The 71,160-nt window shown below is 45.4% G+C and overlaps 2 protein-coding genes across 9 annotated transcripts in view; one reads left to right on the plus strand and one right to left on the minus strand.

Annotated features, from left to right (window-relative positions):
* Positions 1-217: 217 nt before the first annotated feature.
* CAPN14 (calpain 14) lies at positions 218-38,994 on the minus strand. 8 transcript variants are annotated; one of them, XM_030498967.1, is made up of 23 exons: positions 38,895-38,990; positions 34,712-35,069; positions 32,304-32,373; positions 31,217-31,335; positions 30,474-30,610; positions 29,190-29,364; positions 28,254-28,319; positions 27,543-27,628; positions 26,227-26,301; positions 25,415-25,578; positions 24,570-24,733; positions 23,827-23,838; positions 21,656-21,861; positions 21,075-21,111; positions 20,417-20,479; positions 18,762-18,819; positions 16,958-17,022; positions 16,186-16,254; positions 15,998-16,076; positions 14,643-14,759; positions 13,907-13,962; positions 1,460-1,586; positions 1,170-1,198 (listed from the first exon to the last, which is right to left on the minus strand). In XM_030498967.1, exons 2-22 carry the CDS (start codon positions 34,940-34,942, stop codon positions 1,497-1,499), a joined length of 2,139 nt encoding a protein of 712 aa, XP_030354827.1. In that variant the 5' UTR covers positions 34,943-35,069; positions 38,895-38,990; the 3' UTR covers positions 1,170-1,198; positions 1,460-1,496. The 8 variants fall into 8 exon arrangements, 6 of the variants coding, with proteins under 6 accessions (XP_030354826.1, XP_030354829.1, XP_030354827.1 ...); XR_003993402.1 differs by lacking the exon at positions 1,170-1,198 and adding an exon at positions 13,450-13,630 and having other exon boundaries at positions 1,527-1,586; positions 38,895-38,985; XM_030498966.1 differs by having other exon boundaries at positions 218-1,586.
* A 3,918-nt stretch (positions 38,995-42,912) lies between these two features.
* The window catches only part of EHD3 (EH domain containing 3), a 30,175-nt gene continuing 1,927 nt past the window's right edge, over positions 42,913-71,160 (plus strand). Inside the window, exons 1-6 of the mRNA XM_030498972.1 lie at positions 42,913-43,591; positions 50,268-50,444; positions 55,343-55,440; positions 67,955-68,367; positions 69,375-69,539; positions 71,037-71,160. The exon at positions 71,037-71,160 is cut by the window's right edge and continues 1,927 nt beyond it. Of these exons, the coding sequence (XP_030354832.1) occupies positions 43,365-43,591; positions 50,268-50,444; positions 55,343-55,440; positions 67,955-68,367; positions 69,375-69,539; positions 71,037-71,160 (1,204 nt within the window). The 5' untranslated portion in view covers positions 42,913-43,364. The remainder of the gene's footprint in view (positions 43,592-50,267; positions 50,445-55,342; positions 55,441-67,954; positions 68,368-69,374; positions 69,540-71,036) is intronic.

Here is a 71,160-nt window from a genome sequence, read left to right on the forward strand (position 1 = left end):
CACAGAGAAAAAACACATTTCTTTTCCAAAAGGACCATTAATAGCTTGCCGTTTGTTCTGGGAAAGCTCAAAAAGTGATCAGAGGGAAGGATCAAAATCTATCCCCTACTGCTGAGGGGTCTTGGCTGAATATCACAGGTAAGATGGAGCAACATCACTGAGCTCAGGTTGAAAAGGGGCTTTTAGGACACAGAACCCCGCTGGTAGGGGTTTTTGGCAGCTCAGCTCTCATTGCTGTTTGTGGCAGCGCACCTTCCCCACAGAGAGTTGCTGCTTGTGATAGCAGATATATCAGAAGGGATATGTTTGTTTGCAAAAATGAGACCAGTGTTTGAAAGGGTCAGCATGGTCATGCGTGGTTACACAGGGAGATGGATTTCATTCAGTGGTACCTTTGTGGTCCCTGCTCCAGGCTTGGGAAAGAAGCTAATACAGAAGTTTCTCTCCCACCCCTGTGCTGCATTTACTGGATTTAACCACACTGAGGACAGGGCCAGGAGAGGATGGAAAGCACATCAAGCTGCTCCCAAATAGCTGTTTTGGCAAATGTGGAGCTTTGGCATATTTCACAAGAAGCCCAGCTCTGCCTCGTCACCCAGCAGCTGAGCTGCCAGCCTGGGTGCAGGGCCTTCGGGAGAGCAAGCCAACACATGCCCCTGGCCCAGACACCATCCTGACAGCCTCAACCTGCTCCCAGGGGATGACTCAGAACCGCTTGCCTTTTGTCTAGGGGTGGAGCTGTGCTTCAGATGCAGTCACACCAGTGACTCTTCCAGGCTTATATTTAACACAGGAACAAGAATCCCTTTTTGGATCTGCAGCTGTTCAAGAAGCATCCAGGTCACTTAGTCTGTTCCCAATCCAGTCAGCGTGGGCAGGAGGAGGGGAGAAGCCAGCAAGTCCTTTGCACAGGAGCAAGGGGAGATTGTTGCCTTGCCATGGGGGACCCCCAGCCGTACAGCACTTGTCAGCACTGTGACTTGGCCCCATGACATGTTGCTGCAATGGCACAAGCGTGTACTGAGCTGGTGGTTCCACACCACAGCTACCATCACACACAGCCCTCAGGGTTGTCAGTGGCAGCAAGGACCCTCTGCCATCTCCATCAGTACCCTACCTTCTCAAAAGGCAGCTTCCACAAAGGCTGCTGAAGATACTGTGAACATTACCCCACAGGTTTTGTGACAGGTAAGCTCTGCTGTAAAAGGAAGCCAAAGAAAAAGAAGACCAGTGCTTATGCTGAACAATGTTCTCCCTGTGTGCCCTCAGAGAAGATCACAAATGTTAGAGATAGCTCTGGCCTAATACCAGGAGAATTGTGAAGTTAAAGTTCTTAGAACAAAAAGCAAATGGAAAAGCTTTATAGCTGGCTCTCTCCTTTCCCTCTCTGATGTAACAGAACTGCAGCTTGTCCTACATCTGCAGCCTAAACTGGAGGGTCAAACTGTGAAGCACTCACCTTCTCCATTTGGGTGATGATATCACTCTGCAGCTCCTCACCTACTGCTGCAATTAGAAAGGGAAAAGGAGGAATTCCTGCAGGATTTTTGCCACTTCTGGGGTTGCAAGCAGATCTTTTTCAGGACCTGTAAAAAATTTGTTTTCTTTTTAATTAAACTGCAAGAGTTCTTCTCTAGCAAACTTTCCATGATGACATCTCCAGTTAATTAAAGGTTTAAGCTGTCAGGAAATGTTATGCATAAAAAAATTAAATAAAGAGGAGAGCTACTTTCATAGCATTTGTTAATTGAAGTTCCCATCGAGTCAGCTGCAGGAAGACAAGCTGTTTCCTTAGTAGATGGGCACCAGCACAGACCCAGATGTTTGCCTGCAGCTCCTGGAAGTCAGGTTCCCACCTTCACCCTAGCTGGTGTGGCACCAATGGATGAAGCAGTGCTGAGCTGGGACAAACTGGGACAAACCACTGGGACAAACACAAAGACTTCTCCACAGTCAGACTAGAGGAGGGCAGGACGGATTCTTGCCTATCACAAGGCATTATATCTTGCATCTTTTGCAAATGCAATCAAATAGCCACCCACTTACACTTGAGTTTAATTCACATTCTCCCCAGCCTTTGTCTCCATTTGCTGCAGCACAGGTTTTTTCTGGATTAGATGCAGCCTTTTTACTATGTTCCAGCATTTCCAGGTACCCAACAGTGACAGTACAAGCAGGTGTGGGAACAAGCACCAGAGCAATGGGAGATTTGAAGGCAGGCACATTAACTTCAGCATGTGGCTGGGGAACATACTAGGGAGCACAAGAACAGATCCCTTGCACAGTCCTCTTCCGCTGTGTCCACCTTCAGTACTATTCACTGCTTGCTTTTGACCAGCCCTGCTTTTATGTATCTTATTGCCACAATAGAGTTAAGTCTTCTGGGTCCTGTCTCCAGCTGCCTCTGGTGGTTGATAGCCTCTCCTGATGCTTCCCAGCACAGGTATTTGCTGGGAAAAGCCCATGGATAAGCAATGGCTGCTGATCCCATGTTTTTGCAGTGTTTTGGCTGGGGAAGGTGTTTAGCTCCAGCTCACTGCATTGGCAACCACTGCAAATGGCCACAACAGAGCATTTGGGACAAAAGCTTTATGGATCAAGTCACAGCAAAGGACCAATAGCAAACATAGCACAGGGCAGATGAATCTTTACCAGCAGCACCTGAGCCTGTAAGGTCCTGGGCACCCTACATCCCTCAGCACAGCTCCTGCAGGCACCCATCTCCAAGGGCACCCCAGTGCTGCTGTATCTCTACAGGGGAAGCAGAGCTGCTCAGCTGCCTCCCAAGGAGGTGTGCTCCTATGTGCATGCACGCATGTGCACACACACTCATCCATTGCTAAGAAAGTGGAGAACCCTGCTAGAATTCAGACCAAACCCTTCATATGCTCATATGTTCATATGCTTCATATGTTACCCTTCATATGCCAAATCAGTCCTGTTGGCCAGCTGCAGGAATAAGTCCCTTGGACAGGTTCAAGCCCATAATTGTCGTTTGGAGAGGTGACACTCAACAGAATAAAGAACAAGTCAGGTGATGGGTGAGAGAACACATTAGCCAAAATAAAGCTTTGTCCTTAAAGCACCTTTAATGTCTCTGTCCTTTCGTGTGCAGGTGTTAAGCAGACTTCAGAGCCAAATCTCTACTTCTGTGATATGTAAGTGTGGCCCAATGCCAACTGGGACTTAGGCATTTATTAACACAGCTGGCAACATGTAATACTGCACCAGACGTTTTGTGGGAAGGAGCATTTTCACAGCTGGATGAAAAGTTTTACCCTTGTTTCCCTCCTGAAATATATTCCATAGGAAAAGTTCTTGACTGTTCATCCCTCCCCTCTCCTGAGGGATCCAAAACCTGAAGGGAGTGAGCCACACTCCCCCTAACTTCTTAAGATTTCAATCTCATTATTTAGGTGAAGCAGCTAGGAATAGACATTTCTTCCATATACAATCCAACACTTCAAGTATAAAGACAGAGTGATTTATATTTGATCAGCCAATCTCCTGCTCTCAACACAAAAGCTCCAAGGGTCTAACAACTAACCCTGCATCTCCTTGAAAAACAGTTGGAAGCAAGCGGTTATTCTGTGCAAAAAGGGTGCAGAATTTCAAGGTCTACGCTTGTTCCATGTGGATCTTTTCATGGGATCCGCTGTGATCTCCTGCATGAGAACACAAGCTACAAATTCTGCCTGTCTCCAAGGGAACAATATTCTACCCTGAACGTGCTCAGGTAGATTAACGTCTCATTGCCCATCACCAAATCACTGCTGTTTGTTAGGAAGCAAAGCAGCAGCATGATTTCCCCACTAGCAGGACAAAATTTCAAGGCTGCTGTTTAGAAAACAGAGTAATGCTTAATTGCACACATTTGTTTTGCTGTTACTGAGCAGGAACAAGTTAGAAGCCCAACAGCATTACTCTTCCTTCCCTGCATAACACTCCATTAATGCATCCAAACCTGTTAAAATTTGTTAGTCCCAGAGGCCCCTGTTGAACCAGAACAATCAATAGATGCAAACAGAGCAGGTAAAGAGGCAACCAGGGTCCTAGAAAGTTGAAATATTTTCCATTAGGACATCATAATAACTTCCCTTGAACAAGCATTTCAGTAGCAAAGGGACATCCCAGGTAGGAGCAACCCAGGCGAGACACGCAAGGGAAGAAACACATCTCGATTTAACCACACAGAGCAAAATGTGCTCTGGACAGCAAGATGTGCTCCAAACAGCTTTGGCTATCCCATGCAGGAGAAGTATTTCACAGGAAATTGTGCATATGGGAGATAACTGGAGGAAAGTGCTCTAACATTTCAGGTTCTGATCTCCTCGCAGCAATAAGCACACAAGCAGATGATGCATATGCATGAAAACATAATTAAGAGTGGTAAACCTGGAAGATTTTCAAACTCTATGGCAATTACCAACTTAAACATACAAAAAATTAAGATAGCCTTATACCCAAAGGAAAGTTATTATTCAAAGTGCCTTGCCTCATTACAGCAAGCTCCAGCTCAAACAGCAGGCTAGCGAGCAGGGGAGAGCTGCCTTCCATTAGCAGCAGGTGCTCTCCCTGGGACAGAGGCAGGATGCTGACATCCTTCTGCTCTTGCCGAGACATCTCAACCAGTCCCAAAATGCTTTATGAGAACAAAAATAGAAAGCAGAGGGCGCACATGACTGGCAGCTTGGGCTCCCCTGTTGCTCTTTGGGCCTCTCTGGTGAAGAGCATTCATGGACAGGGAGCTACGCTGTGTAAATAGATTCACTAAATAAATGTGGTAATTATACTAAATATTATTCGCAGTGGAAAGCAGCAGGGAAATGATTTGCATAAGAAATGTGGATTATTCATGTAAATGAATGTGTTATTTGTTTATAGAAAAGATTAAGTCTTGTCTAAAGACCTAGAACTCAGCTATACATAAAAGCTAACACTTAAAAGAAGGCTCATGCCTTCACTGTGCTCTGCCCACCTTTATCAAATTTATCTTTGCAGGACTAGCTATGTTTTTCTTATCTGTCCATTTTGCTAAAGCTTAGACTCCCCTCAGTGCAGAGGATAGTTAATGTTCTCTAGGGACACTGTTTTAGCTGCCATTAAAGTATCTTTACAGGCATTCAGACTTTTAATCTTTGTTTCAGCAAGGTGAGTCTAGTGACAGGAGAAAGAGGAGTGGTTTCTATGTGTGAAGAGCTGTACAAAAAGCCTGGCTTGGGAGGATGGATCCTTTCATTTTCTTCCTCCATGTGCTGGATGCAAGGGGGGCCTGAGGTCCTAGGCTGGCTCTGCCCTGTGTAGTCCAGAAGCAGCCTGGAGCAGGGGGGCAATAGGATGTCAGCGCAGGCTAGCATAGCCTTACAGCCCCCAAGAGCTGGGCCACTGATGGAGACACTGTGTGCCTACCTCCCACTATCTGTGCCACCCCATGGCATGCTCACCCCTGGGGTACTTTCACCCTGCGACCTGGGCAGTGCAGGAAGGGTTGATCCTGTTGCAACCACCTCCTATTAACATCAGGACAGCCTCATGTCTCATGGCAGCAATCCCAAGCCAGCGTTATCCAGCAAAGGAGAAACACTGACTTAACAAGCAGAAAGGCACTTTAGCTGATGCTGCAGCACCTTCACCCTGCCACTCACCCCTGCAGAACAGCTAGCTCAGCTCCTGGACCCATGCTGGGAAGGGCACAAGCACCCAGAACAGCCTCTTAGAAAAACAGCTTTACCAAAACTCAGGAGACCTTCTCACTAGACTTTGCCCTCAAAAACATGCTAACTAGAGGCAGGTCTTATATTGCAAACAGTATCCTGGGCTGCATCAAAAGAAGCGTGACCAGCAGGTCAAAGGAGGTGATTCTCCTCCTCTACTCCACTCTGGTGAGACCCCATCTAAAGTACCGTGTTCAGCTCTGGGGTCCTCAGCACGGGACAGATATGGAGCTGTTGGAGCGAGTCCAGAGGAGGCCACAAAGGTGCTGTGAGGGCTGGAGCAGCTCTGCTATGGAGATAGGCTGAGAGAGTTGGGCTTGTTCAGCCTGGAGAAGAGAAGGCTCCAGCAGACTAGAGCAGAAATAGGGGTTCCTTCTACTGGACTCAGCAAGTTATTCTTGCAGCATATTGTTTTCTGTTAATTCATCCCTAAGTTCTTCATGCGCTCAGCTATCTGAGTGTCTATGCTATGTGTCAGTTTGACAGAGCATCCATTTCTTTTTTTTTTTTTTTTTTTTGCATTTGACACAGTTAGTTGTGCAAAACTCAATGGTTTAAACTCTCAGAAACTCGAGCACATTGCAAAACATTGATCCAGGCAGTGGAGGCTGTGCTGTGCCCTGCACAAGCAGAAGAGCAGGCTGAAGTGGAACTTGAGTTCTCAGTAATGCTCATCTCAGCTGCTAAAAAACCACGTGGACTTCAGGTCAAACTACTTTGGAGATGCTCAGGGTTATTTCTGTTTTCTGTATTTGCCCAATAAGCGTTGTGAGGCTAGGAGTCATGGCTCTCCACAGTCCCCAAAGACAAGCATCTTATCATGTGGCTCACGTTTCTCTGCTTTCACTAAAAGGCAGGCAGAACAATGTTGGCAAAAGTTGGCCATAACATACGTGTTCAGCATGGGCATTGCCTGCGTTTCAGAGAAGGGGTCTGTGACGAGTGTGGATCCAAGTTAAAATAAGACTTCTAGAGGTCTGTCCCACCACTCTCATGGATGCAGTCAGACCCTAGTGCTGGGATACATAATCCGACATGAGCCAGGTCCTGTGCAACTTCAGACATCAGCCAACATCTTCAAACAACAGGAGCTAATGTTGATCAGGGGCCTGGGGAGAAAACTTCAGCCCTTCAGTTTTAACTGGGTGGTACATGTGCACCCATGCCCTAAGAGTAGGAGACAATTTTAAGACTGGGGTTATGACTCTTCAAGATGCATGTAAGATTAAGGAGAAGGGAGAGAGAGTGTGTGATGTCGATTTTATTTTCCTTTTCCTTTTAAAAGGAAACACAGTAAATGACAATAAACACCCAAGTTACAGAGAAGGGGCAACACAAAATCTCATACCCAAAGAAGTGCAGCCCTTCAAGATACTTACTCCATCCAAAATGGCCTGTGGCTGGAAGGGGTATGCTTGCTGTGTGCGCCAAAGCTCTGCATCGCCTGCTCCATTTTTAGGGGAAACACGCTTATAGGGGCCTGGATCTAGAGTCTTACGGAGCAGGCATGGTCCCAATTTCTGCAGTGGTATTCCTAGCTGAGACTGGTTTTGAAAGAGACAATGGAAAGGGAGGGACAGTGCCCAGGCAAAAAGGCAGCACTGCCACTGCTAGCAGCCAGGCTGAAAGCACCCAGTCAGGGTTGCTTAAGACCCAATTTCTCACTCACGAGCTTCAGCTCTTCAGCAGCACAGAGCTGCTTTCAAGCAATAAATGGTTTATGTCTAGCTGCAGTGTATTTATGACAAAGAAATCCTGCTTTTACCTGGGGAAAAAAAGCTACTTTAGAGCAACTACCTCTTTCATTTCATCTCATGTAATGAGCACCAGCTATAGACATCCTTCTCATAGCCACATTTGCAGGAGCATGAGGATCTCCACGTGTTTCTACAAGGTGCTCACCTTTTAGCCCTTCCTTCCATGAGATGCAAACATGATTTGTTATTAAAGAAATTGGTCTTTTTAAAATATGACTTTCCATAGTAATCCACTTTCTGGGTCTTCTGAATCTGAAAATCTAATTCCCACATTTGTTCACTGTAAATATTCCATAAAATGTGCTTCAGGAGAAAACTGGATTTTTAACTGCGTGCTTTCTTAATAGAGATCCCTCATTCTAGGTTATGAGTGAAAATTTTCCTCCTCAACAGCAGTAGCCAAGTCCATTGCCTTTGTCTCATGAAATAGCTGAAACTTTGTACGAAACCCAACTTTGCTTTCTGCCTGACTCTCACTGTGAATTTGAGCTTGAAAGACCAACCTGACATTAATAGTAATAAAGGGGACATGTAATTCATAGAATCATATTATGGTTTGGGTTGGAAGGGACCATAAAGCTCACCTAGTTCCAACCCCCTGCCACGGGCAGGGACACCTGCCACTAGAGCAGGTTGCTCCAAGCCCCATTCACTCAAGAATAATTTTCTACGGCACTTTTCACCTCTTCCTTAACAAAAGTTGGATAAGCTCAGGCAGAGAGCACTTCTGCCTGGTATCTGCAGCCACTGTAATACCAGGCAGGTGCTTTGCAAGTGGCATCTGTCTCTGGCACCACAAGGCTGGGTAGAATTAGTCAGGATTTTGTAGGTTTTTTCCTTTATCTGAGACACGTCAGCTTCCTACATTACATAGCTGATCTGGGCAAAACAAAGGTCTGCCTGCATTGGAAGGGAGCACGATGGAGACATTCATTTCCCCAGAATAGGTAGTGTAACAAATCAATCCTGACTGCACTGATAAATTGAACTTCAAGCTTGGTGATACCGCTTTTCAGGTCTAATCCAGCATAAGACACAGCAGGAAGGAAAGGCAAAGGCACTCATTAGCATTTCATTCTGCAAGGAGCTGCTCCCTGAGCAGAGGAGAAAAAAGATCATCTTTTTTTCCCTTCTTTTTCAGCACAGCATTGCAACTATTTTTGAGGAAGGTGACACAGGGCGTGGGGGTATGTACAGGGGCTTGCGTGCAGTGAGGTGCAGAAGAACTACCCAGTGATTGCTGGCTTCTTACTAAGCCCCAAACCTTGGGATGGGATCATAACTCAAGCTCCTGGATGCCAGTGAGAAAGAAGCATTGCTTATGGGAAAAATCTGGTTTACAGCAGAATGGGGATTATAGAGCAGCAATGCTCTGGTATGCAAAGGGAAGAGGAGCTGGTGGACTGGGCTTCAGGAAGCTGAGGTTCAGGTCAAGTCTTGACTATAGAGCCCTAGGCTGAACACAGACAGGTCACTTCCCCCAGGCACTGCAGAATTATAGAATGGTTTGGGTTGGAAAGGACCTTAAAGCTCATCCAGTTCCAACCCCCTGCCATGGGCAGGGACACCTTCCACTAGAGCAGGTTGCTCCAAGCCCTGTCCAACATGGCCTTGAACACCGCCAGGGATGGGGCAGCCACAGCCTCTCTGGGCACCCTGTGCCAGCACCTCAGCACCCTCACAGGGAAGAATTTCTTAATGTCTAATCTGAATCTCCCCTCTGTCAGTTTAAAGCCATTCCCCCTTATCCTATCCCTACATGCTCTTGTAAAAAAGCCCTCAACCTGCTGGTCACTGCAAGAAGTACTTCTTATTCCAAGTAGATGGTAGACAGCAAGTCCTGCTTGCAGGTCACACAGCAACCAGCACACCTTGGGGACCTGATCTTCCTCCCCTCAGCACTGTGGCACTGTAAATAATAACAAAGGGGATTTTTGCCCTTACCTTTTCTGAATCTAGATGTAAAAATCCTACCTGTGGGAAACTCCAGCTTTTCATCCCTCTTCCACATTGGAGCACAGGATTGCATTCAGCCAGAGTCCAGGAGGAATAATACTGGGAGAAAAGTGTCCATAGCCCTCTGTGTATGGGCAGAAAGCTTGAAACATTGGCCTGGAAAGCTCACAAAGGAAATAAACACACTTAAGGTCTGCAAATTTTGAAACTCCATTGATTTAAATTGAGCCTCCTGGTGGGTTGCAGGACTAGACAGGAGGTGAGCAAGGACTCTTTGGTGGACACTTGGATTTGGCAGTGGTTTTGACTCCATGTTCCCGTGTTGTCTCTTGATGCCCATCACTGCCCTGTGCAAAGGTCTGTGCCACTGGGACATCTTGCACCCATTCTGCTCAGTGGCCAGCCTCTGGGCACTGCCTGCCCCAGGAAACAGGTTTTCCTTTCCAAAAGCTTCAAAGTCCTCATTTTTATGGCTCCAGTGCAACGAAAACTTGCCCTTTAGAGGTCCTTTTTCTGGGTCATGGAGTTAGGATCACATGTACTGCTTAATAATTAAAAACAAAGCAACATTATTCATTCTACACAGAGCATCTCATGGTATGGTCAAAGTCCACTGGCACAGCTTGGCCAGCCCCGATGCTGGTTTGTGCCATAGCCACTTACATGAATGTAATATCTCCCTGCAAAGAACTGGAACGTGCTCTTAGGTAAGGCAGGAGTCTTACTGGCCCCACTGTAAAATTGGTGAAGAGGAGAGATGTGACTTCAGAGAGGGAACTATACTTCAGTGTCTCAACAGCATGCAGATCTTCAAATGGAAAGCAATACACAGATAGGCAGAAATACTCATCCAAAACCTGGACCAGCATGGCATCTCTCCAAAGGTGGTCATCCCTACCTGTCCAAGGGCAAGAGCCCCATCATCTTCATTTGGGTGACTTGTCTTGGGGCAATTTGTCCCCAGGGGACAGCTTCTTGCCTGAAGCCAGATGTCAGGTCTCTGCCACAGCTCTTCCCCAAGGCCATGAGCACTCCAGCCTTGTGTGTTCCTTTAAGTCTTAGCCCCTTTTTGAATCATGTGAAGCTTGAGAGTAGAGCCTGTCCTACTGCCATCTGGACAGAAGCCCTGACCATGCAGAATGCACGCAGTGAGGCTGACAGGTACCTGCTGTACCCTGACTGCAAACTAAACGTGTGCACCAACTCTATCCAGGAAACATGAAATACTTCCAGTCGTGTGTATCTTGCAGCAATAAGCTCTAGCTGAACATTTTGTTTGCAAAGGGTTGATTAGTTCCTTTCAATTTCATCTCAGTCTTACTGTCACAGTATACCTCATCATCCAGCTCCGCTTCCCACTCGAGCCATTATTTGCTGTTCTTGTTACTTGCACCTGCCTTTTCCAAAAAGGACCTTTATTAGCAACACTAGTCTTAAGCCACAGCCCCACTTCTCTTTCATTTCTGCTAGAGCAATACCACCCACTGCAAAGCTCAGCATGTCTATAAACGCTGTGGATACAAACGCATCCTTCAGCAGCCTTTTAGACCATTTTTTCCACAATGCACATTGTAAATGAGGAGTAATGTATCTTCAGAATTGCCCAGAAAACATTATTCTGACAGCAACATAAAAGCCTCACAGTGTCCGAGTAGGTGCCCTTGCCAAAAACATTTTATTATGAGCCAGATAATTCAGTTTGAATTGTACACGGTTTGGTATGATCATTCCAGTAAAGCATTCTTTACAATTCTGTAACAGCAAGTCACATGGCTCAATAAAGTTTATTGCTGCAAATGCTTAGTGATTCATGGCATGGATGAATTCTGTTTCTTTCCTGGATCAAGTAATCAATAGCAAAATAATCTGCCTGCAATTACATTGCTCTGCATTAAAGAGGTGTGAAGTAAGTAAGTACAAAATCTGATATAAAAAACAATATGTACAACATCATAATGAACTGCAATTTGAAACTGGGTGTCCTGCACCACAGTTTTGCTCACAGTCTGTGGCAGAGCTACTCCGAGCCATAAATGATTCCTGCTCAGGTGATTACATACATCGTGCAACAAAGCCAGTTGGGACTGATAGGTTTTCATCCCACCACATCCAACAGAGTCCTGCTGTGAACACTCTGCACTCACACAGACTCTCCTGGCTGACCCCATGGGTGCCAGGGACCATCATTTTTGGAGAGTGCTGAAAACGCAAGACCTAAGCTCCCTCAACCAACCTTTCCGATTCCTCCAGTGCTGCTCCTGCACACAGTAAATCAGTGTTTATAACATCCCCCACTGAGCTGAGTGCAAATTAAATCAGGCTAATTTAGCTTGCACCACCGTGCTCAGCTGTGAGCCACAAAAGGAAATAGAGGCATGACAGTTGGGAGAAGGCATGTGCTTTGTGACGGGAGCTGCTAACTGAGCCTCTTTGCCAGCCCAGCAGGACAGCAGCACCACAACACTGCTGCTCAAGGGCCCCGGGTGTCCCTGCTCCCTCTAACCTGCTCTGTTCCCCAGATCTGAACCCTGTGGCTCCAGTGACACCACAGCAGGCCACACGCGATAGATGATAAATATATCATCTGTAATAAGCAAGTCCAAACAGAGCTATCTATTTATCTGGTTCTAACAGTTTTCTCATAAAAACAGAATGAGAATGATACTGTTTAGAAACAGACTGTTCTGGGGAATAAAGCGCACACTGTTGTTTTTACTGTTTAATGCCTCCTGACTAGGAACACTTACACGCAATGGGGTTCCTGTCTAAATACGCTTACGCTGTTGCACAGCCTTCAGTGCAGCAGTAAGCACATACCTGAGCTCAGCCTTTTGCTTCTGTTTATATTCTTACTCACAGTCCACCTCACTCCTGAATCTCATACGCACTCTCAAAGGGTATTTATGAGATTAAGCACCTTAAAAGTCACAAAAGGCCAGAGGGAAAGCTGCCTATACAAGCTTAATGTAACTCCTTCCTGCAAAGGCATTAGAGTATGGTCTTTCATTATATGTTCATTTCCATTGAAGCTCTGTTTCATTCAGTGCCCAGACTAGGCTGTGCTCTGGAAGAGAGCCACAACAGTGCTGTCTGCAGGAACAAAGGGAAAAAAAAACCTGTAATAGGCACTTAGTGTGGAAATTTCCAGCAAAAATAAATAAATGGTAAGAAAGTGAAAAAGGATCCCCCAGACAGATGCATCAGGTAACTCCAGCATGGAGTTTGATGCGAATAGTCCTATTTACATGTTCTCTAATGCTGTTCACAGCTACACACCCAGTTTCCACTATTTAATTAGCTACAACCTACATTTGGCTGCACCATTGAGAAGTACACACACACTCGTCCTGCTTTACAAAAAGTAACTGACAAATATCCAAATGTTTTACCAGACTGCTCCTGCATCATGCTACAGAGAACATCTACTCCCTGCCAATCTCCGGTGACTTAAAGACAATATGGGATCAGTTGGCTTCTCACTGTACTGTACTTCTCAATCTGCAGAGAAAACCCACTGCCTTTCTGAAATGAATATGCAAACATCACAGCAAAGATGTGATGTTTGCATATTCATCCATGACAAAGAGCTGGAGGCCTGGCTCATCACTTGGTCAAATCAACTTAGTTTCACTCAGTAGAACCATGCTGACTTCTAAAGGCAAAAGAGATGGTTTGAATGCTTGCAAATCTCTTTTCCGAGTCACGGCTAGGGAACAGCGTTCATTCAGAGAGTCCCCACCCCTTCTTCCTCACAAGCACACAGACTCCTGCCCTCTGCCATGGACTTAGCAGCTGCAGAATTGGGATTTCCTCTGTTAGGTGACAAACCACCTGGGGCAGGAGCCGTTTCTCTCCCAGGCTCAAGAGCCCCATCACCAAGCACAGCAACTTGGCCACTACGCTCCATGGTGTCACACTGTGCACTCACAGTAGTTGGCATCCAGCAGTCTCTTCTCAGAAGGGTTGTCTGAAGTGAAATAGGACTCAAAATAAATACATTAATTAGCAAAACTCCAATTCACCAAGTCTGTGGTTATTGAGTCAAGTCTACTTGAGGGGAAGACTCTTCATATGTGGTAAATTGCAGGGCTGAGCCAGGGTGCACACAAAGTTGGTACAAAGCAGCCTTCCTCATCCTGATACAGGCCTGGTTGTCCCCTCCTCTACAGCATTGCTTCAGGAATACAGTGTCATCATCATCCACTGTAAAATAATGGGGAAAGCGGGTTGAACTCATTGATCTCTATGAGAGCTCTGCGATATTCACAACTGAACTGGACTATGAGGCATTAGAGATCTGTCTCTAGAAGGAACAGAAGCCATAATAAGGCAGAAGACTTAGAAGCCTGAAGTTCCTTGTTTCTAGCCTACTCTGTAAGCGATCAGGTAAAGATACCTTTTTTAATGCTACAAAATAAAACATGCAGTGCCACTTGCCATGAAGAAGTCTGCATTTCACAGTCTGGGAACAGGCTTTACCTCGGATTCCTGAAGGTAAATCCCTCTGCCATCTTGTGTTAAGTTACGAAAGGCCTCTGCAAAAGAAATAAATGAGAAGCATTAACTTGATATCCAACAGATCAACACCAGCCAAGACTCTCTGTCTCAGGAAAAGCCTCAAAGGCAGAGTTCAAAGGCTATTCAGGAGTGTATGTGAGCTTCTCTGGTCTCTCACTGGAACAACCCTGAGGGCTGGGACACAATGAGCAGCTGAATAAAGTCAGGCATGTTACTGTCTGTCCATTCAGCTGTTAGACCTTGAAAAGCATGTGGCCCAAACCTCACCCACTACAGTGCTGAGACATGTACAAAGTGTCTACAACATGAGCTCACAGACTGAGTAACAGCTGTCTCATCATAACTGCAGTCCTACCGCAGGTATACTCCAAGGCTCTATTCTTCCTGGAGAATGAGGAGTCTCCATCTGTAATTTGCCTACCTCCTCTTACAGAAGGCTGGTGCAAACGTGCAGGGAACTAAATCACTTTGATATGTACAGCCTCGCTTTCTGTAGAAAGTGACTGGTGGAAAGGTAAAGAGAGAGTGCTTGATTTTCTCTATGTCTGTCCCTTGCTTTAAATTGATTGTTTTCAGTCTGTTCAGAAACCCGGTCCTTATTTTGACCATGCCACTGCCAGCTGGAGCAGTGCCAGAAGAGCCAGGGCTTAGCTGGGCAGCCTGGCTTGCCTGGCCAGCCATGTAGCGCCAACCTCACCTCCCATGATCTCCACTCGAAGCATGAAGCACACAAAGCTCTCAAAGCTGATCTTTAAGTGAGGGTCACCATATCTGATTGCCATCAGATTACAGACTTCATTGCTGAGGGAAATACCTTCATAAAAGGGAGACAAAACAAAAAGGGGAGGGAGGGGAGAGAGAACAGAATGAGATAGCATTTCCCAGCTGTACACAGCTGAATGATGATCTTTAAGGTCCCTTCCAGCCCAAACCACTCTATGATTCTATGAATGTGCACAGCTATGGGTATACACACAGCTGTAAGCATGCACAACTGAGGGGTCTTCAGCCCTCCTCTAACAGCTTCTTTTTTCAGACCTCCCCTAAGATAATCAAATACCAGCCAGCCCAAACCAGGCCACTACATGGAGATTACATCTCCTCCAAACTTGAAAGGGTTCAGATCTGATCCCTTCACAGATGGCCAGAGTTGGAGTAAAATACACACAGGCATCCTTTGCTCAAGAGGTATGAGAGAATAACAGCAGCTGCGTTTAAGAGCGATACTCCACAAAAGGATAGGAAAAGAGATGAAAAAGAAAATACAGAGGAAGCTCATAAGAAAGCATCAGTCCCAACGTCAAGCAGCATTTGCAATGAATAGCAGTATTTTCTATTCATGGCCTGGGATTTTAGTGTGCTTTACCAGAAGTCTCCCTGGGTTTCCCACTGTTTGCACTGGCTCAGATGAACTGGGTGAACCACTCACCAAAAAGAGGAGTGATATCTAAGCTGCAAACATGCAATGAAGCCACAAGACTGAGCATCAGCCCTAACTCAAAGCCCAGCAAGAGCAACAGAGCTCAGTCCAGTATTTGGATCCATATGTATTGCCCTCCGTTTCTAGATCAAGCTTCAGACATTATGCTAGTGAAGTGAGGCACCAGCATTACGTCTCTGCAAGCCCCACACTGCCAGGTTCAATCCCTGGGCTGTCAACTTCAGCAGAGGTAGCAATTTAACATGAGCTAGATCTGGCCTCCTGCACATATCCACACAACCCCACACAGTCCTTTAAAATTAAATTAGTAATGAACAGGAAGGGATTTAAAAACTGGGTCTAAAATAGACAGATGCTTCTGTTTCAGAGAACTATCCGTATGAGACCACACTGGGGCAAAGATTAAGTAGCCTATCCCACAGCAAAGTAAGTTTCAGATGCATTTACCCAGCTAAAGAGGGAAGCAGAGATGGCTAAAACCATGCAGCCTATGGTGTTTTCCCCTCCTCCTGGGCTCTTCCTACAATTCTCATGGTGTTTCCCAGCCCTGGGCTTTTTCCAGCCTTTCTGAGGAAGAGGATGAGACTTACCAAGATGTGCTGTGGACTCACCTGTCTCCTGTACAGCTGCATGCAGTTCCACAAGGTCAAGCTTTCCTGATCTGCTAGTGTTTCTTTTCTGGAAGACTTCCTGGTGGGGGGAATATTTTTAAACAAAACAACCCCCCCCAAAAACAACAGATGACTCCAAAGGGACTGTGAGCAGGGGATACTGAAAGGGGTCACAGAAATTGTTATACCAAATAGAAAAGCAGCCTTTTCCACAGGACTCTGAATTCCTGGATACTCAGCGTGCCAGAGGTGTTCAGCTTTGTGGGAGAATTAAGGTCAGAACATCCCAATTGAATGTCAGAGAACATCCATTACATAAAAAACCCCAAACAAACCAAAACTTCATAGCCACTCTAATATTCACACAATTAGAATATGAGGATAATGATTTCTTAACCCATAAGGCCTATCTATAGGCTTGATCATCCCCCCACTAAAGTCATAGAATCACAGAAGAGTTTGGGTTGGAAAGGACCTTAAGATCATCCAGTTCCAACCCCCTACCATGGGCAGGGACACCTCACCCTAGACCACGTCACCCAAGACTCTGTCCAACCTGGCCTTGAACACTGCCAGGGATGGAGCATTCTCAACTTCTTTGGGCAACCCATTCCAGTGCCTCAGCACCCTCACAGTAAAGAGCTTCTTCCTTATATCCAACCTGAACTTCCCCTGTTTAAGTTTGAACCCGTTACCCCTTGTCCTATTGCTACAGTCCCTGAGGAAGAGTCTCTCTCCAGCATCCTTGTAGGCCCCCTTCAGATACTGGCTGCTGGTTTCAGAGGCAGCACGAATCAACCTTTCCCAAACCAATTCCATTCTGTTACAGCTGAACTGTTATTATGGAGGGTGAGAAGTTCAGTAAGCAGGGCTGTGTCCTGGTGGTAAAGAAATCACAGTAACACCCAGTCTGCCCTAATAAATAATGCTCCAGAGAAACATCACTCATGCCAAGGATACATCCAGGAGCGCCAAGATACCCTGGCAGGCATCCAGACTGAAACTCAGGTGAAAACTCTGGAAATCTGGAGAGAAAGAAGAAATACAAATTGTTTTGAAGAGTCATTGAACATCTCTCAGAAAAATGGACTCTGACAAAATTCCCCCTCACTTGAGAGGGCTCAGGCCCCAAAGCCTTTGTGAAACTTTACACCCACTTGAGAAGACGTATCATTTATGATGATAAAAATATGAGGCTACAGGATGGATTCTACTAGTCGCAGAAAATCCAATATGAGCTCCCTGCAGGCATGTAATACAGAATGAAATATGGTGCACTATCTCCAGCTATTAGAGAAAATGGAAGGGAAAGGACATCTGAAGCTGTAATCCCAAACAGAATTTACTGCATGACCTTGAGCAAAGTCACTTGACCTGAAGAACTTTGGGGAGCAGCACTGCAGATTGAAACCCTTGTGCTAATCATCTCCATCTCTCTTTCACAGACACCCTGCCAGCTTTGTTAATATAATTAAAAGTACAGGCATCACTGAAAACATGATGCTGCACCAAAGCTTAGCATTCCCAGTTCATACATAAGTTACATGAAGAGTAACAGAAATAAACTCTAATCTCCCTGCAAATCATGATTATAGATCGTCTGTAGACTTCCACTGAGCAAGGGGCAGAACCATAACTCACCAACCCCTTCTCTGCAGAAAGCGAAGATGTTTTAATCTTGTAATAGCCCTGTTTAGTAAGGATGAATCAAGTACTGTAAGGTTTTTAAATTAATGCCTTCATATTGATCACTTATGAAAAATGAAGACACTCTGTTTAACAGAGTCTTCTCACAGATAAGACAGTGCCTGGTGGGTCCCTTTGCAAAGACAGAAGAGCTATCCTTGTCCACCTTGTAGAAAGGGGAGCAATGTCAAATTCAGCTTAAGTGGAAAAGGCATCACATCAGTCTTGTGGTTTTCTTCTTTGTTGCCTTTAAGAGCTGGATGGTGTATTTTCTGTTGCACATTGGTTATTATCAGTGAAGAAACTGGGAAAGAAAATTGGATTCATCATTACATTTGTAACTTTGTTATCACTGTTCAGAGAAAACAGCCTCTGCAATACCTTGCTGTTGCCAGGTAGTGTTATTTATAACCAGGGACCAAATTACGAGTTTATGGAATGCTCTAGGCTGCCACTGGTATAGTGGATGCCACAGGCCTCGCGAGACAACCTCAGGGCTCACCTGGTTCTCACAAGTTACACAGGCCACCTGCACCTCCATCCTGTGTCCCAAACAAAAACAGAGCAAGGAACAGCCCCCTCTGCATGCATAGTAGGGAAGAGTAAGTAAGAATAGCAGGCACGAACCAGGCACAAGGTACAGACAAGTCCCCCTTCTACTGCGTAACTGCCTACAGACCAGGCTAACTTTCTACAACTTGTAGTGGTAACGCTGCCAAGACTGTGGCAGTGACACAGGGCAAAATATGATAGTTTCAGAATCAAGACTGAGGTCAAGCTGGGCTTGGAGGTCAAATTCAGAGTCATCATCCACACACAACATCTACACTTGCTCTTCCCCCTCATTCTTTCAGTTGTTGAAATTCAAACTAGATTAGCTTTGCTTATAAAATTTCTACCACGTTGATTCACACCCCAGCAAATCCTTTCTCTCTGGAAACCAAACACGGCATCAGAAGAGTCAGTTCAGTCAGACTGAAGCCAGTTTCTCTTTCCAGAATTTGAGAAACAGATACAGTAGCTGAGGCTTTGCTCCAAGAGGGTTTATTTCACAGAAACATTATTTTTCAGCACTTACTTCTCCAAGATACATTATTCAGGATCCTCTGGAGCTGAACAGCATTTATTTCAGGATTCTGTGATACAGAAGAGAATTTTAAATTTTTTTTTTTTTTATCAAGTATTACTTTTCTCCATCTTTTGTTTTCCCAGCATGTCCCATCTTCATCCTCTGTTTTTCTGGCCCCACTTCAGCCACTGTGAAGATCAATAGAAAAGACTCCTTTTGAATATGACAAGATTCTCAGCCTGCAAGGGCTGCAGTCTGCTCTGGGCTAAGTTCTCAAGGCTCTGCACAGATCAATACGGTAGTGCAGATTTATGCTGAGTGAGGATCCAGGCTGTTAACCTTTCAGCCCTGGTGCCATCGGTCCCATCAAGCACACTGTCAAGAGACCTGCTTCAAATATTTCCCTTTTATCATTTACAAACAAAAAAAAAGATGGAAAGTTTGGAACACTTCCTCCCCAAACTTTTCCAAAGCAGAAACTTCCTCTCCTCCTTGTTATACTGAAGTTTACAGGTTGTCTTAGAAACTGTGACATTTCTTTAGAGGATGTTTTTTTAAATGTCACTCTTCCAAACTAAAAGCCCATTTTCAGATCATTGAGGCATGCCAAGGTAACGCATTAAGAAATGGCAGTACTGCTTGCTTCTGTGTGTACTTGGACCTCCTGAAGCAAATGAACAGCATTTCACCATATGTGACAATTTCTAGCACATCTGAAAGCCACACTGTTCTCAACATCTTAAACAAGTGGCAAAAACTAAAAGCATTGCTTGTTTTTAGAAACAGCTAAATATTGCTAAACATTTAAATAGTCAAAATATTGCTATCTAAAGGGCAAATGTGTTTTGATGAAATTATGTTTGCCAAATACAGAGTATGTTGCTAAATAAACCTTTTCTGAAAGGTGAAACACTTGCCATAGTTACTGGGATTCCTGAAGGTCAACTTCATCCCAAATCAGGCCAGAGAGGTCATTAAAAAGAATCTTCCACAATAAAGATCATATTTTTCTATGAAAGTTAGTGAAAAAGGGAGGTGATGGGACACCAGACACCTACTTCACCTCTCAAAGCAAGTTAGCTGCCATCAAACTGTGCTGAAGCATGTATGAGACAAGGGCCAATATTTCCCTAATAGGAGACTTCCCCCAGTGAGTCTAAGAACACCCTAAAGGACAGGATGGATCCCCACAGCCCACCACTTTATCCCCAATACAGGCAATAAGAATTAATGTTTAGGAAGAGCATGTGAGCCTGGCCAGCTCCTGCAGTTCATTCTCCTGTTTTCCTGGCACCCATACCTGTTGGAAAAGGGATCTTAGAGGGTACATCCCAGCCTAGTCCTTTAGTATCTGTTTATGGAACCACTGCCATCAGTTTGCTAATACCCTTTCAGCCTGTTGATACTGTCATCACATCCACAATGTTCTGTGGCATTAAGTTCCAAGCATTTGCACTCAGTTGTGGAGAGAAGTATGCTTGTCTCAATGCTAACATACTGCTAAGCTCCACAGTCACTGCACACACAGCCCAACCTCATGTAGCCCCTTTGATCCCCACACTTCCACATCCAGACCTCCCTTGAACATCCATGTCCTTTTACTTTCACAGAGCTATATAATAGCTCTGGAGGAGTTTACTCTGGCAGCTCATGTACACACTTACCTGTTCAAAATATTTTGTGAAGAAATCCTCCCAAATCTTGCCTTCGTACCTATCTACAATTTCCTTTAAGATATATAAAAAAATAAATTAAAAATATCATTGAGTCAAGGAAGAATAATATTGCCAAAGACAGTCTCTAAAGATGATTTCCCAGAACTGCACTCTCATCTTCTGCCCTTCCACCTTCTCTCCACCACTGCAATCAATGCTACATCACTGCTAAGATAGCTCCCCACCCCATAGAAATGCTGGTTTAGGAAATAAACACTCAGGTAACACTAGGTGGGGAGAAATATTTCCTTTCCCCCAAGCTGTTCAACAACAAAGGATGGGGCTCACTCCATGCCAAGAAGAAAGAGAAAGGTCTCTGTTCTCCTTTATACAGGAGGATAGAGGAGCAAATAAGATGGTGTCACAAAAAGGAGTTTGCAAAAAGACAACTAAGGTGTTGAAAAATTTGCCCGTCCCCCATATTTGACTGTATCAGTGCACAGGGTCCAGGGGACTCTGCCTGTAAACCCAAGCTGTGTTTTCAGAAGTGCTGCAACACAAGAACTCCCATTCTCACTCAGCATCTCCATAGGGCACAGCAACAGGAAAAACCCAACATTCTGAACTGAAGACCAAAGCACAGACCTCCCCCTCCTCTCATACTCACCTTAGACAGGGTGAAACTGGTGTTGCCACCCATTTCCCTGGAGATGCAAAAAAGCAGACGTGTTAAGGAGATACCCCAGAGTTGCATGTTTGCCTCATCACAGGTGGCATCCCCGTCTCCAGATGGGGCCCCAACCTGCTGCTGCAGCATACATTTTTTCCTAGTGTTACAGCTGCAGCAAGGGAAGCTTTCATGTCCATACAGCTCCCCAAGGCCTGCTGGCATTTGAAGTCTCCAAAGCACTATTTTGGCACAAGCAATCACCCTAGCACTGCCAGCAGGGTCTCCTGGTAAACTGATGGTGGATTAAAAACCTTCTCCACAGACTCAAACATAAGCATGCTGCAACAATCTTTTCTGTGGGTCTAGCTCAACACTACTTGAAAGGATAAGGCCAAAAGCAGTGTTTCAGCCATTGAGAATCCTAAGGTAGATGAAACCCACAAGCAGCCTCTCCAAAAGAGATTGTGTTGCTTTTTTGCAGAGTAAAGTCTTTATGTTGCCCCCATGAGACTAGAAAGACCAGATCATCCCACCATCCCAGAGAATTAGGTGCTGGCAGAGGGGCAGCAGCATCTCACCGAAGAACATGCTTCCTGGAGAAGACCCGCAGGATGAATTCAGCCTCCTGCTGAGGCTCCAGGGTGGATGGGACAATCACATAGACACAAGGCTCCAGCTGGAAGTCATGAGTCACCTCCCGCTCATCAAGGAAGACCTGGTGCTTGTTCACAGGCTGATGCTGGGTGAAGAATGCTGGGAGCAGCTTTCTGTTGCTTTCCTGGTACTGTTAAGGGAAGAAACAGAGAAGAAATGTGTTCTACAGCAGCTGGACAAATGGACAAAAGGCAGGTGGGGAGTTCACAGGCATGGCATAGACAGCCTGCCTTCACACCCTGGATATTTTTCCAGCACAAGCAGGTAACAGGGCCCAAAGGACCCAATCTCCTTCCAGGACATGGTGATTCTCACTATGCACAACCCATGCCAATGCTAATATGACAAAAAATGGGACTTCCTGCAACCTTATCAACAATATAATAGTACTTGCAAGGAACAGCAGCAAGGATTGGGGAGGAGAAGTGGCTCCTGTCAGAGTGGCTACTGCAAAAGTGATTTCCATGCTTGCAGAAATGACTGCAGGCAGGAACTGCTCTAGAGATTGCTCTTCACTAACCAGAACATCCCTCCTACCCCATAGGTACCATGCACTTTTTCCCCAGCTTGCCCTTTACACTAGGGATCTGGCAGCAGAGGATTTTTCAGAACACCTGTGATGTGAGCATACTGCAGGACCATCCCTAGCCCTGACTCCATGCATGTGTCCTTGATCTGCCTGGCACTCTTGGCTCTTAACAGATGTTTTGTTCTGCAGGCACTTTTCTGCAATAGGAGGATGGATAAAGCGTTAATGTAGGCAACACTGAACTCATTTTTAATGCCACCGAGTGCCCAGTACACAAGCCAAATAAATAATCCTGCTAGCTAAAGCCACTGTGCCCTTCTGACTTGGCTCTTCCTCAAAACATTTAGCCATTTTACTCTACAGCCTCATAGTGGAGATGCTGTTCCACTTCCTTTGCCAGTATTTTTTTTACTAATAGAACAATCTTTCTTCTGAAGAGTTCAGGGTTACTCCTCCTCATGCCCCTTATGTTAAATTCAAAGTTGTTATATTCCAGTCAATACTTTGTTGACTGTAGTTCCAATATCTTCTATGCTCTCAGCTTGCTATCTCTCTGTATTGATCTTGGCAACTGCTACAAACCTGAAATTGAAGTCTTGGCTGACACCATTCCCCCTCAGGTGTGGCACAGCAGTGTGCTAGAGTCACACTCAGAACTCCTCTGCCAGGAAGTTTAACTCACTTGTAACCCTGATAGCACCCAAAATATTTAAGTCAGGAAGGAGTGGCATCTTACCTCATTGTTACCATGCTGCAAATACAGTAAGTGGGAACACGACTGTACTGACCATACACCCAAACAAGTTACTTGCCACCCTGAATTCAAAGGGACTCTCATATAAGAGGTGTTCTGAGTAGTAACAGAGTGGAAGGTATGCCCTTTCAAGACAACAAGAGCTAAATCTTTCCTTGTTTTAAATTGCACCCTGAAGTCAGGACCAAAATTGGGACTTACATCAGGGTTTAAGTTCCAGGGCCCTTCTTCAGGTCTCAAAGGCTCCTGGCTAAAGAAAATGCTAGAAATACAGCTGGTCTGAGGGAGATGAAAACACCAATAGCATCAGCTCCAGAGCATCCCCAGCCAAGAAGGAACCTGAGCTCCCCAGGAGACCCCTGACTTACATGGGACATGGGCTCTGTTCCCACCTCATCCCAAGACTGGGAGGCAGCAGAAAAGTAGCTCTGGCTTCCCAGAGGGCTGCAGTGAGTCCAGCTTAGACACAGTCAAGAAATGGGGAACCATCCCATAAGTGCAGCATGGACAAAGTGCTGATCAGGTAAACACTGATGCCACTTCTAATACCTTTGACAACCCAGTGCAGAAGCTGAACTACTAATGTCCCCTTTTAAGGCCACTGAGCCCTCCTGATATGGCTGCTTTTCAGGAGTCAGTGGATAGCTCTGCATTAATGGTGACTTACTGTGGTTCCTCACTGAACATAAATACACTGTTTCTAGATGTCAGCCAAGGAACAAAGGCAAACACGCCACCTTCAATGCTGTCATAACAGCTGCACCAGCCCAGGTCCCACCGCAAACAGCCAGCAGTGGTGTCAAGGGACTCACCTGTAAGTCCACCTGCAGGAAGAAAAGAAATAGCATCTGTCAGACAGGGACCTCTGTGTCTCACACAACATAGCCATGCCATTGCTGGGAAAGCAGCTATGTATATCCAGTTGTGGTTTTTGCCTTCAGAAACCTCAGCCCCTCAACCTAAAAACCCTTCCCTACAGCCATCTCTCCATAACTGCACAAACTCACTGCAGCAACAAGAGCTGTGGCTCTCTTCAAGGGAGAATAGCGGCTCTGCAAGGCACCCAGATAAGCAGAGTCAAGGCAGAGGGAAACTCACATTTCCAGCATCCACTTACCCCTGGATACACAGGTAAGTAGCAGCATTCACACATGAGCAGCTGCCATGCCATACTAGGAACACTTCTCAAACACAAGGCTGGAAATAACTAGAGAGCAGCACCCTGGCCCAAAGCGAGGGGACTTCTGGCACCCTCTCCCAGCTTTTGCACATGCTCTCAGAAAGGGCAAAATAAAGCCCAGTGTGCTCTGAAGCAACAGGCACTTCTCACTGCTCTGCAGGCTGACAAACAGCATGCCAGAGAGGTAGCAAGTGGGGCACAGAGCCTGTAAGAGCCTAGCCCTGACGTGTGAGGAGACTGGGCACAGGCAAGGAGAAAAGAACAGAGACCACCCTGCACATAACAAAACTGTTGGTCTGCAAAGCTGTATAATTTACAGGGGCTGGAATTTTTCCTATGTGGTGAAAGCAAGAAAGGCAAAGCAATTCTTCACACCTTGTAGAGTGAAAATCCAATGAAGAGGTGGGGAGCTCGGTTCCGGTGTTTGCTGCTGTGTTTCTGCATCAGGGATATAACCACATTGCAGGAACCCAGGCTTTTCTTACTGTCTTCAACTGGTAAAACATTCAGCCAATATTGAGGGTTCATCCAAAAGGTGCCTAAGCAAAATGGGAAAAACATTTTGATGTCATTTTCCATTGCAAAATTGATTGCCAGCTTCCCACAGGATGCCTGACATCAGACCGAATAGGTCACAGGCTGTCTGGACCTCCAGAGCCCACAGGGGCTTGATCTTCAGGTGCAGTTTATACATTCAACAGTGCAACCACTATGTAAGACAGGAGGAAGGCCAAGGAACTACACCTCTGCTCACATGCAACTAAGAGTTCATTTTGTTTATAAATATATCACTATTCTTCTATCACCTCCCGTGTATGGGCTAGCTGACTTCAGACCCCACCTGCTCTGCTTCCAGGAGGGCTGAGCCTCTGCATTTCCCATCCACTTCAAATACCACTCCCTGGAGGTGCTAAGGATGCAAATTTTAACAGAGAAGTTTAACGATACAAAGCAGCTCAGTGCTGGCAGTTGATGCTAGGATCCTGCAGCTCATTTCATGCCACGACCAGCCTACTGCCCTACATTAGCAAGTAATGACCAGCTTCTGCTATCACAGAAGCTGCAAAGTCCATCAGCTGCTTATTTCTGATGCTTGTGTGGAGGGTGAGGCAGGAAGACCATGTTTCTATTGTCAGTTTTATGTTAATAGGTATAAAGTGCTGGTAACTGGGTCAACAAAGTAACATTACCCCAAAGACATCCAAAAGAGCACCCCTCACCGTTACAGAATCCCAGACTTCCTCCTGCTGTACTTCCTTTAACCCATCTCCCCCTCTTCAGGGAGTACATCCACTTCTTCCCATCTTCCTTGCTCATCAGGTCTGGAGTTAACTTACAGATCATCAGATCTACGAAATGAATCTTAAAATCTTGCAGAGACATCCTGGGAAAAGAGTGCCAAGAAACATCTTGTCAGCAGTTTAGTTTAGTCCATATGGCTTATAAAAAGAAAAAGAAAGGGAGCAGGCAACTTCGAAGCTGCACCATTTTGTGTTACATATGGTAATGCTCATAGTTTATTAGGCAGTAAAGAAAAGAGCGTCTGCTCCATCAGCAGCAGCTATGAGTAGTAAATGCACGACTAAAATTTCAGCAAAGGATAGCAGCAAAGAGATTAAAATAATATTGCCACCAAAGAGAGCGCAGTGAAACGACACGGCTGACAACATTGCCACCTCGTGGCAGAAGCTATGGAGAAATCAGGAACAAACCAAGCAAGAGCTTCCCAAAGCTATCTTCAAATAAAGGCAGGACAAAAGCTCCTGAAAGCTGTCTCCAACAGCTCTGGGAGACCTGGCAGTGTCCTGCTTCTCCCTCCCTCCTGCCACTGAAGAACAGTGAATGTCTTCTTGTGTCAGCACAGCTACTGTTTCTCACATTGTCAGGTAGAGGAGGACAGCAAGAAAGCAAGCATGGGTTGTCATAAAGCAGATCACATATGCCTTGACCTAAGTGGCAGTGGGCTGTTTCATCTCCAGATGCAGCCCCAGAGCTACTGGCAAAGAGGGGAGGAGTGAGACTGTGCCATTACCAGAATTCTCCATCCTCCTTCTTCTTCCGCAGCAAAATCTTCTCCTTCGGGCTCAGCAGCTCCCATTTGTAAGAGCTGAGGGCAAAACCATAAGGTGACTATCCAAAAGTAGCCTCAAATTCAAGGCAGAGTACATAGCTTTCCTCCAGAAAAAGAAGCCAAATTCCTGTCCCCACATATCTCCACATTTACCCCCCACTAAACATAGGCCCCCTATGCCTTCAGCCACAGGAGATGCTCCACAAGCACTCTGGGTCCCATGAGATGTAGCTAAATGACTCCAGTTTTCTCCAGCAGTAGCCAAAAATACTGCATTTCCATCAGCCAGTCCATTCACTTGCACACACAGCTTCCAAGTACTTAAACCATAAAAATCTCGCTCTGTTTTGTTGGTTAATTTTCTGTCAAAGGAGACATAATAGGAAGAGTGTTTGGCATAATGAATGAATGACTAGGACAGCACAAGAGGCAGCTGAGAGTCGTTTAAAAGGCAGGCCTACAGTATGTTGCTCATTATGCTCTTTAACAGGAACAGCTGGTATGTTGTCATTACGTGACAGACACGCATCAGAGAAGTTACTGCTCTGCAGACAAGGTGAGAATCACTCACATTCCCAACACCTCCCTGTGCTCTTCTTTCCTCCCCTACCTCCAAGCCTCAGCAAACAGGGAACGAAGTGAAGCTTGGAAGAAAGGAACATGCTCCACTTCAAAGAGGAATAGGACCCAAGTTTACAGTTGCCCGTGGTCTAGAATACAAACCACTATCTTTCATGGATCTCAACCAAAAACTTCAGGCAGATGCAAATATAAGGGCTCATTCGCCCCACTAGTTGCTTCCTCTGATCTCATACTTGTGTTTCCCCATACAGCCAGGATGGAGGACTCCTTCAAAGCCACTCAACTCCAACACTTCGCAGCCTGTGGAGGACTTTGCATGGTCCCTCCCATGCCCTGAAACATGCTGTTTGTTTAAAGCCTCCTGCATAGCAATCTGTCACTGCATGCCAGCCAGATCACAGCAATGTGGTCAGCGTCTGATGTTCATATTATGTTTCCTCTGGTATTCACTGAATGGAAAAGCAGAACTGAGCTTGTCGAAGCTGCATGTGTGAAGTGAGCCCAACTATGTGAGCTCTATGTGCTGGAGAAATACAAATCTATCGAGTCACTGCTTTGACACCAGAGGGTCTGTGCAAGCAACTGTTACCTTAATGCTGCTCTCAGCACTAATTCATGCCTGAAGATGGCAGCATCTTTCCTTCAAGAAACCTTTCCTCCCACTCAGCATCAGACCTTCCCTTTTTTAAACTCACCTGTCACTCCAGTCTCCTTTCCATTCAATTTTTCCCCATGGATTTCTCAGTCTCACTAGGTTTTCTGGTCCATATTGACAGGTCACCTGCAGAAAACAGTAACACTGTTTTTGGGATATATTATTTTACTGCCCCTTACCTCTAGACAAATATCTTTAGGGGACTTCCAATGATACTCCTGCGGATTAGTGGGGTCCACCTGCAGTCTCTGCACTGAAGCCCAGTTCAGTTCCTTTACTTTAGCCTTGACTCACGTTTCCATCTGCAGTTTTTCATGTTTTGGCCCTTGTATTCCATTATCTCTACTTCTCTATGGTCTCTCCTCTGGCTTCAGAGGAAGGCTTTTTACCCCAAGTAGCTTTCAGCACATCTTCCCACTATCCCCAAAGGCCAGTTCTTTCATCCTTAACATCTAAGATGCATTTGTAGGTGATGCTCTCAGCAGAGCCCTATGAATCATTCCCACACTTATAGATATGCTGATATAGAACCATTGTCTTTTACATTAAGGTCACAATACTAAAATGGACACACTTGAAAGTGAACCCTTACAAAGCACACAGTCTCTTTTAGCCTTTGAGTAAGAGAAGAGCACTGGGGGAAGAAATACTATAGATTTCCTATGGCAACCTAAAGGTTGAACCTATGACTGCAATAAAAATTGCTGACATCCAAACAAACCTGGACCCAGGACATTAGGGCTAGTCTTACCTTTCTAATACCAGTTACTGTGTAGGCATGACCAGCAACAAGCCCATTCTTCAGGACCTTTGTTGTCTGTATACAAGGAAGAGAAACAGAAGGAAAATAAACCTTTTATTTTATCCCTGCTTACACAGCAGGCTCATACTAATACCAGAGACCTGCACCTGTGTAAGCAATGACTCTCAAAGCAAATGAAGAATGGTTTGAATTGGAAAGAAAAGATTAAGTCTAAGCTCGTAACAGCTGTATTTTGCAGTATGTTTGAATTTATAAAGCTGATTGGAAGGTCTCTTCCTAAATTATGGATCTTTGGCTAGAGACCATCTCGCTTTTAAAAAGTCCAGGATGTTAGGTGGATGTTAGGTTCTGATTTTCAGAACAGTAGAATCTTAGAACAGTTTGGGTTAGAAGGGACTTTAAAGACTATCTAGTTCTAACCACCTGCCACTAGAGCAGGTTGCTCCAAGCCCCTGTGTCCAACCTGGCTTGAACACTGCCAGGGATGGGGCAGCCACAGCTTCTCTGGCGCCTCAGCACCCTCATTGTGAATTTTTTTCCTAATATCTAATCTAAATCTTGGAAGCCAAGATTTTAATTTATGTCCTGAACTACACTCCTATCTTCGCTATAAGCTTATTCCATGACTCTCTGTGCCTCACTGCACCACCTGTAAAAACAGAAGATTTATTTAACAAAAATGGGAAGAAGAACAATGTGTAATAGAGGTTCTTTGATGGATAAACTGGTCCCTAAGCATAACAACAGGGAGCTGAGAGCAGCAGGGAATCAATCCATGAGCGAAGTTTAAGAATGTGGCTTCTATAGAAAGTCCTGTGCAGCAGCTTTGATACTTTTTGAGTCACAGTGATCAGCTGAGCAGAGCAAAACAGGTCTGGAAAGGGCTTTGGCTGCAAAGCCATCTGATGTCACTTCAAGTCTCACCCCTAAATGTGTCTGACAGCCCATGAGAGATCTGCTGTAGGTTGCTCTGGTCAGGATATCCCACAAATCAGGAGGAGCTGCTGCGAGCTTGATCCTTATATTAACACCACCTGTAAAATCCACCAAGGCTTCTGAAACTTGCCCAATCTGCAGATCTTCATAGGAGCCATAGAGTCTAGCAAAAAAAGACATTAATATATTCTTGGGATTATAGTCACACATGGTAAGTAGAGAACAGTGTGCCAATGAAAACATACAATAAAGGTTTGCAAAAACAAAAGGAAGGCTGTAAGTCATGTTTAATTTAAGGGGAATCTTTGGAATTTAGGAAGAGGGGGATCTAGCAAATTGTCCTCAAGATCAGCCATAGCCTAAAAGGCCTCTCACTGACATTCCGCACTGCACAATAGTGAGAACATGCCCATCACTACTTTTTTGATAACTCTGCCTTAGCAAATGTTGCCTGAATTTATCACCATATATCTATATCTAAGATACAGTGCCTTGAGAGGCATACTGACTTGAGAGCTCAGTTTCCATCTGACTTTCTTTACCACTGCAGTGCAACCTTTTCTGGTCTTTTTGCTCTAACACCAAATGAAAATATCTCAACTTCCTTGCCTTTGCTGTGATCTTTCTCTCAATGTTAACTAGGATTTTTCCCTGCTCTGTAGAAATTATTTCAGCCCAATATTAACAAACTCCATCAGTTATGCCTCGTTGCTTGCTTCTTAGTCCTGATAAACCACTCTAGACAGAACACTTTGGAGAGAAGCCAGTATTCTCACTGTGCTATGGAGCTTGTTAAATGCCTCAGCTTTGGGGGATTTCTACCAAAACTGAAGTACAATGCTTCAGCAGACCCTCAAAGTGAAACTCCTTGGAGGTTTCTCAAGCTCATAATACATCAAAGGAGGCAACAGAAATCATTCACCTTTGAAAATCCTTATCTGTGGCCTTCGTTCCTCTGCAGTTTTTACAAGGAAGGCTTCAGCCTAGCCAATACACTCCAAATAGTGATAGCACTCAGAGGACAACCCCCCCACAATAGGTCTGTTTCACATCTATTCCTAAATCCTTGGATTTATATTCAAGGGCCTGAATTGATAACAGCTACTACAGCGGTAGCTTTTACTGCATAACAACAAAAAGATAAGAACCACTTACTACACTCCAAACATGGCAAGGCCTAGGAGATGCAGTTATAAACAAGAACAAACTGTGTAGGCACCAACCAACATATTTTAGAGAGACTATTTGCATAACTTGGAATGAGTCACTTACTTAGCATATGCCTTCTCCAGAAGGGCTCCCCAGAACACGTTCTTATAGACTGAGGAAACAAAGATCAGCTCCCCCGCCTCATTCACCGGCAGGCGATCATCAACCACCACGTCAACCCATTCACCAAAGTGCCAGAACTGTCAGGGGAAAGGAAGGGGAAAGGAATGAGCTGATGTTTCCCTTGGAAGGGACCTCCCCTTGAAACAACAGGAAAGGCAAGATAGCTTAGCTACGGGCATAGGACAAGCTGCTTTGGGTCAGCAGGATGGACTGACTCACCCAGAGAGCCAGCTCCTCAGCCCCACCCTGCCAGAGGAGAAAATATCATCAGGTGTAAAAGGATTAAGCAGGGAAATGAGGCACAGTTGGGTTTCTGGGGAAGGAATTCTTAACTGCAGGGTAGCAGAGTTGTATCAAGAGCTGGGCAAAGTGGTAGAAGGTTGGAGCAGATGTGCTCAAGTCCTGCCAATTGTTGCCACTATGGAAGAAGACTTTTGTCTGGATTAAAATATGGGTAGGGCACAGCTGGAGAGAAAGGCCAAGCGGAGTTACATCCTCCAAGTGGCTTGTAGCTGATGCACTGCACTGCTTTGTGGGAAGGGTGATGGGCTACTCTCCAGGCTGGGATAGCCTCTAGCCACTTGCCCCTGGTGAAGGGAAACAGCGTACAAATTATCTAAGGATGTGACACAAAACATGACAGAGGATTTGTGAAGACCTGTGCTCTGGGGGAGCAGACGTACCCGGAAGTGGAAAATGCCAGCATATTTCCTCTCAAAGCTCTGGTTTTGTGGCACGACTGCAGCAAAGATGTCCTGGTGGAACGTCAGGGCTTGCAGGGCCGCCAGGAACCAGCAGTTCTCTGCGCCAAGAGAAACGGACACATGCAGTTGGCTGAAAAGCGAGTGTTGTCAGCCAAGTTCAGGAACACCACCAAGATCCTGCAGAAGAGCTGGTGTGCTGATGTCTTTACAGTTATAACAACTGTCCATACAATCATAACAAATCATACCCAGAAATGAGATGATCCAGATGTGTGCTTTACTTAACCAAACTACGGTTTGTAATTGTTCCCTTATGATCTTTTCATTCGGATACTCTTTGGTTAAATAAGAAATCTAACAAGAAATAGCTGTTAGTGGAAATATTCTGGGGTTTTATGGACATTGTGTGTTTGGGCTGGCTTTTTTCTGTTCTCTATAAAGGCACACTATTAAAAAAAATCCATTTTTCCTTGAAAACATTAACTTTTCAGAAGTGAAAAATAATTTCCAGTGGATCTCACATGCAAGACTGTACTTATCAGACTTTGTGCTTAAGGGCTTAAGCACTTCAAAATTCATTTAGTCCTGCCCTGCCTGTTTTGCAGATGACAATATATCCTTTCATTTCAGTTAACATGGGCATAACATTTATTTTCCTTACTGCAAAGCTGGGAAGAGAACACAATCACGCTGAGCCTTCAGTACAAAGATAGTGAAAGTTTCAGATTTGCCTGCTTCTGAGGTCTCTGTTCAATAGTCAAGCAGCAACATTCCAGACCAGTAAGAGCACAGGATCACTTCCTATTGCAGTATCAGCATGCAGAGAGAGTGGTGATTTCAGCTTGTGGAGACATCCCTCATGCCTCAAATCTCACCCTGAAGTCTGACAGGTTTTTTACTGAGGCTATCCCAGCTTAACGATTGTTTCATCCACACCATGCCAAGTGAAGAGAGAAGGATAGGCACACCTTCTGTTTCTGTGCCAAGTTTTATACAGTCAAAATTCCAGGCAAAATGTTATCTTGTACAAAAATTCTTAGATATTTATATACAAGAGCTTCCTTACCCACCAGTCCTTGGCAGAGATCAAGTTGCTTTCTGTTTGCAGCATAAAATACTGGACTTCTATGCAAAGCCTGGAAAGCACATAACCAAAAAAAAATGAGAGAGTCAAGTCAGTAACATAAGTTGGTTTAGCCTGAAGTCAAGGACTTTCTGTGTGCAGAGCTGCAATCTCATAAAATGGGAAATCCAGTGAGTTCCTAGCCTAGGATGGAAAAACCTCATAGGTATGTGACAGAAAACATTCCTTCTGCCTGTTCAAAGCTTTCTAAATACTGAGGGTCCCTTTGTCCCAGAAGACATTGTTCTGGTTCAGGTATAACTCTAGCGTTATCATGTGCTCTGGCTAACCTAACACAAGCCTGGGCACACATTTGTGCTTGGTCTACACTGAATTTGGTCTTCAATGTAAGTCACTGGTGTGCAGATGCATTGAGAAGACAACCCTCCAGATCTGTCAACCCCGCTCCCCCCTAACTGCTGACAAGTTTCAGCCAAAAGAGGCTACAATGGCAGAGCATAACTGTTCAAACTTTCAGGTAGCCTGGCTGATGCCTCCACAATTTTATTGACAATCGAGCTTTAGGCTAACTGATGGCTCCTACAGAAGTTCCTGTTGCTGTGACAAGAGTAGGTCCGTGAATAATTGTTCAGAGAGAAATAATGTTGTTATTTTTTTTCCTCTCACAAATGCCTCTGGGGTTAAATTAATAACCCAAGTGTCAAACTCACGTTTCACTCGAGTGACCCACAAATTGCTCAATCTGATTTTCACACTGTTGGCTTCCCCTTCAGGCAGTAGCAGAGAAACAGCAAAGCCTCAGAAGGCAGTTACAGTAATCAGACACCAACCCCCATCCCTGGTGAATTTGGGTGTTCAGTTTGCAGGCCATCAGTCATAGAGGCAGCAAGCTACAAGCCTGCAGGCTGAATGGCAGAATCTCAGCGTTTCTTCTGCAGCACAGGGACTGAAGGATGCACAGCATCCACCCTCAAAAAGCCTTTGCTGAGCTATGTTTGGGCATTCAGAGCAAATGGCAGCCTTCTTCACAAGGCAGTTTAGAGCAGCAGAATGGTGGACTGAGAGACAGGGGAGGTTTCAAGTCCATTCCAATCTCTCTGGGATGGTATCTACACCTGAAGGGCTTTGTAGAGGCCAGGACTCATGTTCACCTTTCCTTCCCAAATACCTCTATGCTGATATAGCTGCCTCAGCTACAGTGCTCAGCACAACCCAGCTCAGGCCCCTGAGGACTGCACTCTTCCTCTGCATGCAGACTCTGGCTTAACACAAACCATCTGTGAGACTGAACTACATATGAAACTCTGAGAACCAGGGCTTCTATTCCCAAACTCTCCTGCTCACTTTGCAAAGGTGCCTTTACTTTCCTGGTGATTTTCATGACTTTCGCAGCTAGAAAATAACTTAGCTAGGACATGCTATCTGCTATTACCTGGCTGAATTCCCTTAGAGACATGGTAACATGAGGACTCAGCAGTACTGAAATGCTCAGATAAATCTATACATTGCTTTCAGGAAGTTCTGATTGTCAGTAAGTTACTCAGTGGCTCAGTAAGAACAGAACTGCCATTGCTAGTAGCAGGCCTTATCTAACTGTGCCAGGCCTCTGCCCTGGCCTCCTAGTCTTGATATCTATCCATTTGTCATGAGAACGTGCTCTGTGACCAGCCCATACAACCAGGTGTCTCTTGTTTTGAGGTACAGTTTAAGCACAGGATATCAGCAAAGGCCTTGGAAATATGGGCACAGGAGAAAACAGATCCCAGAACTAAAAACTTACTGACTAATGGTCAGTTACTGTATCAGTACAAGCCAAACCTTGAAAGCTGGGAAAAGACTGTTCTAAGTAGAACAGACTAAACAGTTAAGCAGGAAAAAAACAGCCGAGCAAGAGGATAAGGCATCTGCTGCTGCCTGTGAAAGTAGCAGCCTCCAGCATCACAAGGGTATGTGGTCCATGGGAGAGGGCTCAAAGGCTAAGAGCTGTCTAGAAACTCAGACATTTTCTAGATTTTCCACAAAATCTTGAATTTTCTGGAGAGGGATCATCATCATGAGAACTGTCATCATGGAATCACGGTGGAGCTGTAAGCTCCAAGGACACCAGCTCCCCCTGCTCCCTCTGCCTGTTCTCCCTGCCTGCTCTGAGCATTACTGGGTATAAACAGAATGAGACTGGTTATGATTTTGGGCAATAAATGCTTCAAAGGCAATTATGAAACTCTGCATAGCCCAGCTTCCAAAATGACAGCTGATACATGTGATCTCTAGAGGCATTAAAGCACACCTAAATCAAAGTCTAAGAATAGTGTGATCAATGTTAAAACTATTTCCTGGCCATCAGCTGTAATCATCCTCTTACACTGCAGTACTCACTGAAAGTCACTTACATGTGGCCTCTTCCACTGTAAATTTCGAGGCAGCTTCTTCAGCAGTGCTCCAGTTCCAATAGAGCTGATGTGAGCAGGGAAGGTGTCGTCTGTGAACAGGCGATTGCTCTTCAAGCACATGTCCAGCAAGGCCTGGTAGTTCTGCTGGGCGAGGGGGGGGTGTTTCTGAAAGATACTCCTGCCTAAAGGCCCAGGTGACTTCTTTCTTTTCAAGCACAGCAGAAAAGGCATGGTGACATCCACCGTAACACCTTGATAATTCTTTTACACTGAGGATTCTGCAGGGATCTCACCCTGCACAGTCCGGCTGGAAACTCCTGGTTTCTTGGGATGAGATGCGTCTTCCCCAGAAGAATTCCTGCTAATTAGTGTAAAAAGTCAATTTAAACATGGCTTTTAAAGTTTTCTCTTTAGCCAGCAGAGAGGGGCAGGGGGGTGGCACTCCCTAGAGAAGTGGGGACCCATCCAATCCTAATCTAGCACCTATCAGTGTGTTTTCAGGGCTTTACGTTCACTGCAGGTCTGACTGAAACCAAAATGAGTGACCCCATTGACTTTTAATGGGGATTTGAAGCCATACACACAGTTATTCTCAGTCTCTCTGGACTATTTTAGGCTTTTCAGGACATTTTCATAACCCGCTGCAACATGAATGACAGTTTTTTATTCAGTCACATTCTGGCATATGGTTATTTCCCCTTCCCTAAAAGAAAGAAAAATAACACATAAACCAAAGGCTAACAGAAAAATGGAATACATTAGCTGTTACAAAGCCATTACTCACACCCCTGCAATGATTATTTTGCCCTTTTTGCCTCATTTTGGAGAATGATACAATCTCTCCCAAGAGATCACATTCCATCTTGCTGATTACCACAGATTCACACATGAAATCACATGCTGAGGTAATTTTTCTTTCTTGTAACATTCAAGACAGATGTTTCTCATCCCCCCGCTGAAAGCAGCAAAGAGTGATTTCATAGCCCTTTTTTAATAGTAGCAGCTATGCTAAGCATTCAAGGAACTTTTCAACCCAAATCATTCTAAGATTCTATGATTCTCAAGGGTTTTGAGCAACCTGGTGTAGGGGAAGGTGGAAGGTGTCCCTCCCCATGGCAGGGGGGTTGGAACCAGATGAGCTTTAAGGTCCCTTCCAACCCAAACTATTCAGTGATCCTGTGATCACCTTCTGCTGCAAGTGGCGGGTTCCTGGGAGAAATCATGATTAAAATCTCAGCAGGCAAATCACACCCCTGAGTGGTAAGAAGGTGATCATAATCACAGCCTTCTCATTACAGTATGGACTGAAAAATGGATTGGGCTACAAAGTTCAATAAATGGTTCACATGCCATAATGATACAGTATTTGGAAGGCTTTCCTGCAGAGGATGCTTTCTGAGACTCAAAATCACTGCCCCAGGCACCCTAGGAAACTGGTCTCAGTTAGGAACCAGTTGATTGTTCCTCCCATCGAAGTTGAAGGTCACTGGTGTTTCCTGTGAAAAACCAAACAACCACAGATTGCATCGTCCTTCCCACACAGAGCCCTCATTTGTTATAAAACCACCCTACAAATGATCCACAAGGCTTGATCCTCAAGGGCAACCAAGGGGAAAATCTTCAAAATATAACCCTGGCAACAAAAATTCCATTTTCTCTTCTACAGTAAACATTTCAGACTTGAAAAAGGATTTAAGTGCCTAACAACTTGCCTGCTTTTTTTTTCGCAGATGAAAAATACTGTCTCTCCCTCCAAACCTTGCCTTTCACAGCCATTGACTTTCACAGTTACAACAACATGAGCAACAAACAGAGAGATAGATTTAAGAGGAAAAACATGAGGAAGAAAACCGCCTGGTGACTGGCTGCACTTTATACAGATAGACAAAATATGTATGAAGAAGAATTTCTCATTTTGCTGCTCCCCAGGAAAAACACTGGTGAGCAACTGGCACACTTTGAGCTACACTGAAGAGGAAATACTTGAGACTTGCTTTTTGGGTGTGCAGAGCATTTATGCCTCATAAAATTACTGTAACCCTTCACCAGTTCTCACCTCATTCTGGCATTTATTTGAAAAAGAACTAAACTTTATACACAGGCCTTGAAACTGAGAGAGAGAATGAAAAAAAACCCAATGCTTTCAAAAATGGAGGTTTAAATCACCTGAATATGGAGCCTTATTTTCAAGAAACTCAGTCAGCAGTCCCAACTGTATCAGTGTGTGTTGAGAGTCAATGATGCAGCAACTTTATATGTTTTGAAAACCTCCCAGCTGAACCTGCCTGTAGGTGCATTGTTTTAAACACTTTTCCAAACTACCTGGAAATCTCTGAACAAAAGATGCAATGAAGCATTTTATGTGTCAGGAACAGTCACTCATTAGGCAGCTACAAGGTGTCGCACCTCGTATTTTGACCTTCTTCTGCCTGCTGTCTGGCCGCAGTCACATGTATGAGCAGGTAACAGATACAGTTGTATACGGCTAGCCAAGGTATACCTGGAAATCACTTGTACTCCACTCGGCAATGTTACCAAACCAGACTGAATGGGAATGCCCCACCGTGTCTTCCGGCAAAGGTGGAGCAGAGCGTGTGCAGCTCTCTTCCTTCTAAAATTTCTAAGGGAAAGCAGCCAAGTGCAGCAGACAGAGGTTAAAAGCTTTAGATGGAAGCTGTGAACCAGTAGGTTGGATGGATTTGATTCTCTGCTCTTTGCGCGTTCCCCTTGTTAGTATGTTTGCCATCTGATGTAAGGCTTTCCACAACATTAGCATCCTATGATTTCTCCTGATCTTTCTCACATCTTAAATACCTTGTCCCTAAGTCTTAAAACGAGAATCTGAAGAATTCACAGAAAATCCTTCACTTTTACTAAAAGTAACTGGACCATGAAAGAATTCTCTGAGAGCCCCTTACTCTCATTTAATGAAGACAATCTGATTTAATGAAGACAATCTATCTGGGCTGAGAAGCTGCTCCTGATTGTGTGGAACAGAACAAATGTCTGCATGCAAAATAAATTTTAGGGTGAGCAGAGCAAACAATGCAGGGCCATCTTTTACAGCTGTTCTCGTAATACAGCAGAACATTAGCCACAGAAATTAGTAGTCATTAGTCAAAACGAAACTGTAACTGTATTAGGCTTTGTTAATCTTTATTAGTCTCTAAACACACAGTATAAAAAGAGCACTTGCAGGTACAACCTCAAGTCTTTGATTAAACATAGTGGTGTATTTCAGAAATACAAACTTAAAGCTGACTCCCATTCTTCCTATGGGCTTTTTAGCAAATAAAAATATCCTGGGAAGAAGCATTGAACTGTGTTTTCTCAAAAAATGAATCAGCATACAGACAAGTGGAGGACCTTGCTCTGAATTCCCAGTGCTTAGACTATTGTCCCAAAAGTTGATAAACACCTTCTGGTGCTGAGATTTTCGAGGCTGAGCAGTGAACCTGCTCCAGAGCCTGCCACTGATGTTAACAAAAAGTAGCAAATATGCCTGGATGGCTTTCAGAACTTCAAACAATAGCTCTCTGACCAAATATTCGCTTTTAAAGACGCTGATTGAGAACTTAAAATACATATTATTTGCTGTGTAAATTAACCATGACACATTGAAATCAGTACAAATATGAAAATCCCATCAAGATCTGTCCTTTAGTGCTTAAAGTTACAATATCCTATTCGTTACCATCCTCATCGTTAGAGATTCTGACTGCCCACAACTCCCATTTAATTCAGGTGAAACTTTTGATCTCTGCAGAATACTTTATGATCATGTATCAGCTAAACCGCCCCTAAACAGCAGAACTGAGGGAACAAGGGTGCGCAAAATGTGGCTTGGCTTTGGAGCTGTGACGTGAGCAGCTGGTGCGGCTCATCTACTTGCTTTACACCCTACCCATTCTTCTCATGTTTGCTGATAGGAACTTTTTGCCTTTCTCTTCGACTTCCAGAGAAACGTACAGCAGCAGCTGTGCATTCAGCACTGCCAGCAGCGTCATACAACTAAGGCGCCCATCTGATCCTAGAGTTCAACTTCAACTCAGCACCCTGACAAGATGACAGAGTTATACTCCTTTGAAACCCCTGGAAGATCCCAAGTCTGAGCTAGCCACAGGCAACTGCTGAATGCCAGCATCGAATCCCTCTACATAGCACTTGGCGTTTGAGGTCCTACCTTCTCCAGGTGTGTCCTCACAGTGAACGATGATTGTTCCACTGGCAGCGATGCCTGCTGCTTTTAGATGGCGTTTGTTATCTCCACCTATGTGTGAATTCATGTGCACGCGTACATGCACGTATATATATGTCTTGCCTATGTAACCTTGAGAGCTAGTGCTAACCTATCAAACACTGGGGTAGAAGCAGGAAGTGGGGAAAAAAAGCATATTGAGTAATGCCAGAAAATTTCTGAAGAGCCCAATGCAAAATACTCCACAGAAGACATGAAAGAACAGGTCAGCCCATCATGCAGACTACCGTTTGACTCACCCATCACTTCAATGGACGGCAGCTTCCTTGTTTAGTTAGCCATTTGGTTATTTAAAGCACAAAACTCCACGTCTCTCCAAATATCACCAACAAGGAAGATTAATACAACCGTGTCTTAATGCATTTTAACAAGGTTTCTGCCTTCAGGTAAGAAAGAGCTCAGAAAGGAAACACCCTCAAAACCCCCATATTTTCTCAGACCACATGGGGCCATGAGAGTCTCTCAACTTCGTCAATCACTAAAGCATAACAATTTCTAAAAGGAACGTTTATGTGAGTTTGAGGGAAGTATATATCCTATGACAGACACAGTCAAAGCCAATCAAGAGTTATATGAGAAACCCCCAAGCTCCTGCACCGCAAGTGGCAAAAGGCTCAAGAGGATTTTTCTTTCCAGCACCATTAAAGACATCACATGGGTCATGTCCTCTGTGTGCAATACAAAATGCTTTATTTGCCACACAAATTTAAGGAGAGAACTCTCCGGAGGCAAGCATGCTTCCCCCTCATTACATCTACATTAGCCAACCCCACATTTTCCATTTCTAGTGGCACTTCTGGATCCAACACCTTGTTCCAACCCAGGCAATGAGGAGGTAAGAGCAGCATGGAGAGGGCAGGGAAAAGGACAACGTGTGCATGCAAAGCCACCCGAGGACAATGATAGAAAAAACACAATGGGAAATATTTCAGAGGAATATGAAGGAGTAGTAAGGGCAGGAAAGGAATACAGAAGCTTTCTGAGTGGTAAAGGCACAGCAATTAGTGAGGAAAAGCATTGACTATGCTGGAGACAATTTTATTCCTAAGCCACATGTTAACAGCAGGCAGTAAAGAAGTTTGACCTAACTGAACCAGGGGGAACTCTCCTTCCCTTATTTATCAAATTAGTGTATTTGGTCAAATTATGGGGACCCACTGCACCTTCCTCTCCCCTCGCCCCTTGCACACAACCTGGCTATTCCCTATTGAACCCATTGCTACCTGAACTTTTGACACTGTGTGTTCAGGTTTCTTACTTGGTAATGAACAAACAGTGACAGTAACTGCACAGTCAGGAAGTTAATCTTACTGAACTGCACTGTTCCACAAGTTTCTTCACACTGTCAAAGTGTTACAGTACTGAGTCACCACCTCTTTTCCAGCTCAGTAACTTGCTAATGTCCCCATCCTCAGGCGATCTTTTGTAGGAAGTAAACCTGACCAACCTAAGACAGGAGATAAGCAAACACACACACACGTCACCATGACTTGATGTCACATGAAACGAGTTTCAGTTATACAACGTTGTGTTTTGCCCCCCCGAAAGTTAGGTTTCATTTTGAATGCAAACATTATGTGCCTTAGTCCATTCTCATTCACTTCCAGCAAAGTGGAAGTGAATCTTCTCCAGCAAAGTCTCTCTCTCCTGGTCAAGGCAAGCATCCAACTGAGCGACTGGCAACCATCGGCAGGGGCTTGACTGAGAAAATACAGAGTTAAAAGTTTAATCCATCACAGCTCGAGAGAAAAAGGCGAATTTTATAGTAAAGGGCATCAGTATCAGATACGGGTATGTCCTGAGCAGCAGAGTAATTTTTGTACAGGACAAGAGTGACCTTTTGCATGTGAACAGCTCAGAAACTTCCAAGGAAAACAGCCATTCTTCCAACAGTGAAAAATAATTTGGGGGTAAAAAAAAATTAATTATATTAATATTAATAATATTTAATTGGGTTTGTGCTCTCTCTGCTTTCAAATTTTTTTAAATGTTAATTATTTATATTTTAAAATTGTCTAAAGATTGCACCGTGAGACCAACCTGTGCAACAGAAAAGCATCCATTAAAACATCCCTGTTTCACAAACGAAAAGGAATAATCAATGAAAACAGGTTGAAATTTTCAGTTCAGATTCTGGCAAAAAGAAAAACCTCATTATACTCTAAACTTCCTTTCCTCATTTTACTTCCTATTGTTTTTGACAAGCTCTGCACTTCAAGGTAAAAAGAGTCTCCTTGAGGAAGTCAGCCGCCTTCCAAAGAGAAACAGCTAAGAAAACAGACTGAAAAAGAAATCAAATTGTGCAATGTTTGTGAGACACCTAAAGAAAGTCTATAAAAACTATCAAGCTTGGTTGTGATCTGCCCTGGTGATAAAGAATCCAAAGGAAAGGGACTCTCTTCAGACAGGGCATGGAACCATTCTTCTGGCCATTTGGTATGCGTATTTATGATTAGCACAACTTAACGATTAACATATACCCTCGTCTTTTAAACACGGGACAAGCGTGGCTCTCGCGTACCTGTAGCAGTCAGCTCCTACAGCTTGCACACCAGAAACCTTGCTTTCCTCCCCCATTCATTGTGCTCAGGAAGAGCATCAAGGTGGCCTGGGGAGATTTACAATCAAAGGCTTCCTGGCCTGACCTTTCCTCAGCTCTGAGGATATCACAAGTAAGCACCAAAGAGACTCCATATATAGCTGTAGAAATACCAGAATGGCATTGGAGCAGTGCAGTCCTTAAATGGCAAAACTAGCTAGAAGATGAAAGTGATTTTTTCCTACAAAATGAGGAATACTTGCCAAAACACATTGATTTCTATGGGGTCTTTCATTTTCAGGAGTTTTCACTGGAAAAGGAGTCATTACATTCTTAAAAGCCAAAAATCTCAACTTGTAAAACTAAAGAAAAGAGGGAAATGAGTCTTCGGGAGGTTTCAAAACATTAATCCCACTTTCAGACCAGCTTTAGGCACTGGCAGGAAAGCAGAGAAGCCTGACCTTCAGCAAATACAGTCAGCTTGCAATTCTCCTCCAGAAAACCAGTCCCTGGAGCCATCGCTTGCACCTCACGGGTCAGGCTGTACCACAGAACACATAGGAACAGGAATAGCCAGAAAAATGGCAGCAACCAGATGCACAGAAAGGGACCTGGATTGTATCCAGGCACATAGGGATGCATTCATCTCTGGATGTCCCCCCAAATCCATGAGAAACAACCGCATTTAATTCACCTCTGCTTACGCAAGGCCGGGCTCCTCCCGTCTGCAAACAGCTGGGAAAGGGCAGGCGCCTGCCACACGGTGGGACTGCTTCCAACACTGCTTCTTGCCACATCTTGCATCCCTGCTGGAGCAACTCGAGGGAAAAAGCCGTTTGGAGATGTTATAGGAAAAACTCCCTGCTCTGTCCCAGATGCTCAGTGGTGAAGAGGAGAGCCCAGCAGCAGGGTGTTATGGCTGATGGCCGGCCCTGGGGACACGCTGTGGGCCACTGCTGCAAAACCCATTCAGGCTTTGGCCCCAGCGCTGCAGCCTTCGCTCGGCAGCTGTCCTGTCAGCACTAATTGCTGGAGGAATAAAGGAGCGCAGGCAGCAGCTAATTTGCCTGTCTCATCTGCTTAAATGGTGAACTCCTCTGGGCACAGCCAGCCTCATCTCTGCGAGCACCTGAGAAGCGAGGTGCAGCAGCAGCACAGCCGAGTCATTGGGGAAGGGGGTTGGGGAAGGACTAGGGTCCCAGTTTGAGGTGGCGGCGTTCAAAACCAGCGCAATCCCTGTCAAATTTGCACAAGAAGGGGTTTATTTTACAGGGAGGTGAGAAAAGGGAATAAAATGGCGGCCGGGCTGCAACCCCCCGTCTCGGCCCCCAGGAGGCGCTCCCGCCTCAAGATGGCGCCGCCCAGCGCGGCTTCACCCACCGGGGAGAACGGGCGGCGCCTGCCAGGACCCGCCGGCTTCCGGCGCCGGCCCATTTCCTGCAGGGCAGCTCTTAACCGCCGCCCGCCGCGCTCGGAGGGCGCTGCCGCCGCCGCCCGCCCCGCCTCCGCGGCATGCCCACGCCGGGAGCCGGCGGCGCGAAGGGAAGGCGGCGTGCGCGGCTCAGCCGAGGCTGCGAGGAGCAGCGGCGCGTTTAGCCTCCCGCGGCCATCGGTCCCTGGCGGAGAGCGCCCGTGTGCGGGTCGCGTAACGGAAGGCGGCCCTCGAGGGTGGGCGTTGGAAGGGAGCGAGGCCTGCCGGGTCACCCCTCCGCTCCCGGGCGGAGCGGGCATGCGGGGATAGCCCGCCCCGCAGCCAGCCCAGCCAGCGGCAGCTCTTTCCGCCCCCCGCCCCAGGCCCGCCGCCCCCCGGCCCAGCATTGGTGGTCGCTGCGGAGCTGGCTTCAGGCGGCCCCAAGATGTTCAGCTGGTTGGGCACCGATGACCGCCGGAGGAAGGATCCCGAGGTGTTCCAGACGGTCAGCGAGGGCCTGAAGAAGCTCTACAAAACCAAGCTGCTCCCTCTGGAAGAGCACTACAAGTTCCATGAGTTCCACTCACCTGCGCTGGAGGATGCCGACTTCGACAACAAGCCCATGGTGCTCCTCGTGGGGCAGTACTCCACTGGGAAGACCACCTTCATCAGGTAAATCCCCACTGCCTGACTCCCTCTCTCCTGGCACACCTTTAGCGCCGATGGGCCGTGGTGGGGCTGCTCTGCTACCCGTGCTACACCCCGACCCTTCTATTCCTCCCTTTGTGCCCCCCGGTCCTAACAACGGCTTTCCCCTCTACTCAAACTCTGGGAGTGTTTCTTCGCTAGGACGGGGTTGTGTGAGATGTCCCATGGAACACGGATGTGGCAAATGTGGGGTAGGAATGCAGGCAGGGCAAGTGAGTCACTTGGGGCCCCCTTGTCCGTTCAAAGTGCAAAGGCTCTGGGAAGCCTGGTGCAGGGTATCCCTGAGACTGCTCGGGCCAGGGTAACCCCCCTCTGGCAGCCATTGTTTTCAGCTTTTGGGTGGTGGGACGGCCTATGGCACGTAGGAAATGGTCTCTTGTGTCTGCCTGCCTCTGCACCATGCCCAGAGGCAATGTGCAGAACCTAGTTTGAGTAGCATGTGTGCGCAAGAGAGACCTGCCCATCTCCAGGGCTCCAACAGTAAGCTGTGTTTTAACTCTGTCTTCGCGCTGCTGAGATGCTGGGAGCAGTAAGTTCATTCCTGACTGTAAAGAAAGGGCAGCTGCCAGCAGCAGGTTTAATGTGAAGCTGTGGAAGAGAGGGTTAAACTTTTCCAGCCAGACTTGGTTGCAGGGATCTCTGTTCAGCCATGCTGCTAGTTGAACTTGCAGCAGCTTTTCTCTTGGGATCATAGCTGAAGCTGCACTGTCTGTGTTTCCTATGTGATTCATAAGCTTAGCATTAAATTCCAGCCTTTCTCTGGTGTGGTTGTGTTGAAATCTGTGGAATTACCCCAGTGTCAATCTGGACACAAGCCACAAGCAGCCAGCCGTTTGTGCTGCCAGTATTTCTTGGTGGAGGAGGGAGCTGTGGAGAGTAGAGGGAGGTGAATCAAATTGACTGTACCTGTTAGGGAGTGACCTTGAGAAATGCAGGGGGGCACAGGGCGCTGTGTGCTGTAATATTCCTGCTGCTTAATGTTCCAGCCAGGAGCCAAGAAAAGAATGCATTTTTGCTACCTTGTCACACACCTGGCAAACAAAGTTTAAGAGTAAAAAGGCTTTTTTCATGTGAGCAAGTCAGGTAGATGGTAAAGAGGCATGAGAGAGGCTAGCTAGCATAGCTATCTGGTTCCACCCCAGATCTTTCTTCTGTGACTTGGTACCAAACCTATTCGATAGGTGCTTTCTGTCCTCTGGGTTACTGACACTCAGAGCAGAACTTCACCCGAACACAAGGAGGTTGCTGAACATCCATTCCTGAGGTTGCTGGCTGTGCAGCTAGAGCATCTCTTCCTAATGCATCTGCCTGGATTGCCAGCATCAGCATTTCCCTGCAGTCTCACCTGCATGCTCTTGTTAGCAGAGACTTCCTGCCTTTGCCCCTCTCTGTTCAGTAGAGCCCTTTTTTTCCTATAAGCCTGAGAGCCTTCTGCAAGAAGTTCAGGTGTCTGAGGCATGTTGCAGGCATCCCACTCATGTGGCATGGCCCCCAACCCCTTTGCTCTGCTGTCAGCAAGCTTATCTGAGTTGCTCTGACCACTGCATTTCCTTCATGCTTGTGTCCTCTCAGCCTTCTCTGTGCACAGCGCTGGGATGAGCCTACCCAGAGACTATGGTCAAGCAGAAGTGACCAAGAGCTTCCACTTCACAGGAGTGCAAAATGGACCTGACCTTGCCTTACAGGAAGGCAGAGCTGCCTTCTGTGTAAAATAATGCATAAGAAGGTGAAAGTTGAGAACTCCTGGAGAACCCCAGGGCCTCTAACAGTAGGAGGCATGTGAGGGTTGTTCCTTCACTGTGTTCCCAACTGACCAAAGGCAGGAGGTGCCAGAAAACTGAATACTGCTTGTGATAGGCTTTCAGTGTGAACTTGCAGGCACTGGTCACTAGAGAACTGGGGTAAGCACCAGATTAGTATCCAGAGTTATTGTGGGAAGGCGAGTGGGAGCTAAAACAGAGCAGGGAGGAGTTAAAGGGTACTGGGGGAGGAAGTGGGAGGGGAGACCACCATTATGTCTGGGCAATAGAGTGAAGCAAGAAGCAGCCACTGGACATCTCTTCCATAATCTTGTCAGGATGGGGGATAATTAGTATTATCCTTATGTACCCATTCCACTCTTACATTGCATCCTGCTTGTACAGCAATGCAATTCAGGAAAATGACTTAGTGTCACTAAGCACTTGTGTAGAATGAACTCAAGCCCAGTTCACTGGTAAAGGATCTTAGTCACCTACCTGAGGCGGGTTTGTCTCCCAAACATCTTTCCTTGTTCTTGGGGAATCTGAGGTGAAACAAGGAAGAGATGCAAGGCTTTGAAGCACCAAAGCTGCGGCATGTTGCAGTGAGGCTGCTCTCTTGTAGGGAACTGATGGCAGAAAAAAGGCAGTCAAGGTCAGCAGTGAGAAACATTCCTAGAGGCCGAGGTGGGAAGAAGGTGAGTTGTGTGGGAGAAAGCCAGTGGGGCAAGGCCAGAGCACAGCTTCTTTTCAGTGGAACCAGGCTGTTGTTCTTCCCTGCTTTCAGGGACACAGAGAACTGAGCCTTATTTTGCTATGTGAAAGATGTATTGTCATTAACTGCAGCTTTTCCATTCTTGCTTTATCCTCTCTTCTTGCTCACTCCCATTTCTTTCCTCAGCATATGTTTGGCTGAGGCTTTTCTGCAGTGCCAGGGTCTGAAAGACCATGATGGGGAGGACATGGCAACCTACCTGAGAGTATCTGACAGCCGTAGCAGGATGTCACTGGAGCCTGCCTTTATAATGTTATTGCTTTTTATGTTTCCTGTAAGAGGGTGGGAGTGCAGGACAGAACATTAGTCTCCTAATTAACTGAGATTCTGTGGTCTTTTCTAAAAATAATCCTGGCTTCTGTCCAGCTATCCTGCTAATAAAATAAACAAGCCTGCCAGAGCCCTACTAGCTGTCAACATGGCTTGCTTTTCTGGTGTAGCCACCCCTTCCTGCTCCAGCTAATCATTTACACGTCCTGGCCTCTCCAGACTGTTTGTTACAGGCTATATGCAGAGCTCTGGTGTGACCTCCCCATGTGGCCCTGAACCTTTCATCTCTGCCTGCACCAGGCAGTTGTCACCATTTCCTCCTGCTCTGCCCTTCTTCCCTTTCCCACTCCGCATCACCTCTGCCACCACACACAGCAGCATCCTGCATGGTTCCTGCATGACTCATCACAGGCAGGCAGCCCCTTCCCCCACATCCTGTGGCATTCCTGCCCAGAGAGCCAGGGATCTCCTCCCCTGGCTCCTGTGCTGCTCCAAACCCACCTCAGGTACCCTAAGCCATGCTGCCACTGCAGCTTTCCTGCCCTTGTCCCTCACCAGGATCAGGGACAGGCCCGAAATGGGGAAAACAGTGTGATGTTCCTGGTTACATACTAACTAAGTCCACACACTTCAAAAAGCAGATTGGTCATTAATCAAGAAAAGAAAAATTCACCTCTTGGCTGGCAGTCTCTGCAGGCTTCCCCAGCTGGGCTGAGGTCACTCCCGCAGGCCCTTGAAGGTGTTCAGCAGCTCAGAGTAAGGCATGCTGCCCTGGGAGGGGAAATTGCTTGCTGTTCATGGGTGTTTTCCACAGATACTGTTTGCTTTTCTCTCCCAGAAATCCCCGCAAATGTGACAATGGCATGTGTTCTCTAGCTTGCCTCTGCTAGCAGAGGCAGACTGTGTCACTGCCTAGCAGAAGTGCCTTCCCCCCCACCTCAGACAGTGTCAATAAATCCCCTTGTATTTGTCCTGTGTACAATGAGATTCTTGTGCTGCAGACACCCTGCTGCACAATGTACCCAAGTCTCCCAGAGAAGCCTTACTTAAAATAGATGCTATGATACTAGGCAGTGCAGATCTTCATCTCTCTGATTTCATACCACTTGTTGCACATTAAGTCAATTAATAGTGGCTTGTAGCTACTTCTGTATGAGTGCTTTTGGTTTTTGTTTTGTTTTTAAATCTTGTACAAGAAAAAATAACCACAGAAATACTTTGAAACATACCTAAGTGGAGCTGTGATAAAATTCTCTCAAGCAGCCTTCCTGGAGGAGGAGTGCTGCTATTATATGCAGGACTTTCGCTTAGACTTTGTCATTTATAGAAAAGCTTCCGAGAAACAACCCCCCCAGGGTTTTTTGTCCTGTTGCTCAACAGCTGTCATGTTACATGTGCATCTCAAACCTGTAGGAAAACAAGCAGGTTATTGTTATGGCAAGGCTGTGACCTGGAATTGGGAGTAAGGGGTGTTTCCTAAAAGCTCTCCACTTGTTGCATCTGAAAATTGTTACCACAACCTGTTTCCTCTCTAGTATTTGGAAGAGAAGAACACAGACTTATTTCTGTGGATTCAGTGAATGCCCATCTGTGTATCACTCTTAAATATGTTATGTCAGACCAAAAGCAGGAGCAGGGGAAAGCCAATAGCAGTGACTAGCATTGCAGCGATGTCTATCAGGGGCTAACATTTCTTAATTGCCATCTAGGAGAAATGAGTTTAGTTTCCAGAGTCTGGCCAAGTGCCTTCTAACCTAGCAAATAGCTGTCTCAGTGTAAAGAGCCTTCCGGGGAATGGAGCCAAGAACATTCATATGATAGTCTACAGAGCCCTTGGTGGGAGAAAAGTGGCTCCTCCTTGTTCTCTGCTGCTTCAAGCTAGAGAAAAGTTACTGTGGCTGCCAGGAAGGTGTATTGTGATCACCAGCCAGGGAGGTGGCACATACCAGGTTAGCTGGTCTCTGCTTTTGTTAAATAATGACCTAGGAAAGTAGGAAAGTTCAAGGAACCCCTGCATAGGATTTGGGTAGATAGGATGTATCCACCCTAGTGGAGGACGTCAGAGTGCTGTTCCCTTCCTGGACTCCTTCCTGGATTATTTCAGTTTTTTGGGAACTGCTAAGCAGTTGCTGTTTCATGTTAGAGTTGCTCCCATTAACAAAAGTCACTTCTGGTGATGTTCTGGTGAGCACAGGACTTTTGCCTTTCATCCAAAGTGTTTTCCAAAAATACGTGATAAAATGTATCCAATAAAGGAAGTGGTCAGCTTCTAGGGGAATTATGGATATCATTGCCTGCAGGAAGAATAACTCCAGCATTCTCTTCATTAATGTGTACCAAGCCAGATAAGTAGCAGTGACTTGCAGTATGTCCTGGTTGGTTTACCTCTAGATCCAATTGATTTGGACTTGCCCATTGGGAACTGAAGATGCATTTGCTGATATAGTGTCAATAAATAGCCCTGCTGAACAAGCACAATTTTTTGTTGTTCTTAAGCACTGATGGTGGTTACCTCTGTTAAAATGAGGGTGAAAACAGGAACCCTCAGAAAGTTATCACAAGCCTACATGCCAGTGGTCCTGTAGTCCCTCACATAGGAATCTGCTCTCTCTGATAAGACCCACCTGAGTGAACCAGTGCTAGTTGATAAACATACTGGTCTCAATCATGAAAAACCCTCAGCCCTTCTACAGTTTACTTTTCCCACATTCCCTGAATGTACTTTATCATCACAGCGATTCTGTATCTTTCTGCTTTCTACCTACTAAAGATTAGGTCAAAGTAACAGAAGTGTCAGCTCACTGTTGACAAGCAACAACACAGTAGAATATGAACTTTCATAACCTAGCAATCATTATGTTCTTCATGTAACAATCCAGAGCTTATCCCCAGGTCGGGTAGTCCAACACCATCCAATACTGAGGCCTACCTTTTGCAAGCCATATGCACACAGTGGTCTCAGTTTTCAGGACAGGACCAGCATGTGGGATGCTTTCTGCACCCACAAACACAGACCTGCCTCAGTGATGGCATTTGGCTCCTTCATGAGCCAAAGGGAACTGTCCCTATGCACACCACTGACCCACCCTGAACTTGGCAGGGTAAGTCAGGATGTGCTGCCAGCATCATATTCACAGTCCTACAGCACCATTCCCTGAAATTTGCCAAACTGTACCTTCAGAGAAGCTGCCAGAGGCTGAGAAAATCATAAGGGATTCTGTAGTCTACTGCTCTGTTGAGGTTGATAACAAACATTGGGATATACTCTGCCACCCACATGCTTATGCTCAATATGCTTGAGCAGTTCGTAATGCAGACCTATAGCTGCATTGCAGAAGTATATAGGAAGGGAGATCTGAGTCTTCAACAGTCAAGTTCAGGAGAAGCTGGCATATGAGCAGCTGATTTGGATGGGGGGCTAAGCGCATTAGTTGGATGAGTTGGGTGAAATGAGCAGCAGTGGAGTAATTGATATTGGCACTGAAGGCCAGTAAGGTTTGAGGATTAACTCTGTGATTGCAGTGAACTGCTGGTTTTACTTTGCTGTGCTAAGTCTGTTCCAAATGTCTTGAGGATTAAAATACACAGAATGATCAAACATGATGAGACTCTCTTCCCAGCAGCTATAATCATTTCAATTTCTTAATCCACCTGAAGTAAGAAAGCTTTAAATGGGGAGGTCCTGAGTAGAAAAGCTACCAAGACATTTATCAAACGATTCAGTGACAGTGCTAAAAATAGCTTCAGAAGGATCCATACTCTCGAGCTTCGTAATTACACTGCAATCCCCAGTACAACTCATTTAGGACTTAGGCAGCTCATGTCTCATGTCCACACCCTGTTTCTTCACCTACAGGTACCTGCTGGAGCAGGATTTCCCAGGGATGAGGATTGGACCAGAGCCTACAACTGACTCCTTTATAGCAGTTATGCAAGGAGATGTGGAAGGAATCGTTCCTGGGAACGCGTTGGTGGTGGATCCCAAGAAACCTTTCAGGAAACTCAACGCCTTTGGCAATGCCTTTTTGAACAGGTCAGTACCCAAGAACGTAGTTGTTCTGGAGAATAAAGCTAGGACCTACGGAGCAGTAGCTAGCAATTTAAAGGGATAAGGTGTTACACTATTCCTTTTTCCCCATTTGCATAGCTGATTCAAAGCCATTCCAGTACTCCCAGGTCCACCTAAGTTACTCACTGCAGATTAACAAATTCGGGTGAGATGAACCTTCATTTTACTTGAACAAACAAAACCAAAACTACAGCACAGCCTGTTAAGCTCATCCTGTAGGAGCGTAGAGGTAAATCTCTTTAGTATACTTCGCTCTACCTTACTTTTATATTCCTAGCTTCTTCCACTCTGCAGTCAGTTCAGTTCCCTGAAACTGAACAATCTCACCAGTCACAGCTTCTGAAGTCAGGAGAGAAGTGGAATTGGCACAAAATGCACATCTTAGCGTTTTTAATTTTTAAACATTGCTTGAATGTCCCCTTGGAACAAACCTAGGACCTCTCCATTCTGATGCCTTATACATATAACCTTAGGTGCAAGCTGATGTCAGCTGTAATGTTTTTCCTGTAAAAAACCAAAACCCATAGCAGGGGCTTAGACTGTGGCTCTGCAACATGACGAATGTAACCTTTCCATTCTCTAGACCTAGCCCAACTATCCTGAGTTTTGGATGTAGGCCTTGCAGGAAGCCAGCAGCACACACCCATATCCTAGATGAGCACAAGCTGTGCTACAGCAGGCAGATGGGAACAAACTGACTACACCCCTCATCACCACCTCCCCTGCTAACACAGTGTGGGAGACATTGCAAACATGGCAGCTGCTCAGCCAACCAACCAGGAAAGCTGGCTTTTGGCTCCTTTTCTAACTTCCAAGCTTAGAGAGGATCTATCCAGAGAGTGCAGCATCTCCAGCCAGCATTGACCACAGCAGTGTTGCAGGCTGCAGCGAGGCAGGGAAGGAGCCTGCAGGGAAGCCTGGGGAGAGGCTTGATGAGAGAGGAGAGACCTAGCTGGAGTCACTACTATGCAGAGAACCTCACAGTGCCTCAGACGGCAATCTCTGATCACAACGCAGGCTCATCATTCAAATACATGAACATGGTTTGGCACTAGGGGGACTTTTTCAATATGTTATAGGACCCAGAACATCTGTATCTGGCCAACAGTTAGGTCAGGTGACTGTTCCCTCCCTGCACCAGAAGAGGAAGGTGGTTTGCCCTGAGAAAATAACAGGCCTTGTGCGTGGAGTGCAGAGATAGCAATGAAGAGAACATCATTCAGAGGAGCTCTGCTGATAGCCAGGAACAGCCACAGCTGGCAGACAGTCCACTGAGAGGAGAAGCAACATTAGGAGAAAGGAGGCCAGACATGAAAGGTAAAAAAAGCAAACATTCCTGAACTGGCCTGATTGATGGTTCTTGAATGCAGTTTGCTCCTAATACAGCAAGGGATCTCTGCATCCATTAGCCTAGTTCACTTTATCATGCTGTGGTCTTGTTACTCTCCTCCTATTCCTTCTCCTGTGAAGACAGCAGGTCAGAGGGACAGCAGTGATTCAACAGAAGTGCAGTCCTGCTTGCAATGCAGGGATTAGCCACAACAACTAATTAGCACCTTTTCTGCTGACAGATAGAAAAAGGGGGGGTAACAGTTTCTAAACTGGCAGAGGAAGACACTCTAAGGGGGACCAGCTCAGCAGTGTGAGCATCACAGCACTGAAGATGCAGATGGTAATATCCAGCTAATTAGGAAACTAAGTGCATGGAAGAATTGACTCAGAGCCAGAAATTTAGCAGATGTAAGACAGGGTGCACCCACTGGACTGGATCAAGCCACCAAACTTAACTCCTGTTGTGGGCCTGGCTTCTTGGCAAGAGACAGTGCAAAGATGTCTCTGCCTTGCACATATCTTGTTGCTGTTATGTGTATGCTAAGGCACCGACCTCAGCTAGAAGGCTGTGAGCAGGAAATTTGGAGAAGGGAGATAATCTCCAGGAGCCACCCCTCTAAACTGAGATAAGAGAGCAACCATGGGCAAGTTTGCTTCACCCAGGGATGGTTAAAGGTAACAGTTGACTATGGGGTCTGGTGGAAAGGAACAGAGCAGCACAAGGCCATAGCATTCACACAGACCATGCTTGTCTCAGCTGAGAGGTGGCAGCCCTCAGCACTGTGTCCTGTGAGGTATGGAGCCTGCTGCTCCAGGGGAAGCTAAGTGGAGGAGCAGGAGGAGTGAGCATCCAGCCTCTGCTGCTACTCCCTTTCCTGGCAGAGGCTGGGATCTGCTGCCTTCCAGGAAGCAAGGGAAGAGTGGTACAGGCAGGATTTGGCTGGGAGACAGCAGCTAATTGTGCTGCTCAGAGCCTGTCTCCTCCCTCCCTTCATTCCCAAGAGATGAAGTGCCTGCCCATATCTTCCTGGCTAAAGGCAGAGGTAGGGCTGACAAGCTGCCCAGGGCGGAAAAGAGGATAGCAGCTCTGCAGTACCCTGTCGCTTGTTTGCCTCTCCTTGCCCCAGGTGGTTCCTGGCTATTGTAAGAAGAGCTTGTTTTCCTCACTCCAACTCTGCTGGCAATACCCCAGCTCTGGAGGGATCCCAGCAGAGAGATTACAGGTTACACCTAATTATCAGGAGGACTTAGTTGGCACCAGGGGCCTGGAGCAAAATCAGGAATCTCAGCCATTACTTTCGTATCACATTGGCTTGGTTGCAAGATTCCTCCTACCCCCAAAGACTGTCTTGGGAAGCTAAGGTGGAGTCAGTCCTGCTTTTGCGCTGTCAACAACAGGAGGCATCATGGTTAACAGGTTCCTCTTTCAGCCCCACGCTCTGCCTGTAGAGGTAGTGGAAGTCTAGTTTGGCACCACATTCTTCCCTTCATATGGCCCCAGACAGAATTAGGTCATGCTCCCTGAGGTCCTGCAGTTCTGCTTGGACAGCAGGAAGGCAGCAGGCTTAACCTTGCCAACAGAGCCAGAAAGCACTCACTCATGCTGGCCTCTGACCTTATATCTGAAATCTCCCATGGAGTACTTTCCCTAGAGAAACTGGTAGAAAATCCCCTTGCCTGAGCCATTTAATACTAGACCGTAAAGAACGCTCTGGTCCGTAGCAATGGAGAGCAAACCTGGGCTGGCAGGACAGGGGAATAACATGACCTCTGGAGCCTTTTGTTCTCTGCTGCTGTGCCTGGCGCTCAGCAGGAGAATCAAGCCAGCCCCCTGCTTCTACATGAGGTGTTGCACATTCAGAAATGCTGCCTGTTGCCACCTGCTAAGCTGTAGATACAGGACTGAGGCTGTAATATGTGGTCTGAAATAGCCGAATAGCTTATTCGTCTAACCCATAATGATTCACTCCTGTCAGAATCTTGGAGTCATACAAGCAGAAAAATTGGGGTGAGGTTGTAGCATAGCTTGGAGGGGTTCACAGATGCAGGGACTTCAGCAGAAGTGGCCACTCAAAGTGCTGCAGGGCTCTGTCTGCCTTGACTGCATCTTTGTGCCAATCCCCATCCTGTGGTTCTGCTTCCTCCCACAGTAACATGTTTTTACGCATGGATGTCACACCACCCTATTAATATACATGTATACATACACACACGTTTATAACTGCCTGGAATGCCATCACAAAAAGCCTATCCATGAAATGCTACCAGGAGCCACATAAATGGATAGGCTTTTATCGTCCTTTGCTGTTACCAGCAACTGAAATAGATGAGCTGCAACCCACTAAGAACAAGCACAAGTTACTCTTTATAGGCAATGATTTGCATAGACACAAGGTGGGGAACAACTAGCTAAAGAGCGATTATGCAGAAATAGAGCTGCAGAGTGGGGAGGAGTGAATTACAAACTGAATGTAAGTCAACAGTGTCACACTGCTGTTAAAAAAAGCAAACATCTTACTGAGATATATAAACAGGACTGTCATGTGGAAGAGATAAGGAGCAATCCATCCACTCTGTTCACTGCTCGCAAGGTCACAGCTGGAGCAACATATCAGATTGGGGCATCATGCCTGAAGAAATATGTGAAGCAGTTTGAGGACCGAAAAGAAAGGTGCAAGGGTCTTCAGGGATTTAGAAATGAGCTGGAAAGGCAGCTACAGAGAACTGAAAGAGATGAGGGGGAAACCCACAAAAAACACCACTCTTCAGAGGAAAGACTGAAGGGAGACAGGATGACAATAGCATGATGACAAGAGAGGAAAATAAATCATTTTCCACATCTGCTGTGTTTGAGACTGAAAGGCATTGTAGCATGGGAGGTTTAGATTACACATTAAGAAAAAGAGGGTTTGCTCTAAGGATAATTAAATAATGTAGTAGACTCCCAGCAAATGGTGAGTCTGCATTGTTATGGATTTGAAGAACACTTTAGACAAACATCTGATTAATCCTGCCTTGAGGCAGGAGGATAGACTAAGCAACTTCTTGAGATCTCATCCTGCCTATGCTTTAGGATTTCCATGGTGCAAGAACAGAACACTTTTTCTGTTGAAGACCAGATTTGAAAGAGAACAAAACTTAAAACATTGTTGATTTATTTCTAAACTAGTTTTATTTGAGTTCAGGAGTCTGCAAAGGGATGATTAAGTGAAGAAAAACAAATACCACTTTCTGCTAAAATCTAAAAAGTAAATGAAAACATTTGGATTTCCACATTTTCATAAATAATTCACAGTTTGGGAGCCTGTCTTAGATCATGACTGAGACCCATGTTCCAGAAGCAGCAAAATAGCCAGAGAAAGTGCCAAGTTTTGGCTTGTCTCTCATTTCTTTAAATCAACAACAGCTCCAAGCTCAAACTGAAGACTTGCAAGTGACATGAAAGCCTGGCTTGTCCCATGCTGCCTGTGATGCTCAACACATCATAAATAGCCTTTGCTTTTATTTTAAGCACATTTATTTTCACACAGGTTTGTTTGTGCCCAGCTACCGAATCCCGTGTTAGAGAGCATCAGTGTCATTGATACGCCAGGAATCCTTTCTGGAGAAAAACAGAGAATTAGCAGAGGTAAGTCCCAAGTTCAGTTATTTTCCACATGAGAGTAGTAAAAACCAAAGGGTTTCTGTGTGAGTTTCACCTCAACCTGTGCAAGCTGTAGACAGAAACACTAGTAGAAGCCTCTCAGAGATACAGCATGACTTTGCAAGTCAAGTCCAAAGGGACATTGATAATCTGCTATAGAGAATGTAAATGGTTTCAGGGAAGGTTGCTGACAAGGTCAGCAGTACCTGTGTCACAGTCCAATATTTCCCAGTGGAACAGATTTCCATCAGAAAGAGTCAATTAATACCTATCTGCTTTGCAGAAACACTTGCTTTCAGTGACTTATTGATGAGCCGTAGGCAAGGCTCCCATGGCAATCAATCTGGTTTCTTTCCAGTTGACCTCCTGGCAGGTTTCTTGCACTGTCCAGTCTTCTAGGTTTAGCACAGGACTGGATTGGTCTTAAGAGCCACTCATACCCAGGTTCCTCATTGCAGTGGGGAATCTGGAGATCTTGGACACTCTAAATGGATCTGATGACTAGCACAGAGTGTCTTACTGAACTTCCGAGTATCTCAGGCTGACCTCCTGCGGTGGGGAAAAATCTCAAAACCTAACATCTGTAGTCACTTATTACTCTCTAAGGTAATAGTGGCATAGTTCACATTTCTTGCAGGTTCCTTAGACAAAGCCAGTAGCTGTGCATCATCTCACTGGAAGAAAGCCAAGAGTAGTAATCACAGCCTTCAGGTTGGAGAAGATTAATTCTCATTCACGCTGCCGATTAAGAATGCACAATTAAGTTTCAACAGCACAGGCTCTACCCCAAGTTCTAAAGCCTTTCCCATATTCCGATGTTCTGTCCCATAAGGTTTCTGATGACTCATGCCTTTCCCACTTCTATAAGACTCCTTTGCATTGAAATTGTTCTTGGAAACTTCCTTTTTGCTTTTAATTGTACAGAGCCAGGTCTCGTTTGTTTTACTGGAATTTTCCACCACAGAGACCTTAGCTAAAGAAGCATCAGTAGAGCTATAAAGGACAGCTAGAGTTAGTTGAAAACTCACATTAAGTTTTTTTAACATGGCTCTCTGCACTGCTAGGGGATAAAAATTCCTTCCAGGCAGTCTACAAAAAGTAGCAAGATGCACAAGCCTTCAGAAGGTTGAAAAACATGGTGTGCAAACATTCCTTCCTTCAGCAAAAAGTGTGCCCAGGTGGCCAAGAATGCCAATAGTATCTTGGCTTGGCTAGGAGGAGTAAGGAAGATATAATCCGCCTGTGCTCAGCACTGGTGAGGCTGCGCGTCAAGTACTATGTTCAGTTCTGGGCCTCTCACTACAACAAAGACACTGGTCCCAAGGAGGGCAACAGAGCTGGAGAAGGCTCCACAGCACAAGTCTTATGAGGAGTGACAGAGGTAACTGGGGTTGTTTAGCCTGGAGGAAAAGAGGCTGAGGGGAGACCTTATCACTCTCTACAATACAGGAGGTTGTAGCAAGGTGGGTGTCAGTCTCTTCTCCCAAGTAAAAAGTAATAGGGCAAGAGGAAGTAGCCTCAAGTTGTGCCAGGGAAGGTTTAGATTGGATGTTAGGAAAGATTTCTCCACCAGAGGGATGGTCAAGCATTGGGACAGGCTGCCCAGGGCAGTGGTGGAGCTGCCATCCCTGAGGTATTTAAAAGATGCTTAGGGACGTGGTTTAGGGGTGGACTTGGCAGTGCTGGGTTAACAGTTGGACTCAATGATCTTAAAGGTCTTTTCCAACCTAAACAATTCTACGATTCCCACAGCTACTCTGTCTAGTAAATGCCAGAAATGTTGATGCACAGCTGTTAAGCTAGGAAAGTCAGTGGTGCACTTTGACCCAAGCCAGTAATGCCTCTCCAAACATCTGGGAACAACTGGGGGAACATTCCTCATAAGCAGAGAAGGCTAAAGGGGAGTCTTAATTCTCTAAGCTTTTGCATGCTATACCTACTTGTAGGACTGCCTCAGCACATGGGGCAAGTTCTTCCTGGACAATTTTTCTGCCCTTAGTGCAATTAAGTGCTTGTGCATTGGCACTGTGACTAGCATGTGGTCATTCCACCCTTTTGCCAGGAGGCAAGAACTCTAGATGGAGCACAACCGCCTTCTGCTCATCCTACCATCCCAGGAATTTGCTCTGCTACACTTCAGATAAGATAAGGGGACTGTCACAACCTAGCAGTCAACTGACATAATCACAACAGGTCAGAGTACAGGGTAGGTGGGATCTTGCTACATCACTAATTATGTCCAGGACAACCTGAAACTGGTCCTGTGGACCATGTCAGATGGCCTTTCATTGAATAGCTAGAGGACAAGTTCCTCATCTGGTTTAGATCAACATAGCTTTGTTGAAGCTGGCAGAACTCCAGCAGTTTCTGTCTGCAGGGGATCCAGCCCAGGGAGCAGAAAGAGTCAAGTATGCCGAGGTGCTTATGTTTAGGAAGGGCTGCTGCCAGGCATTGGCTTGAGTTTATCTCAAGGAAGCTGGTGTTTGAAAGGGAGTGCTCACCTTCCAGCTCCCATTGAAGAGGAATAGGAAAAAGTGGTGAGACTGGCGCCTCTACCATCAAGCTTATGAGCCAGCTGCCCTTGTTACATGTTGGTTTTGGAGGCAGACAGAACAATAATGTGGTTTCCAGGCAGAAGACAGTACTAAAACCTGCTGACACAGCAAAATGCTCCTGCCTTTACAGAATCACATAATCATTAGGTTTGGAAGGGGCTTCTGGAGATCATCTAGTCCAACCACCCTGCAAAGGTAGGGCCACATAGAGCAGGTTACACAGGAATGTGTCCAGCTGGGTTTGGAATGTCTCCAGAGAGGAAGACTCCACAACCTCCCTGGGCAGCCTGTCCCAGTACTCTGCCACCCTCAACAAATAAGTTCTTCCTCATGTTGAGGTGAGACGTCTTTTGTTTGAGTTTATGGACATTGTTCCTTGTCCTGTCACTGGGCACAACATTCCCAGTCTGCCCAGATTTCATTTGGGAATGAAGCAAGACCTGAGGGAATTTTACAGAGGGTTTCCAAGAGATACTTTGAAGTTTCTTAACTGCTGGGAACAGGGAAGTTCTTCATGGCCCTATGGTTTGCTAGTAGTAGGTTTTAAGACCCTCAGACCTGTGACACATGGTCAGGGAAGGGAGTAGACAGTAAAGCAGAAAGGGGAAAAGTAGAGATGCAAAAGATGTGGCAGGCTTTCCCAGCCTGCCCATCCCATGAGAACCAGCAGCATGTCTAAAAATAGGAAATTCCTCTTGCTGGGAACATCACAAGTCTGTCTCCTTTCCCATTAGACATCAAAAGCATTAGCTAATCTATACAGTGCCAGTTTAGCAGATTACCATGGTATCAAAGTTTAGCAATCCAGGAGGGCTGCTTTATACCCCTGAGTTTCAAGGCAATAGCTGTTCCTGTATCCATGTTTCAAGGAGCAGGAGCAAGGAAAGTGGATTTAAAACAGTGATTCAGCAGGCAAGACCAGGTTCTGAAGCTTTTTATTTGGCTGAACTCAACTCTGAGTTAAATTCACTGCCTTGTTGCTGTTGGAAGGACTAATGTGACAGATAATGCAGTCCCCTCCCCAATGGACAGTCTGTAGAAGCACCAGTGTTAGTGCTAGCAGCAGGGCTGTGCAAATGGCTAGCAAGCTTTCCTTCAAGGAGTGCTGTATAATTCTGAAGAGCTCTGCACTGGTTTTCTTCTAGTACACCACTACATGATCATAAGAGCCACTTTCCCCCCACAGCAGCCCATGAAGTTTCCCAATAGCAGACCTGCAAGTTCAGGCCTGTTGAGCAGTTGAGGGTAATGCAGTGTCTCATAGCTGAAGTCCACATCCCCTTTACATACAATGAGATCACCAGCACTGACACAGCTGCTGCTGCTCTCAGGCTCTGGTAAAAAGTGTAGTTAAGGAGCTGCCTGCAGTGATTTGTCCTACTGAGCTCCTGTGTCTCATGCACTTCATGATGGGCACCCATGGTGTTGCAGGTGTGGTAGCTAGACCAAGGAAGTGTTCCAAGGATGTCATGGCCTAAAGCATCCTGCCTTTCACTGCTTCTGTATTATCCTTGCCTGAAAGAGAGTCATTTCTCTTCTGGTAGTTTTCACATTCTGGGGCATGGATCTATATCCACACCTAAAGAACTAGTCATTGCATTCCTCACTCTGTCCTTCTTTCTTTTATTGTTTCCAGCTGAGCATGAGGCAACAGCAGGCTGCAGAGATGCCTATAGGGGAGATGTTTGTACCAAAGCAGCACAGTTTTGACAGCTTTGACAGTTTTATAGTATGGATGCTACCCACTCGCAAAACACTGTTCTGATGTCACATAATGAGCCAAGGCCATCCTGCTGGGAGGGAAGATGAAGAACTTACTTATACTGAAGTAAGTGAGGACAAAGGGGAGGACCACAGGTCAGGTCATGCAGTACAGCAGAACAGGAGTTAGGACTTCCTCATAATTCATCATCTTGTGCAGTCTGCCATGCTAATTGAGTCACCTGGTAACAGCAACTCAATGCACTTCAGTAGTGGTACTGTCCCTGGGGGGCTGAGCCTTACATGCTCTGCTAACTGTCAGTCTCAACCTACTCATGCTCTGAGCTAAGCAGATCCATGTCTGCCACATTCAGTGATGCCCCAGCCAAGCTGTTTGTGATCCCTGTTTCAGGGTAATACTTCCTGAATATATCCTGAACACTTACTTCATTTTTCTCCTCTCTCTATATATGTATGTATATTTTTAATATATATATAGGTGATACATATATCACCTCCTCCCTTCCCACATTAGCAGAGCACAAGGTCCTAGCCACAGGTCAGGACTGGCAGCATCATTCCCCATCAGCTTTCTTGCCAGTATTTCTATTCCAGCCTTTTTTTCAGCCTTCCACCCAGTTCCATTCTGCTGGCTGCAGTGCAGCCCAGGTTTCCGATAGCCAAGATGGAGAAAGCCCCACACACACTAGCCTTGCTGTGCCTCCTAAGAAGGAGAATTCCCAAATGACCAGCAGCTTCAGCACTAGGGATATTTAGTCACTCACAAGCCTGTCAGTGAGAAGAAAAATGCTAATAGCAACAGTCTTGGGCAATGCAGAGCTCTCAGACTTGACTGTGTCTCAAATAGCCACACTTGGAAGGGAAAGGCAAATACCAAGGGAATTGATGTTCTCCCACTTCATGTGACGTTGTTTAGGGTACAATGGCAACAAGAAAATATTTTTTCTAAAGAGCTTTGTCGTGTGTGCTAGCAACAGCATGATACACAACTGAAAGCATCCACCCTGAAAGCCTCTAAATGGGAGACATTTCAAATATTTGCTATAATACTTCCTACTGGTGATGTTTGCTTATATTTGTATTTCAATCTGCCTGGGAGGGTGAAAGTGCACTGATTAATTTTCACTTCCCAGTTCACCTCCATTGCTGCAATGCAGCAGCCTCTCCGCCAACTTGCCTGATTTTATCACAGTCTCATGAACACTGTACCACTGAAAGGCTCAGTTCCTGCAGCCACACAGCTCTGTGCTTCCTTTAAGAGCAATGCAAGAATGAGAAGAAAATCTGCACAGTTTTGTCCTTTTTATTCATAGAAATATACGAAGCCATGAACCTAACTTTTCTGATCTGTAAGCAGGGTGCAAAGAAAACCTCATGGTTGTATTTGTGTTTTGGGAAGACCAAACCATGATTTTGTTTGGGGAGAGGGAATGCCTTCATGATTTCCTTTGGAAACACTGCTATATTTTACAGTTTCTGAACTAGAAGAGAAAGAAATGATGCAGAAGAACAGAGATTAAATAGTGCACAGATAGAGAGGGCTGTGCTTTTTTTATTTATTCCTGTTAACATATAGCAAGGACTTAATTTGTGTAGCCAAACAAGTGTGATTTTTAGAACAGCTGTTCAATTTGTCCATTTTATTATCTACTGTGCACTCCAGCAATATCTTAAGGATCTGATTTCATCAAGGAGAGATAGTCATGCCCATCAGTATCTCATCCATTTGCATTATTTATGCTTATCATGTGTTCTTTCAGCACTGAGTAACAATGGAGAAGGACTGTTTCCTGGTCACTGGTAGCAGCTACCAGTTACTGATGGCCATTTCAGGCCAGGTTTTCAAACATGATTTCTCCGTAGATTTAAACTATGTATACTGGGAGAACTCTGTATTTGGACACTGTAGTAAAAAGACTTCCTTGGAATTCCAGCTATTCAGTTCTGCTGTGTACTGACTACTCTGGAAAACTTGACCTATATTCAGATGCCTTCTGAGGTCTCAAAATCTGGCTAGGAACTGTTTTCTGGATTGGCCCAAGTATCAGAAATCTCTCAATCCATCTGTGACAAATGACAAAGACGTAACCATGTAAAGGCTAGAGGGGAAGAGTTCTGCTGTGTGGACATAGAAGTTAAACAGGCTGTTATAAGGAAACTTTGTTGTGGACAATGCTATCATGAGTTTCGCTTCACATGATTTCAATATGCCTACTGAGATTTCACTCAGTTTCCACTAACATAAAGCAAGAGCACTGTCAGGCTCCTGGCCCTGAAACATGAAAGCTAAAGCCTTCCACTCCAGGTACTGGTTAATGTAAATGTTAGCATTAGGAATATGACACCCACTCATCTTTCCTAGCCAAGAACATAGGTAGGTTTGCTGTGCTTTGAGTCCTTTTGACTTTGCTTTGGGAAACTTTAAGTCCCTAAAATATATGTAATATTTCCATTAGTCCTTGGTACTGAGGAGAAGGAGATGCACACACTGGCTGGATGAGGTAGCTCCTACTGCTGTGAATCAGCAGCTCCAGGACAGATTATTTCTTTGAGTATAGGCAAAGGCACAAGTGATCAGCATCTGGGGCCTGCTCTAGAAATTATGACATGTAACATTCATAGAAACCTTTTCCTCTACTTCTGTCTACTTCCCAACAGACCCACAGATATACATTACAGGAATATCTATATCCCTGTGGAAGGCAGCCACTTCCAGGGAGGAGTATGGCAGCATTTTCCAAAGACAGTTTGGGATGAGCTGCAGTGAGGTATATCCAGTGCTCATCCCTTGCTTTTCATGTTCCTTTCTGTCCTCTCCTTGCTGGCACCACCAGCTCCCACCTTGAGAGAAACTTGCCACTGTTCTTCCACCCAGTCCCAGCTGTTTCATCTCATTCTTCCCTATCACCTTCCTCTCTCTGCTGCACAATCTCTCCCAAGGTCTTAAAACAACTACCTACCCTGCTTCCCACTCACTGTGTGTGTCCTCAAAGGGATGTGTCACTTCTCTCTCCCTTCCTGCCTTCATTTTCTTCTTCTGACCGTCATGTTGCCTTACTTCTCCTTTGCTTACAGCCATCTGTCACACACAGGTAACACCTGCCCCTCCTGGCACATTGTCCCTCTCCAGTGTGGGTTGTCTGCTTGTTTTGCCATGATGTAGTTGTCTTTGAAGGGCTTTCAGGCAGGACATCACTGTGACCAGATAGGCTAAGCCTCCAAACCGTATTATTCAATTTAAAATTCAGATAAAGTCATTAGCTCCCTGGTATAGGCATTCGCTTCATCTCCAAGAGCTGCTCCTTCTGTAGGTAGTCAGTGTTTGCTATGCCAGCTATCCCATCTTCTGATGCTGTCCTCAGACACAGAGCCAGTCTATCAGTTGCCAAATAGGGACACAGCCATAAAACTCCTCCCTATAGAGGGCTGCTATCTAGTGAATATTCAACCTTTGGATAACACCGGCTTTAAAAGGATGAAAAGGGAGCTCCCAGTGGCTAAAATTCAGCAGGAAAGAGGTCAACTACTAAAAGCAGCAGCGTGATTTAAAGCAGTAGTGGCAGCAAGCTGTGAGATACCTGGTGCAAAGCAGCATCTTTAGGGTTTTCAGCATTTCTTGATCTTATTATACCCATTTGATCCCACCTGAATTCCACGACCACAGGGGCTGTGCACATAGTTTCACAAGACAGGAAATCCAGAGTGCTTACTACTAGGCAAAAAAAACCAAACCAAACCCTCAAACAATTAAAACAACCAGTGTAGCTACATGGTGAGAAATGCTGAACCAATACATGCACACTCATTGCTGGTTTAAATTGGCTTAAAAATGTTACAGCCAGGCAGATTTTATGCTGGGTCAGGTATCGTCTGTCTTCCCACAGTCAGCATAAAGGCTGTATCATGCCTGGTCTGACTTGACAGAAGTATAATTGCATAATCCTGCCAGATCTTAGTGAAATGCATGCTGCCAGGTATTCCAATAGTGCACAGACAGGTATTCATTAAGCCAGTCTGCCTTGTGGAGTCTAGGTGGCAGGGTGTCAACAAGATCATTTTCTCTCTATGCTAAATCCACTGACTTATCAGCTTTTAGTTAAAATCTGTTGAGTTGTTTTCACGCTGTCAGAAGGAAATCTGTCTTATAAAAAAAAAACACCATCTGATAGAAGAAAGTTATTATTGTGTTCATCTTGTCCTCCTAGTACTGTATGCTTGGGATTCATTTTCTATTCATGTTCACCTTATCTGGAGGTTGTGAAAGCTGCATCAGTGATATTAGAGAATGTTTAACTGTGCATCATTTTTCAACAGAAATGCAAGTGCAACCACAGACAGGAATTATTGAGCAGAAAATCCTCCCCTTTTCATTTGTCTGAACATCCCTGCAGTGATGGTTTTGCATTTATGCAGCTTGGCAAGCAGATGGTTTCCCAAATGCCCTGTAACTTTAGAATAAAACAGTTTTAGAATAAAACCGTTATGTGGATAGCTTCACCCATCACTGAAACACTGCCAAATCAGAGATTGTAACTGGCTGCTTTTGTGAGAGGCCTTAGCAACACTACAACACTAAGAGAGGGCGTGAAGAAACATAACACATTTGCAGTGGAATGAGCAAGGGAACACTTCAAAAACTCCTAATTTGACTGTAGATCAAGATCAGTTCTTGGTCTAAGATCACACACCGATAATCTGCCAGAAGAAAAAGTTAGGCCCTACGCACCTGTGAAATGAAAAAGGGATAGGGGAATGGAAGTCAAAGCGAGGTTATAGTGCTTAGATTTAGTTACAGAATGAACTTCATGTGTTTTCAAGTGTTGAGCACCTCCAGCTCTGGCTGGAGTCAGGCAAAATATCCTCAGTTCTCCATGCTATTGAAGAACCATCTGAAAATGAAAGCTCTGCTTTAGGAACAATCTACTCTTTCGTGCTAAAAGCAAAACTAAAAAGTCAGCCCTGCGAACCACCAGTGTAGCAATTCTCTAGGCACTTGTCTGTGTGAGAAAACACCACCACAGTCAGACTCCAAGTAGATAGTTGTAAACAGAGGTCTGTCCGCTTGCCCTTTCTGCAGGTCATACTACATGTTAGGGAATAATACAATACTTATGATAATTTTCCTCTAAAGTGTTGTCAGTTAACAAAATACACACACCTTGGTTTTCCTGACAAATACCTCCATACCGGAGAATACTTAGAACTGCACAGAGAGAAGTTTCTTGCTTAGCTGGGAACCTACAGGAGAGGTCTCACACATTTCCTAAGTGTCGCAGCTAGCGGGACATACAAGATGAGTGTATGAGTTGGGTTTTTGTCCCAAGAGTGGGATGCAGATGAGTCCCTACTGTTGTGCCTGCTCTGAAACATCACCCCAAGTGTTACTCCCCAAGGGCTTTATTCTATCTTCAATGGAGATATGCAGGACAGCTGTCAGGAGAATATCCCCAAAGAAGCTGGGAAAGAAAGTCTAGTAATCAATCTAAACATTTAATGAAGTCCACAGGGACCTTCGAGACTCGCTCCACTGACTGTTACTGTAGCAGCTGGGAACATACAAAAGGTCTAAGCAGATGTTAATTCCCTTTTCTTGTTGGGTAGAGCAACCTTTTTGTTGGCGAGTAGGAAAGAGAAGCTCACAGAACAGATACCTTCTGAGTGCTGTTGCGGATCCAGGCTTGATACATGATAAGAATCAACAGAATCAACTAAAAATACTTTTGCAATACTCCTGAGACCCAGGCAGATCGAAGGGCTATAGTCAGTCTCCCAGGTCCTCAGCTAATGCCAAAACTACAATGCCACTTCTTTTTATAGGTACAGACACCTTCCCCATCTCATCCTAGCCCCTATTAACATAGGGAGGTTAACTGGCTGTTCCTCTACTGTCAGAGGGACACTATCCACATGATCCATGACAGGACATCACTGTAGCATTACAAGGTGCCTTAGAGAGCATGACTCTATTTTCCCCTTGATCCCCCCAAGAAAAAGGCTGGAAAAAGTAGTCATGGTGCAATGCAAATACATGCCAGCTTGACAATAAAGCATCCCAGTCAATGAGATTCGACAAGATTAAACACACAAACATCTCCAAACAAAATCAGCCTTACTCATTGCTTCAGTGGTGAAAAAGCAAGCTGTGTAGCTCCGTGTATGAAGAATAAACTCTCCTGTCATGCTAAGTGGTTTCCAGTACAGCCCAGGCAGAATGGAACATTAGATGTGGGTGTGCATGCCACGTTTAGAGGGGAGGGTGGTCCCCATTTGCAAACTCACTGATCTGTGTGCAGAGCAGCAACTTGGAACCTGAACCCAGTCCACATGAAATAAGGTGTCTGTATTGACTTTGTCCTGCTGCCAGTGCCTCCTAGAGCATTTTGGGAAGGAGTCAGCACACATAGCTTTACAGCAGATATGCAGTTAGACCTGTAGAGGTAAGCTCCTTACAGTGAGAACATCTAAGGTTAAAAGGCTGTTAATATCTGAAAGCAAGCAGGACGAAGTTTATTCCAATTGTAAGAGGATCTGACTCATGATTGTTACTGAGGTCAGACAGATGGACTAGGCAAGATATATGGATATCCATATAAAATATTGAATGCTCAGCAGGTCTTTGTCAAACGTAATGCTAAATCTGCATTATCTGAAGTTCTCAGCATCAAACGTAACTGAGCAAAGAGCCAGGGCCCATCATTGCTTACTGCTGCCAGAGAAGGCACCAGTGTCCTAAGTGTGCAAAATGCCACTGGTGGGACAGACATCTCTCTCTTCCATCCAATTTCCATAGATCCCATGGAAAAGAGCAGAGCAAGCTGTCCACATCCAAGAGCACCCCACCCCTTTTTCTTGTAAGGAGAAAACTATAATTGACCAAAGCAAAACTCTGCCCAATAATAATGCTTTGTAGTTGTATACAAGTTCTCAGTGGCAAACATTTCATACCAATTTATCCAGCCGAAGGGAAGGTTCATGTGACTTGAGAGCCAGGATTCCACCCCAGTTTGCTTAGTCATAAGGAAGAAAAGTCTAGTGGCAAAAATCAAGATCAGAGCTCAGCAGTCTTTCCTTCTGTAGTTCTGACCTAATGACTAGGATGCACTGAGTGTCCTCTAGGTTTTGAAGAGGACAGAAAGAAGAAAGGGGAGGCAGGAGTACTGAGCTAATTGTCATACATATATTCATGAAAGCCAAGATTAAAATAGTAGAAGGATTTGAATGCAAGCAGCATATGCTCTGTCCTGATCTAACAGAGTACCACACTCTGGAAACACAGATAACCCCAAATATTGCACAGCATAGGAGAGCCTGAAAGAGCAAAGGGGAGAACACCAGCCTCTCAGTGAGGCCAAGAGGTGAAAAAACACCACAGAGCTAGGAAAGGAGGTCATGTTGTTGCTGTTATTGCTGGTTTTTAAATAACATCACCGCCACACTATTTATCATGCCCTGTATTGCCTAGAGACGCACCCAGCTCTAACACTGTGCTTCCATTATTCTTAGTTCTGAGGCATAAGAAATTTGAACCCACAGTTTGTAGCTTGAGTCCACTTCTGGTGTTCACAGCAATGCTGTCTGCTAAGCATAAAGCACTTAGCAAAGTAAACACAAATCATTTTGTTTTGTGCACATGCAGGAGGTACGACAGGATGGTTACTCAGGTAAGGCAGGTTATTTGCATCCTGGGTTTTGAATTGGATGGGACAAACAGTCTTGCCAAACTAGACAAGACCTGAGAGTTATTAAGCAATAGAGACATGCATCTCGAACGAGTCTGGGTACAAGTACTGCAATTAACCAGCTTTCTACAGCCTTTGTATGTTATGCTGATGGCCAGTAATTCAGAAACTAGACTTCTGGTTGCCACATGCAAGACTTCTACAGTAGCTATTTGAGTATAGCAGTTCCCTTGTGATATGCATTTAAATGAAGCATCTGTAGCACAAGTTCAGGACTTCTTTGGGTGATCTCTTAAGGAGATGATGAGAGCCATCCTTGACTGTGTGCACCTTGGGTGTTTCAGTGTGAAGGACAATGCCTCATCTCCACCTTTGGGACGAGGAATGATGTTTAATGTTTCCTTTATCAAGCTACCTGATCTGCTGGGGAAGCTTCCTCTTTGCAAGTTTACCCTCAGATGGCATAGCTCAGGTACAGCAAGTACCTGAGCTTCTCCTTACTCCCATGCATGTGCATCTCAGCTTTTCCTCCCCGCCTTGCAGGTTATGACTTTGCTGCTGTACTGGAGTGGTTTGCTGAGCGGGTTGACCGCATCATTCTCCTTTTTGATGCACACAAGCTGGACATCTCCGATGAATTCTCTGAGGTCATCAAGGCCCTAAAGAACCATGAGGACAAGATGAGAGTTGTTCTCAACAAGGCTGACCAGATAGAGACTCAACAGCTGATGCGAGTGTACGGTGCCCTTATGTGGTCCCTAGGAAAGATCGTCAACACTCCTGAGGTCATCCGGGTCTACATTGGCTCCTTTTGGTCTCATCCATTGCTCATCCCTGACAACCGCAAGTTGTTTGAGGCAGAGGAGCAGGACCTGTTTAGGGATATCCAGAGCCTGCCCCGCAATGCAGCCCTGAGGAAGCTGAATGACCTCATCAAGCGAGCACGGTTGGCCAAGGTGGGTGTTGGCATAGAACCCCCCAGGCATTTAGTTTGGACTGTCTGCAGTATGGAGGCTTTGGGGGAGTGGTTTTGGCCAGTCTGGCTTGCAGAGCTGGTGAATCCTACTTTTTATCCATCCCATTTCACTCAGGCCCAACATACTAGTCCTGTGCACTTCAAGGAAGGAAGCACCTCCTTTGCTTGGTGCTTCAATGATGACAGGCTACATTGAGAAAGGTAGCCACAGATCAAAGCAGGTAGCACCTGAAGGGATCTGGAGAGCAGATCTGTTGCTCTGTGGTAGCAACTTGAGAATTAGGACCTTTTCAGTATGTCAGAATCGCACACCAAGGGAATTGATAAGCTCTAGCTCTTTTGCCTTAAACTTCATTAGCCAAGAGAAGTACCTGGCTTAGATGGACACAGGGGAGGTAGAGACTCGCAAGAATGGCAAATAAGCCTGCTGTACCTCTGGATATTTGAAATGAGCTGAATGAAGCCCCTCAGGACACAGGAAATAACCCCATATCGATTGAGAAGAGAGGTCAAAGATCACTAGAAAGCCCTCTGTGCAAGGGTCTTCATTTCTAAGAGAAAACACAAAATGTCACAAGTTAAGGACTGGCGTTCATACTAAAACAGTAAAAATAGTCTGTAGAGAGCTCCAAAACTAGTATATTTGGTTTGGACTGGAACGGGACTATTCCCTGGAAGGCCATGCCCAGTGGAAGAAAGAAAAACCCACACCACTCCCTCCAGGAAGTGTGTATGAATGTTCTGTATGTCTAGGACTCATACACTGTCTTCACCTTGTCTCAGCACAGGCAGAGCACACAGCTGAGCAGCACTTAGCACTGCAGCAATAACCAGTAGGTACAGGCAAGCTGAGGAGCTGAGCTTGCTCTTCAGGGTGGGACAAGATGGGGTTGAGTCCTAGGCAGAGATACTCTCTGCTGGGAACAATTTTCTGATGTGCTCTTTAACACTTGTCTTCTCCATTCTGTATCATTTAATGCCCTTCAGGTCCATGCCTACATCATCAGCTCCCTAAAGAAGGAAATGCCCTCCGTGTTCGGGAAAGACAATAAAAAGAAAGAGCTTGTTAACAACTTGGGAGAGATTTATGCCCGAATTGAACGGGAGCATCAGATCTCACCTGGAGACTTCCCTAATCTAAGAAAGATGCAGGTAAGCAGTGGCATCTTGGCCAGAGCCCCAAGCATCAGAGTACCTCAGGGAATACGACAGAAGCCACGCAGATGCTGATTGTTGTTGCTTGTGGGGAAAGGCCTGTTGTAATGTTGAAATGGGCCTTGCAATATGTGCAGGCTATATTTGGGCATGAACATTTTTGCACATAGAGCTAGTGTGAAGCTACGGCTGCCTTCATTTCTCAGATCTCTGCCTGAATAGCACTTGACAGCACATTATTTCTTCTGGTTTTCTTTATTTTATATTCCAGGTTCCATTTACAGATTTTCCAGGCCTGAGAATATTGCTAATGTGTATTAAAAGAAAAACTATAACCAGAAAAAGTTATACATATGCCCCCTTCCTCAAGAGCTGCCTTTTTTTTTTTCCTTGTCTTCTACTTCACTCTGTATATAGAAAGAGAGAAGGGAGGCTGTGGAAACTTAATCCTCCTTTTCTGTTTTAAACAGAGAAGCAGGTTTTCTGTTCTGCAGAGCTAAGACCTGACCCAGTGTTCATGCAAGTCAAAGACTTCAAAGAACATTGGATCAGAGCCTTGTATTGTATATTTGAACAATGCTGGACACTGCTACATTGCTGCGTGGCTTCAGTCCAAGCAGAAACCTGTTCTGAGTTGCTAGCTGTTGAAGTCATTACTAGCTCCCCATGGAAAACACACCCATCTGCTCTTTTTCTTTTTTTGAAGTATATTTTCCATAAGTTCTTGGGACTGAGATCTATGGAGTGTATCCAATAGATGATCCCATTCACTGCTTGTTAAAATGTGTGTTTAAAAATAACTGTACCAATCCAGAAGGAGTGAATAGTGTGGATTTAACAAGTAGAGGGTGAAGGTTAAAGCTATAGGTCATTTTGCAGTTTTTTAGAAGAGACTTATCTGCAGGCCCTGCTTAAAGCACTTTTACTTAGCTGTGAAAATTACAGACTGAGCCATGCTGTAAAGACATGCTCACCTCTTTACAGGCATGCTACTGCCTTTACAGCATCTGAAAGATGCCCTGCATGCTGATGAATAGAACAGTCTTTTGCTGGAGTGCAGAGGGGGAGGAAATGCAGAGCACTGGCTGGAGGATGTAGCAAGAGTTGCAGAACCAGTTTGCCTTGAACAGTTTGGTCTTCAGGGAGATTGCTTCTATGTTCCATGTAGCTTGGAAAGGAGGAGTCTTACTTGCATGTGGCCATTGTCTTGGCCTTTGAGTAAACCGCTTCCCTTCTCACCATGTCAGCCCCACTTTGTAAGCTGAGAAGATCATTTTCTGTAGGGCTTAAAGAGCATTTAAGTAAGAGCAAGGCCAGCCAGAGAGAGCCCATCACATGCTGAGGAGCAGGGTTATCAGAGGAGGGAATGCTGAGCTCCCCACTCCTCTGCAGTAGCAGGGGTTTTTGAGCCACATGGCAGACAGGCATCCCACTCTGTTACTGTACTGTGCACGGCCACATTGCTCACCTCGTGTTATGTTGTCCCACTTTAAGGATCAGTTGCAAGCCCAGGATTTTAGCAAGTTCCAGCCCCTGAAGAGCAAGCTGCTGGAGACCGTGGAAGACATGCTGGCCAATGACATCGCCCAGCTCATGGTGCTTGTACGCCAGGAAGAGT

Source organism: Strigops habroptila, chromosome 10 (genome assembly GCF_004027225.2).
Source record: "Strigops habroptila isolate Jane chromosome 10, bStrHab1.2.pri, whole genome shotgun sequence".
NCBI classification, from domain to species: Eukaryota; Metazoa; Chordata; class Aves; order Psittaciformes; family Psittacidae; genus Strigops; species Strigops habroptila.

Bases quoted from the DNA above. Each gene is read 5' to 3' on its own strand.
- CAPN14 (XM_030498966.1), bottom strand. From the start codon at position 34,942: ATGCCTTTTCTGCTGTGCTTGAAAAGAAAGAAGTCACCTGGGCCTTTA. The intron at 31,336-32,303 runs GTAAGGAAGCTC...CTCTTGGCGCAG, and splicing joins TCTCTGCCAAGGACTGGTGG to AGAACTGCTGGTTCCTGGCG. The intron at 13,963-14,642 runs GTGAGGTTGGCG...TTTCTTTTGCAG, and splicing joins TCGAGTGGAGATCATGGGAG to AGGCCTTTCGTAACTTAACA.